General features: G+C 49.2%; 2 protein-coding genes and 1 pseudogene across 5 annotated transcripts; all 3 read right to left on the reverse strand.

Moving 5' to 3' along the window:
* Positions 1–13541: 13541 nt before the first annotated feature.
* On the reverse strand, positions 13542–29129 carry NT5C1A (5'-nucleotidase, cytosolic IA). Its single transcript, XM_032247042.1, has 6 exons — positions 28899–29129; positions 21113–21280; positions 20569–20698; positions 18342–18464; positions 16170–16354; positions 13542–14273 (listed from the first exon to the last, which is right to left on the reverse strand). Exons 1-6 carry the CDS (start codon positions 29031–29033, stop codon positions 13908–13910), a joined length of 1107 nt encoding a protein of 368 aa, XP_032102933.1. The 5' UTR covers positions 29034–29129; the 3' UTR covers positions 13542–13907.
* A 5634-nt stretch (positions 29130–34763) lies between these two features.
* On the reverse strand, positions 34764–47709 carry HPCAL4 (hippocalcin like 4). 4 transcript variants are annotated; one of them, XM_032247045.1, is made up of 5 exons: positions 47310–47709; positions 41196–41340; positions 40804–40973; positions 40026–40241; positions 34764–38840 (listed from the first exon to the last, which is right to left on the reverse strand). In XM_032247045.1, exons 3-5 carry the CDS (start codon positions 40963–40965, stop codon positions 38643–38645), a joined length of 576 nt encoding a protein of 191 aa, XP_032102936.1. In that variant the 5' UTR covers positions 40966–40973; positions 41196–41340; positions 47310–47709; the 3' UTR covers positions 34764–38642. The 4 variants fall into 4 exon arrangements, with proteins under 4 accessions (XP_032102936.1, XP_032102935.1, XP_032102934.1 ...); XM_032247044.1 differs by having other exon boundaries at positions 41184–41340; XM_032247043.1 differs by lacking the exon at positions 41196–41340.
* A 12545-nt stretch (positions 47710–60254) lies between these two features.
* Positions 60255–61193, reverse strand: LOC116529333 (annotated as a pseudogene).
* Between the last annotated feature and the right edge of the window lie 8931 nt (positions 61194–70124).

The following is a 70124-nucleotide window of genomic DNA, read 5'->3' on the forward strand; positions in this document are numbered from 1 at the left end:
TACTGTCTTGTTGGTACCCTACATGCCAAGACCTAGCCGGGGTGTGCTGGCCTGTCCTGGACCTCTGCAGACTCTCTGTGCCACACCCAGACGTCAGGCAGCCCCACCACCACTTTCCAGCTCCGTGTTCCATCCTGAGAACAGTCTGAGCCTCCTTGCCTCCCCCTCCCTGCCCCCTGTTCACCTCAGGCCCTTCCTGTCCTCCCCTTGCCCTCCTCCCCCGCTCCTCTGGGACCCATCGGAGCTCGCTTCCCACCTCCACAGCTGCTGCCACAGCTGGTCACTGACGGAATGTGCAGCTGCTGGGAGCCACATGTGCAGAGCAGGCGCGCACAAGCTACCCTGGGGGCTAGTGAAGTGGGGGCTGGGACCATCTGTGTCTGTCTGTCTACAACACATGCATGCATGTACACACACACACTTCCAAGCTCCTTCTCTAAGTAAAGTGATAGACATATTGGTTTGGTTCCCCTTCCCTGTCCCTGGACTGCAGAGTTCATGCTCTACTTATCTGGGCCCCTGAGAGCAGAGCAGCTGGGCTGGCCCTGCTGTCTTGAAGCTTATACGCTCCCACCCCTACATTCTGGCAGTACGAGTCCTGCAGGAACCACACAGGGGTGGAACGGTGGACTGGGTGTTCAGAGCCTCCCTAGCTTTCCCAGGCCCTGGGGGGTGGCCCACCGTGAAGGAAGCCAGAAGCTTTGGGCACATTCCAGAGCCCCCTTGGCAGCACCCAGAGGCTCCGGAGGCGTGGCAGCCTGGGGGCAGGGCCAGCAGCATCTGTCCTGGTTCCCACACTCTGGCCTCTCTGGAATCTCCTATATTTCTCTTCCGTGTGTGCATGATGTCAGCAGGACAAGGACACTGGGGGAGGTGGGAGCAGAGGGACTGAGCTCCCTGAAGTCAGATGGCCATGGGGGTGCGGGTGGGAGCTAGGGGAGGCCTGGCATTGCTCACAGAGTAAGAAGAGGACGCCTTGGCCTCTGGCTCGCAGGCCTGACTGAGTCCTGACACCGCCCAGTGCATGATTCCCATCAGAGTTCCTTTCCACTTTCTGGGCCTTAGTTTCCTCAACTGTAAAATAGGAATAAGACAAGCATATACCTCTTAGGGTAATAGTAAAAGTAAATGGTAAACTAGAACCCAGATCCTCCTTGGAGTCCTTTTTGCTCTGCAAACAGCTTACTCTCACCACTCCCCTGACCCTTACCCAAGTCCTGCCACTTTCCATGTTTTCTAGAACATGTAACACAGGTTCATACCTCTGGGCCTTTGTGTTCTGTCTTGAAAGCCTTTCCCTTTCTCTGTCTGGAAAACTCACACTCATCCTACAAAGCCCTGCCCAAAAATACCTCTCTAGGAGTCTTCCCTGCCTCCCCCTGGAGGCAGGTCATGCCTCCTTGTACTCCTGTGGCTCCCTGTGAACACCTCCAGGGCAGCCTGACCTCGCTATTCTGCCACTGTCTGTTTACCTCCTCTGATTGTGGCACCTCCTGAAGCTGTGGCTGAATGGGAGCTGCCCTTCCTGGGGCTGATGGCCACCTCAGGAGCCCAGGCACAACACCCCACAACTGGTGGGTGTCAGAGCACAGTCAGGTCATGGTTCTAGGCCTGGTCCCCACCCTGATCCTGCCAGGCAGAGCTTCCCATCTATACCATTAGGTCTGGTCTTAACAGGCAGAGGAAGGAGCTTGGACCTCACCAACGGCCACAGCATTTCTTAAACCAGAAGCAGCCATTGTTCTCCTTCCTCCAGCCAGGCCAGCCAAGCCACAGTCCTGCTGTACAGATGGAGTAACTGCAGCTTAGACACGGGAAGCCAGCAGCAGGGACTGGATTAGAACCCAGGGCTCCCATCTCCAGTTCAAGGCCCTAGGCTGCTTTCTGTCCCCAAACTCCCTCTTTGATGAAGGATATGGAGACTGGGAAGTGATCATCGGGTTGAGGCAGAGCCTGGGTTAGGTGGGAACCCAGGGTTTGGGAAGTAGCTGTCCCTAACTTCTGGCTACAGCTGAAATTGGAATTCACCATGTATCCTGGTGTTGACAGGAAACCCACACTTCTGTTTCACCAGTTAGTAATGATGGAGACTTTTACCACCATCAGGCACAGCCCTAAGCCATCCCAGGGGTGGGGGAGAAGATGGGTGAGCGTGAGTCCTATGGCTCAGAAAGGGTGTGTCAGTTCAGGCCTTCTAGGAGACAGATGCTAAGGCCAATTGGAGATGCAGGACATTTACTGGATAAATTCCCTATAAGGATAAAAGAGAGGGAGCAGGAGGAAGGAGAAAGAGCATTTTGATCATGATGCAGGTCTGACATCTGTGAAAGAGAGTGAGAAGGGAGAAGACTTGGTTAGGAAGAGCCTCAGACGGCAATGGAGCTCTGAGAAAGTCTTGATCAGGTCCAGAGTAAAGATGGGATTCCATGTAGGACAGAAATAGCCTGATGTTAGCTTCCCCACAGTGCCCAGTCGCCATTGGGGGCAGACTAGGAAAAACAAGCTATCTGCCCCAAGAAAGTGGCAGCAGACCCAGAGAGGCAGCTGATGCGGGCTGTTGGGTAATCATGCTCCTTGCAGCAGGTTCTCTTGAAGGAGATTTGAGTTATGCACTCTCCTGGCAGCCACAGAGGGTATGTATTTTGCAAGGTCACCCAGCAAGCAGGTAACAAGTTCATATCCTCAGGCTTTGGCTGTATTACTCTTACATTGGGATGAGCTTAAACCACTTGGAGCTTCATAGGGCTCCTAAGGGGATCTTTGCCAGAGGAATGAAAGAATGAAGATTCATAGGTTGATAGGTGCAGCAAACCACCATGACACTCGTTTACCTATGTAACAAACCTAGGCTGGATGTGGTGGCTCATGCCTGTAAACTCCCAGCACTTTGGGAGACCGAAGTGGGTGGATCACGTGAGGTCCGGAGTTCAAGACCAGACTGACCAACATGGTGAAACCGTGTCTCTACTAAAAATACAAAGTTAACTGGGTGTGGTGGTGCACACCTGTAATCCCCGCTACTCAGGAGACTGAGGCAGGAGAATCACTTGAACTTGGGAGGCAGAGGTTGCAGTGAGCCGAGATCATGCCTCTGCACTCCAGCCTGGGTGGCAGAGCGAGACTCTATCTCAAAAGAAAACCCAAAAAACCTTGCACATTCTGCACATGTATCCTGAAATATAAAATTAAATTAAATTTAAAAAAGAAGGAAGATTCAAATTGCCATGATCTGAATACAATCTGAATATGCCTCTCCAAAATTAATACGGTGAAACAAACCTAATCACCAATGTGACGGTATTAGGAGGCGGGAGGTTATGAGGTCACGTGGGTGGAAGCCCATGAATGGGATTAGTGTCGTTATAATTAGTGTCCTTATAAAAGACGCCCCAGAGAGCTAGCTCACCCCTTCCACCACTTGAGGTTACAACTAGAAGGTGCTATCTATGCACCAGGAACATGGGCCCTCACCAGACGTCAAATCTACAGATGCCTTGATCTTGGACTTCCCAGCCTCTAGAACTGTGAGAAATAAGTTTCTGTTGTTTATAAGCCACCCCGTTTATGGCATTTTGTTATAGCAACACAAATGAGCTAGGACACAGATTAAGTCAGGTGAAAAATGGGGCGTCTCAGAGGGAATGGCACTGAATTTGGAGCACCAGCCTGACATTCAATTTCCTTTCTGCATCTAATTGTGTGTGCCCTCAGACACATCACTTCCCCTCTCTAAGACTTAGTTTCTTTCTCTGCAACATGTGAAAAAGAGTACTTCCCTCGTGCCTCCCCTGCCCAGAACTGAAAACAGTGGAATGAGCGGAACCAGTATTTTTGCCTCTGTAAGCAACAGGGGGTTCTGCTTTTTAGGGAGGTCCCCATTAAAACCACTCCTCAAACATATCCCCCAGAGGAACTCAAGTGACAGAAGATATTTGTGCTACCCTGAGGTTCAGGAGGACATAGCTCAAGCAAACTTAGTGTAAGCTCAACATTTCTTTTGTGCGTTTTATCATTACGATAACATGAGAGAGTCAGTATAGAGTAGAACTTAAGAGACACATTCTTGAGCCAGACAACTTGAATCTAAATCAAGCTCTGCCACTTATTAACTGCGGACCTTGGGTGAGTTACCTTACCTCTCTGAGCCTCAGTTTCCTCATCTGTAAAATGAGGATAATCATAGTATCTACCTTATAGGCTTGTGGTGAGGATTAAATGAATGTATAAAGTGTTTAGAACAGAATTAATCCTGCTCACTGTTATGATGTGAATTTGTAATTTTTTTTTGAGAAGGAGTTTTGCTCTTGTCACTCAGGCTGGAGTGCAATGGTGCGATCGTGGCTCATTGCAACTTCTGCCTCTCAGGATCAAGTGATTCTCCTGCCTCAGCTTCCCGAGTGGCTGGGATTACAGGCATGCACCACCATGCCTGGCTAATTTTGTATTTTTAGTAGAGATGGGGTTTCTCCGTGTTGGTAAGCCTGGTCTCGAACTCCTGACCTCAGGTGATCTGTCCACCTTGGCGTCCCACAGTGCAGGGATTATAGGTGAGCCACATCGCTTGGTCATGAATTTGCAATTTTATTCCTTGACTTGTTTATAAAAATAATGTTTCTTTAAATGATCCATTGGCAAATAAAACTGGCTACCAGTAAGAAAAAGAAAAAAACAGAACACCTAGGCCTTGGGTTGTGGATGAGCTTTGCAAGTTAAAAAGGGAGTGCACAAGGGAGGAAAAAGAATTCTGTCTGTGATTTCTTTATCTGGTTATTCCTTTTTTTTTTTTCCCAGCTCCAAGCCACAGTCACATCTGTATCACATCATGGGGTTTTAATACCCAAATCCAGTCCAAGACCATGTCAGAAAGTAGAAGATTCATTTAAGGCACCAGAGGCTGGGCCTGATATCCAAGGCCTGGGAGGGATGGGGTGTTGGGCCGCCACCCTTCCCCCACCCCTGCCTCTTCCTTACCTTGGACATGGTCCATTGGTTATAAACTAGTGCAAACATCTCTGGGACCAGTGGCCTTATGGACATTATAAAATTTTTACAATGAGACTAAGACATCTCAGAACATGGTTTCCATGATGTCCCCAAGTAGGTGACTTGAGGGCCCCTGAAGGAATGTTGGACAAGAGGTGTGAAGGGAGTAGATGAAGAATCATACTTCTCCCCATCCCTGGTGACTGGATGGGAACAGGTGGGAAAGCGAGGGGACTTCAGGTTGGAGAATCCAGGAGACACATTCAAGTTTAGTCTTGCCACAGGGCAGAAGACGGGTTCACATAACCTTGGAGGCCCTGGGTATACCAGGTTAATGGAGGTATGATAATATGTGGTGGCCAACCTCTAAGATGGCCCCTAATTGTCTCTGCTTCCTGATATTCACCCCCTTGGGTAGTCCCCTCTCACCTTGTATCAGGGTTTGTCTGTTGTGACCAACGGAATATGCTAGAAGTGATGACATGTCACTTCCAATCATAAAAGACAGTGTGACTTTTGCCTCACCCTCTCTTGGATTACTCACTCTCGGGGAAGCCAACAGCCATGTCATGAGGACACTCAGGTAACCCCGTGTCGAGGAACTCTGGCCACCTGCCAACAGCCAAGTGAGTGAGCCGCCTTGGAGGCAGTTCCTCCAGCCCTAGGCAAGCCTTTCACTGACTGCAGCTCCAGCTGGCAGCTTGACTACAACTTCATGAGATGCTCTGAATAAGAACCAGCAAAACCACTCCAGGATTCCTGCCCTGCAGAGACTTTGAGGTGCAGGAAGACCTTGGGGTTCCGGAAGAAGAATGATGTGAGGGCTTGAGTCTGAGTTTCCCCCATCTTCCTCCATCTCACAACCTTTCTCATCTTCTCTTCCTCCCACTCCACCCCTACCCTTGGTAATTCCAGGTGGGAACACTGAGTTCGTTTCAGGAGCCCTGCTGGGATGCTTGACTTCTGATGGTCTCAGGCTGCTGTCCATTCTCACAGTGGTCTTCACGTGGTGGGACAGATTCTACAGAAAGATCCCAGCACTAATGGATGAATCTGGTTCCAGGCCTGCTCACTACCTACATCGCCATTAGCATTTCATGAGGGTTCATATGCCAGTTTGTGAATACAATTGTGGGGAAAATAACAAGACAACAAGACAATGTAAATTAATCAAAAACCTTTCCATTTATTTGAATTTTTTTTTTTTTTTTGAGACAGAATCTCCCTCTGTCACCAGGCTGGAGTGCAGTGGCACCATCTCAGCTCACTGCAACCTCTGCTTCCTGGGTTCAAGCAATTCTCCTGCCTCAGCCTTCTGAGTAGCTGGGACTACAGGAGCACGCCACCACACTCAGCTAATTTTTTTGTATTTTCAATAGAGATGGGGTTTCATCATGTTGGCCAGGATGGTCTCCATCTCTTGACCTCATGATCCACCTGCCTTGGCCTCCCAAAGTGCTGGGATTACAGGTGTGAGCCACCGCACTTGGCCTTGAATGGCTTTTAAGAAGAAGAAGCTCATGTAGTAAAATAAGGTATAGGGCATGCATGAGAAGTGACAGGGACCCACATTGACAAGCACTCAGCACCCTTTAGCTTGTGATCAGGCAAATGCTACAAAGAGCCAGACAGAGTGGGATTGATGGGGTATGCTATTAGCAGGCCAAAGAGGGCAAAGCTGGCAGAAGTACGAGCAGTCTTATACCCAGACAAGGGAAGTCACAAAGATGGAGAAACACATGCTCTAACCATTTATGGAGGCACTTAGGTTTATCATAACAAGCAACCGGAGAGGTTGGGTGATGAGGAAGACTGAGGCACAAATGCTATCAAAGCAAAGGGCTTCTGACAGGCAGATACAAGCACACTATGTGTACAGGCTTCATTTTTCTTCTTGTTCTATATTGGAGGTTACTGAGATACTCTTAAGTAGGAACCAGAAGTTAAGTATATGTGCGCTATTACATTAATATAGAAGTTTGTACATATGCAGTTTTGAATGCATAAAGGCTGAGCTAGGTCATCTCTGGGGTCTCTTAAAGATCCAACATTGAGAATCTGTGTGTCATATCCTCAGACTCAGTGACGCAGGTTTCAAAAACCCAAGTCTCTGGGCCTGGGCCAGCGGATGCAAACTAGACATTTGAGGGCCAGATCTAGCCTACAGAATATCTCTTATTTGTCCTGGACAGTGTTTTCTAAATTCAAAATAGTTGCCAACATTTGAAAGTCCAGATTCCTGGCTTCTCTTCAAAAACGGGGTGGACATACCACATGCGCATGTCACATTCACATGTGGCAGCAACCGTGGCAGACCAAAGCGTCCTCCATTCTCACTGCAGACCCGGCTGAATCCTCTCTATTCATTTATGTTTCCTGCCTGGCCTCTGAAGGCATTGGAGTTTGTGACCCCTGGCCCAGGCATCCAGTCTGGGGTGACCTCAGTGATTTTCTACTTGGTGGCAGCTAGTTACAAGACTAGCCTTGAGGCCTTTACCCTAATTCCGCGGCAGACGGCCATGAAGGCATAGTCACCCATAGGCCGGGAGTGTGGGAGTCAGTGATCCCAGTCTTCACAGCTTTGGTTTGCCTACAGAGGCTGTCACTTTGCAAAAATGAGTAACTGAAAAGTTCCCAGTCACATTTCACTTTTATAAATAGAATTTCAAAGGCCTCTAGGAGATGGCCCAACAGGGAATACTTCCCGATCAAGGTCAATGGTAAGTCACTTCTGGGCCACATTAGAACACTCAAGCAGAGGCAGGGATCCTTGCCTAGGTTGGACAGGGCCAGTGGGGAGAAGGAAGGCAACTTTCCTAGCCGTGGCCATGAGATGACCAGGGCATCTGCATATAGTTGGTAGGTTGTACAGGTGTCTAAGAGGTACCATCCATGTCACAGTGCGAATGGCTCCCTCTAGATGTTTGCAGTGCGTAATCTGCACAACTGACATGTTGGCCTTGGCATTGTTAGGGAGAGGGAAGAAACAAATGGAGATGACGAGGCAGGTGTAGTCAAAAGGGCTGTCCTTACACAGATTCTACCACTTTCTTCCCAAGGCTCAGGAGTAGGGGTAGGAGGCAGAGGGTTAGGAGCCAAGACCTCCGTGACCAGAGGTTGGGGGCTGGTCTCAGTGGCTGTCAAGCTGCACATATGCAAATACCCATGTTATGATGAGAACAGGTACAACTATTCCAGGGCTGGCCAACAGTATGTGGGTCCCAGGACACTCAGTTAACAGAGATAATCATCTGTACACACTCATAGTGAGCACACACACAGAGTAATTGGCTGAGATATCTGACCCATTACACACATCCACATAAATACACCTGTGTGCACGATTTTTATCCTGTTGCACAAACTTATATGTGTGCATCCATACACACAATCACAGTAATTATCGGCAAGGGCAATCGGCTGGTCACTCAGGCATGTTTAGCAACATTTCCAGAGCGCCTGAAGTCCTTTATGGCTGGCTAGAGCTAACCATGGGGAGAGTCCAGCGCAGCACTAAGTCAAAAGGAGAGGACCAAATCAGTGAGTAGAATCACTTGACTACTGCCAGCAGCTGAGTGCCAGCCTGCAGTGCCACCTACTGGCAGGAAGGAGAAGGTTTGTGTTTTGCTTCAAAACTGGATAAAACCCATGACCTGGGAGACTGCCAGCCACATGATGCTATTTGCCCACTCTGTGTCCTACCCGAGTCAGGGGAGACTCTGGTATCCTCAGAATTGCGTCATATCCTCAGAGAGTGAGCGTTCCGGGACGGCCTTGCATGTCTCGTGGATAGCAAAACCCAACGCAAATAGGGATGGCAAAAGAGGTTTCATCTTTCACACCAGCTCCAGCCCACGGAAAGTGGCTGCCTGGAATTCTGGTTGGTGAAAGATCCTGAGGCCCGGTCTGGGCTTGGTGGAGAAGAATATCATGATGGAAAAGCGACAGTAATGATGGCTGTAGATGGGGCATCTTCCAGTCTTCGTTCTTCCAGTGGATCCTGGAAGCCTGGTAAATTTCCAAATTTGCAGGGTCCTAGAATTCTCCTGATCCACAATTCCATTATGAGGGTATTTGTGTTTACTGCTCACATGTCCTCATGCCATCAGAAACTGCCATTCCAGCTGTGACAGGAGTTTTCTCTCTCACTTGATCAGTAACTTCTGAACCGGCTAAAATCCTCATGGGACCCTCTTCACGACGGACTTGTTCTTGCTTTCACAGAAAGTACACGGATGACCTTGTTGGCTCGGAGCCACTGAAGTCAATGCTGGGCACTTCAGTCTATCCAAAACTCATATCTAGCTAATGCCTGTCCACCTACCAGGCCCATCATTGCCTAAGAGGCCTCACAAGGAAATGGGTTGGGAAGACAAAGCATGGCGACAGCCAGCTGGGCTCATCCCCAGCCACGGGGCCTGCTCCTGCCCTCTTACTTATCAGCTTGGGAGAGCACGCTCAAGCCAAATCAGTGCATCAACAAAACTGCAAAGTACCATGAGCTCTGGGTTGCTTGAAAATAGTCAGAACTTGGAAACTTCAGATGGCCTGGAGCCCCGCTCTTCGGGAGTGGAGCCAACCTCCACCCACAGATGCAGAGGTAGATGTGACCTGGCTCAGCCCATTGAGGTGGTTGCTAGGCTGTCTGCCTTAGCCCACGTTTTTCTGTAAAGGGCTAGATAACAAATACTCTTGGCTTTCCAGTCTCTGTTGTAACAATTCAACTCTGTTGCTGCAGTGCAAGATCGGCCATAAACATATATAAACAAATGGGCATGGCTGTGTTCCAATCAGTTTCTTTACAAAAAAAGGTGATGGGTCAGATGTGGCCCACAGGCCTGGAGTTTGGCCAAACCCACGTTAGCCCAAAACAGGGGTCTCCACACTGGCTTCCTCAGAACTTGGGATTGTTTGGAAGTGCTTCCAGGGGGTTGCAAATGTTTGGCTCTAATTTAAATTATTTTTAGCTGTTTAGGAAACTATAATCAAAGCACCCACTCAGATGAATTCCAGCATTTCACCATGCAGGAAATCAACATGTTAACTGTCAGGTGAGTGAACTCCTGTAGCGAAGACTGCAGAATGGAGCTTCTCTGGCTATCTCCATGCATATGTCTGAGCCGTATGACAAAGTGGTTGAAAACCTGGGACCTAGCATCAGATGGACAGGAGTTTGAGTCCCAGCACTGCCACTTACTAGCTCTATGGCTTTGGGCAAGTTACTTTGCCTCTCTAAACCAGCATGACCAGGACACCGCAAAACAGAGCAGATAACTGACCATAGTGCTGCTGCAGCCTCCTAGAGGAAAATGGAGCGCTCACAGTGGAGGGGTCAGCTGAGGCCACGAAGAGACATTCAGGGGACTCAGTGCAGCATTATTTACCAACTGGTATGGAGGTATTTCAAGATGTTAATCATCAGCTTGGCTGTACTGGTGCACACCAATTGAGTATCATTATAATGCCAAATCCATCTTGGCTTTGAACTTCTTGCTAGTTTCTATTTTTTCTGGCATACTCTGATATATTCCCACTACTCTGATTGGGCTCTCACATAGGAGAGGAGGATGTTTTGCAACTGGCTGAGCAAGATTAGTGCTTAGTAACAGGGCTTCTGTGTCTCTGCTAAGCGGCACTCCCATTGGCTCTGGGACTTTGCTGGCAGGCATCTCCTGGGACCAGTGTTCTGCAGAGCTTGCTGGGGAAGTGGTGCCCTCAGCTAAAGGGGACCAGTGTTTCAGAAGCTGTGGCTCCTCTGCCTCAGTGCTGCATTCCCTCCTTGGGCCTGGGATTTTGGTGCTCACCTGGCTTTTTAATTTCCTGGTGACACAATACTCAATGTTCCTCTTTCCTGGGTACCTCCTCACCTCGAAGACAATCAGAAGGCCCATGTAACTGCTGCCTAAGGCTGCCCCCAGATTTCTGGCTTTTTATTCCAGCAACTGAAAGCTTTTTTCCAGGCCTGAGAAGATGCTCATTTGTAATTTCAATAATAGAATTTAGGCTCTTAGTGTCTCTCCATTGCCCAGGGCTGTCTGTGTCTATTAGTGATAGCTCCAGTGAAATCCATGGCTTTTTCTGCACCTTATCTTTCTGCTTCCAGCATCATATTTTCCTGCTTCCTGAGAGACACGGAATAATCAGTGGTGTTCATCAATAGGCCCTGGGGGCAAGACCTGACAGGTCCCAGAATCCCTGCAGTTTATCTTAATTAGGTGACATCTGGTGCCGCCCCCAGTGTGCGGGTCCACCCTGGTCAGGCAGCCTATTGCCATGCTGTGAGCCTGGGCTGTGCCTGGCCTTGTAGGCTTCTTGCAGTCACTAGTTCTGTAAGCCTTGGAGGCTCTTCCATGGGGGTGATTCTGATCCCTGGGAGTGAGAAGGAGAGGGCCTTTCTGCGGTTCAGCCAAGAATGAAGGTGACTCAGGGGCTGAGCTCCCTTCTTCACTTCCTTTTTATTGCCTTGAGGTTGTTCTTGGCTCTCACAGCACCTCTGTCTAGGCTTGGAGCTCAGGAAGTACAGACATAACCGAGGCCTTCTGCCCCAAGGCCTTCTCTGTTATAGCCAGAAGGATCCTGGCTGTGCAGCAGAAATGGCCTCACGCAAAGACATTATCATGTGCCCTTCTAGGGGCAATAATGCCAGTGTCCCCTGATAAAGCAATCACTGTGGGTATCTGTCCCAGTCACTCCCCACAGCCATGCCCTTCCTTCCTGGGACCAGCCTCATGGAGACCTCTGACAATGACAGCAAAAGGCCAGCCCAGCCCTGCTCTTCTGGCCCAAATCATTGCCCACTTTGAGAACCACCTCTGCCTTCTCACTTTGTTCTCCTTCCTGGGATATCTTCCGGCATCTCTTACCCTGCCCCACACTGCGCAGTACCTGTGCTCACTCAGACCCTGAGCTGAGTCCCCAGAAGGACAAAGATCAAGCCCCAGAGTGCTCTCCTCCCCCATTTCCTGCCAGCACACCTCCAGGCTCCTGCCCTTCTCATGATACCTTTGGTTTTCTTTACAAAGTGCTTGCTCAAGACTAGGATTCCTCCGAGAAGGCTGGCAATCAGTTCACACACAAATATCTGCTCACCCCTTTGGTCTTCTTGGGGACCAGCCATTGGTGCTTCTACCCTCCCTGTGGAGAGAGCCGGGGACGCTCAGCAAAGGAGGAGGCTGACTCATCAAGTGGTGAGACTTCTCCTCTGGAAGTGGTGAAGAAGGGGTCACAGGGGCTCCTGCAAATGTGGAGGATCCACTGATGCATCTCATGGGGAGGTCACCTCATTCCGGAAGTCCTTGCACAGCATCCAGTAATGGAGAGCTCATTACCTCAAAGGCAGCTCTGACTGGCCTTCTGCTTACAATCCCACAGCTGGAGAATTGTGTTAGTGCACATGTCAGCTTCTTCCTCTCCAAGCATCACTGTCTCAGTACCTTTTGCCTCACACCAGACTTCCTGACACTTCCCACTTTACCCCAGGCAGCACCTCATCCTGGGGCTCAGCCTGGGCAACCGCCTACTTGAGCCACTGCGCTTTCTTCCCCTAGAACTGGGGACACTGATGCTCTGCTCCGTATTCCACCAGCAGATTTGCTCAACAGGATGCAACAGCTGGGGGAGTGAGGGTGGTGGAAGTGAGGGTCTTGGCAGTCAGGAGCAACTGAGCTTTGGCTCAAAGCAAGAGCAAAGGAAACACTGAGCAGGTGACTACTAAAGCTCCTCCCCGGAAGAGCCTGCAGTGCCCCCTGCTGGCTGGAGGAGAGTTTGTATGCAGGTTAAATTCACGATCCTTGCTTCCTGGGCTGAGCCGGGATGATCATTCAGGCTAGAGAATCATAGGAGCAGATAGGTCATCTTGTCTAGTGGTTTCAAAATGTGTAAAATTATAGATAGGGTTTCTGGGGGCGATTGTGCATTTTGTCCATTTGACAAAGGCCTCTGAGCGGAAGGAAGGGCACGTGAGGGCTGAAATCTAGCCTCTATCTTGCTAAGCTGTGTATCCCAGCATGGGTCTGGGTCAGGCCAGGCCAGAGGAAGGGCTGTCTTTTTGTTATTCATTCACCTAGATAGTGTTCTTCTTTAATTTGCACAAAAGTGCCATACCCTCTAAGAGGGTGATTTTTTTTTTTTTGAGATGGAGTTTCTCTCTAGTTGCCTAGGCTGGAGTACAATGGTGTGATCTTGGCTCATCGCAAGCTCCACCTCCTGGGTTCAAGCAGATCTCTGCCTCAGCCTCCTGAGAAGCTGGGACCACAGGCATGCGCCACCATGCCTGGCTGATTTTGTATTTTTAGTAGAGAAGGGGTTTCTCCATGTTGGTCAGGCTGGTCTCAAACTCCCAACCTCAGGTGATCCACCTGCCTTGGCCTCCCAAAGTACTGGGATTACGGGCGTGAGCCATCGCACCTGGCCTAAGAGGGTGATCTTAAAGAACCAAGCTTCTTTCGCTAAAAGGGAGCTTGAAAACCACCGATAAGATAGTGAAACTGGGGCCCATGAAGGGGAGGGACTCACTCAAAGTCATGCAGTTAATGGCAGGACAGAGCTTAGAAGCCAAATCCACTCTCTCTCAAAGTGGTGTTCATTACACTACATTGAGCTAGTTTTCATCCCAAGCCCCTTTTGAGAAATCCTGGCTTCTCTGACCCCCCCGTCAGACCCGTTAACTTCCCCCTGAAATCAAGCTACTCCGCACAGTCTTACTGTCCTGCTCAGGATCAGGGTACAGAATTTGCCCCAGAGGAGGGATGTTGAGAATGCCAGTCCTGTCTGCATAACATCCTACAAGTACATCACTTACAGGGATGAGGGCAGACAGTCAGAAGGGCGGAACAGTGAGAAACTTTTAGAGGGATCTACCAGATGAGTGTCGAAGTATGACGGGGAGGCTGCAGCAATGTGGGTCAGTGGAGCTGGGGGTTCAGCTACTGTGCAGATGGGGCCTGCTTTACAGGTGCAGTCCGCCGGGGTGTCTGTGCCACGCCATAAGGCACATGGGCAGCCACGGTGCCCATCTCCTGAGCCCCAGCCACGTGGAACATCTGGTCATCAAAGAAGATGTGTGGGCGGATCTTCTCAAGGAGGGGGCCCTTGGGCGCTCCAGCGAGGAACAAGGCTTCATCTGTTTCCAGGCCCCAGCTGCGCAGGGTCTTGAGTGCTCGGGCCCCAGAACTGGCTGCACTGCGTGCTGTCACCAAGTAGGTACGAATTGGGCACTCCAGCCGCAGGCCTTTGGAGTAGAACTTCTTCTGCAACCTACCCAGTGCCTCCAGAAAGCCCTTTAAGGGGCCCTATGAGAAGGCAAGTGGAACATGGTGAGCTCTGCCGCCTCCCGAACATTTGCTCCCAGCTCTCCCTAAAGCACTAGTGTCTTGTTTGGTGTAGAAAACCTTGGGATCCTTAAATCTTTCAGTTAGTTCTACTATGCCTGCTTAAGCTACCGTGTGCACCAGTGGGGCTCTAGTCAGTGGATCTGTGTTGTTGTATATTGGGGCTGGGTCAGAATAACTATCAGGGCAACTGTTAATATGTATCGTCCATCCACATGCCCATCAAAGTATACAGATGTCTGTCCTGAAGCTCTGTAAGTGTGGCCTTCGGTGCCCATCAACAGGGAGTTTATTGACAATATTTAGTGGGGCCGGGCGCAGCGGCTCACGCCTGTAATCCCAGCACTTTGGGAGGCCGAGGTGGGTGGATCATGATGTCAGGAGTTCCAGAACAGCCTGGCCAATATGGTGAAACCCCATCTCTATTATAAATACAAAAATTAGCCAGGTGTGGTGATGTGTGCCTGTGGTCCCAGCTACTCCAGAGGCTAAGGTAGAAGAATTGCTTGAACCTGGGAGGTAGAGGTTGCAGTGAGCTGAGATTGCACTACTGCATTCCAGCCTGGGCAACACAGCAAGACTCTGTCTCAAAAAAAATAAATTTAGTAACTATGGCATGGGCACCCTCCAATCAGAGTGGACTCCAGCTGTAAACAGCTGGTGAAGATGGACCAATGTGAAACTGTTGAGCATCAACCATGTCCATCTGGCACCCAGGTGGCTCAGGGTGTCACGTTTGAGATCTCTAGGGTCAGGGAAGGAATTTATTCTCTACAGTGCCCAGAACAATGAAGCTTCCCGACGATGTGAGAATAAAAAAAAAACAGATGATGATGAGGAGAACTGCTTATTTCCAAAGCAGCTAGAAATAAACAAAAGTGGGCTCCTGGTCTTGGAGACCTCTTACTTGGTAGGTGACCTGGAATAAGGAGTGGTCTCCTGGGCCTCTGCCTACCGCTTATTAGGAAAACTCTCCTGCCCTGGATTCCCAAGGATTTCAGAGCCAACTCAGAAGAACAGAAGTGAACTGAATATTTAGCAGCCACAGCTGAACCTGCTGAGCTCCTGGAGAGAGGGACCCTGAGATTACTGAGCACCCAGATTTTTGTTAAAAGCTCAAATAGGAGCTCCCAGCAGCACTGGAGAATCCCAAAAGCCTCAACTCCAGGGAATTCTTATCGAGCTCTAGGGCACAGTCTGTTGTTAGACACACTGAGCCGTTTGAGGGTGAGTGAGGGTCCCCGTGCCCCAGCCAAGGGATGGATGGCAGGAGGTGTCCCAGAGCAAATGGTCTGCCCCACACGCCACACTCAGCTGGATCTCCCTGCCCAGCGAGGTGCCCCAGTCCAGCAATTCCTTTCCTCCTGTTTCCAGTGAGGGAAACAGAGGCTTCTTAAGAGGGTGGGTGCTCTTTCAGGAGGGTGGGGGATCTTGGGAGGAGGTGAGGGTTCTAGAGAGAGGATGGCAGCTTCAGAGAGACAGGACAAGGCCTTTAGAGCATATAGGGACTTCAGAGAAAGGGTGGGGACTTAGAGAATGGGGACTTCAGAGAGGGAAAGGAGACCTCAGAAATGGGGATTTGAGCTGCAAATAGTGGGCGTGGGCTTAGAGAGAAGCTTAGAGGGAGAATGGAGGCTTCAAAGGGGGGATGGGATTCAGCGAGGGGATGGAAGCTCATCAAAGTAGGCGGAAGCTTATTGATTGGGGGGCCAGTGGTCAAGTGAGAGGGGCAAGGGGACTGGCTGGAATCTGGGCTGAGCCTGGGGTTCGTTTGGTTCTGGGCTGGGAGTATAGGCCAAGGGCAGGTCTGGGAAGCTGCCTTGTTCCACTCTGGGGTTCTGGGTCTATGTGGAGCACCTGAGCCAGAGGTTTGTTCTCGTGGGCCTTCTCATGCTCGAAGAATCGGTCCAGACCGTGGGCCTTGACAATGCGCTCCGACTCATCTGAGAAGAGCACCGCGTCCCCATCGAAGGCCACACGCAGTTGACTCTGGGACACAGCCACGTCCCTGCTGGGACTGAAGATGGTGGCAGCTGCGATCCCTGGGCAGAGAGGCAAGCATTGTCTGCCTTCAGGCTGGGCAGTGGGGCCACAGAAGGCTATCTTAGGCTATCCTTGCCCCACCTGCCTCACAAAGGACTCAGGGCGAGGCTGATGAAAACTAATATTTAAAACATTTAAAAACCGGTAGTGCATGGATCCTGGCCAGGAAGAGGGCAGGAGCAGCGGTTCCAAAGCAGGTCTTGAGGGCCCTTGCCTTGCCAGGTTACCCTTTTGGTTATTGCTTTGTGGAGAAGTCTGGGAGGAGTCCCGGGGGGCAGAAGGGTACTCAGGACTCAGGGCAGGAACAATTTACCAACAAGTATGAAGGCATTTCAATGCTTTAACACCTAGTAAGATCATGCTGCTGTGGACCAGACAAACATCAGTGCCACAGGCCACTGTCTTCCTGCCAGGGGTGCCTTACAGCCCTGATGGAGATCTAAAGTGGGGCTGGGAAGGAGCCCCAACTCTGGCTTGGCCTCTGTCACCCCCTCACCATTGGTTCTAGCAAGGCACTCACCTTCTCTGGACCACTGTAAAATTAACAGCCTCACAGCTCTGGGACTGAGACCACAGGCTGCAATGGGGTGAGGTGAGTATGGGCACCCTCAGTCTACAGCCACAATGGCACCCAGGTATGCCCTACTGGCGGCTGTTCAGGGTTCCAAAAAACAACCTAGGTGGCCCTGGGAGACATCACAGGTGATGGCTAGTTGTGTGCACAGACTCTCTGCAATCCTGGGCTCCTCCAGGGGTCCAGGGATGTCTCTCAGGGGTTCTGGCTCCAGGCTAGAGCTGCACTAGATGGCAGAGAGCCAGTGCTGGGAGGCTGGAGACCTGGGCAGCTGGTTGAGCTCATTCCCTAGTCCCCATCTCTCCAAAGACCACTTCAGCCCAACTCTTTGAGAACTGAGGATCACAGAGGCTGGGCTTAGGTGTTTGGGAGTGAGCAGTGCTACCCTCTCACAACTTCACTAGCTTGAGGCATCAAGCCAGGCACCTTCTTAGCTCTGCCAGCGCTGGAGCCAAGATGACCCAGAGCCACCCCTACCCTCAGCAGGGCTTCCCCGTGGACCAATCTCCTGCTCCCTAGCCTGAGGTCAAGTTACAAACACACAGAGGCACCCTGACATGCCAGTGCCAAGGCCCCAACCAGAGGGTGTGACAGCTTCTGGTTCCTGGTGAAAGAATGCCTCTAGGAGCTCCCAAGTGGCTCAGGGGACCGAGTTATCAGGGGAGAGAGGCCAGGCTTCCAGGCAGGAGACAACATGAAAGAGGAAGAGAAAAGTGAATATATTGCTGGTTGATTAAAAACAAAAACAAAAACTTGTCACTAGTGTTCAGCCTAAGAAGCCCTCTCAGTCCTTGCTCCTCCATATACCTGTTTTCTTCCACATGCAATAGTATATGCACCTTGTTGGGAAGACTGAAACTACAGATACCACCCAAAACTGCCCCTCGAAAGACACACATAGAGGAGCATTCTCTTTGTCGGTACTTCCATCTGGGTCTCCCAAACTCCACTAAGCACTGGCTAGCATAGCTGCTGGAGATGCTGGCCATTTCCCAGACCCCACCACTCAGGCTGGACTAGATACAAATCCTCCTCCCCATTGGCCCAGGGCAGGGTAGAGGCTGCCTATCGTCCTACAGGAATCAGAACTCCTTCTGACTTAGAGTAATCATAGAAGAAAGTAGCTTTCTGGGCTGTAGAGAGGGTTTCCATGGAAACAGAAGGCTGGGTGAAGCTGAGAAGTAAAAGCATCCATGACACAGTAGGGCCAGAGGTGGGAAGATGGAACAGGTAGGGTCTTGTTTTCAGAATTTATAGGACAGATGATAAGAATTAAGGAAAGTATTGTGCAGTTTTGCCTTCTGGTTACCATGGCAACTCCCAGCACCTGCTAGGAACTTTAGGACCAGGCCTCCCACCTCAGGGACCCCTTTGCTGCACTCCGCATATTCTGTCTCCTCACTTAGACTTACCCTCATCGATGGCTTCTCGCACTTTTTCCGCATCGGCTGACAAGTAGAGATTGGTGTGATAGGCCTTGAGGTAGCAGATGGGGCTGTTCCCACCTGTCATGCAGAACCTCTCGATGAACAGGTCTGGGAAGGAGGTAGAGGACTCAGGTAAGGCCAGGGTCAACCCTGGGATTCAGGGCAGTCTCTTTGTGCCCAGTGGATGCCTTCTTAGTTCTGGATGTAGTATGGCAGCACAGCATGTCTCTGTGTGATTTTAGGCCGGTGTTCCCCTCTGAGCCCCTACATCCTTCATCCATGAAATGTGGACGATCACCTCTCTAGAGCAATTGTCCAGCTCACAGGGACATCCTCTTGTCCAGGAATCACAGTGCTACATGCCTGTGTGACCCCCACCTCCTGACCATAGCTCATTGGATAAGAGCAGACACCTGACCCAAGCTGGGCCAATCTGATTACCTAGGCTGCCAGTCTGCTGGTCCCCATGACTGCACAGACTGTAAAGTATTTGTTGGTTGATAAACTGCTGCTGCTGTGCTCTGAGCCCATTAAGTTACCTGTCACTCTCCCACCCCCTTAACCAGGACCTCTGTCCTCCCCAGAGTCCACAACAGAAGGTGGTAATGCCTGGTATGGCAGGGGTCCTTCAGAGCCCTGCTTCAGCGCTATAGGGGGAGTCTGTCCTGATTATGCAGTGCGTATGTCACACAGGTGGTTAAATATTTTTAATATCAACCCTGCTCCCAGCAATTTGAAATTAGGATTTTAAAATGCCAACTATACTCTCTTGGTTGCTAAAACTCAGGCCTTGTAAACCTATAGATATAGGTTTATTATTTTTCTGTCTCTGTCTCCCCAAAGTGTAGATTTCTCCACTTTTCTGTTTTTTTTTTTTTTTTTTTTTTTTTTTTTGTTGTTGTTGTTGTTGTTTTACTTTGCTTTGTTTTGTTTTGTTTGAGATGGAATCTCTCTCTGTCATCAGGCCAGAGTGCAGTGGGGGAATCTCGGCTCACTGCAACTTTTGCCTCCCAGGTTCAAGTGATTCTCGTGCCTCAGCCTCCTGTGTAGCTGGGATTACAGGCATGTACCACCATGCTCAGCTAGTTTTTGTATTTTTAGTAGAGACGGGGTTTTACTATGTTGGCCAGGCTGGTCTCGAACTCCTCACCTTAAGTGTTCCACCTACCTCGGCTTCCCAAAGATTACAGGAGTGAGCCACTGTACCTGGCCCGCTTTTCTTGAATATGGTTTTTATTCAAGGAAAGCAGATAAATCCAATTTCGGTGTTGCGGGGGGAAGCAAACTTGCTAGAGAAGCACAAATAAAGGTTCATGTGGCCTGAAGAGAGAAGAGGCCGGGAGGCATTTCTAGTACTTGGATTTGGGCCTTTGTAGGCCCAATTTTGCCCTCTGAAAGACACCCCTGTAACCCAATAAGAAATTATTCTCCTCGGCTTAAGCTAGCTCTGGATGGATTATAATTATTATTATTTGAGACGGATTCTTGCTCTGTCGCCAGGCTGTAGTGCAGGGGCATGATCTCAACTCACTGCAACCTCTGCCTGCCTCAGCCTCCTGAGTAGCTGGGACTACAGACAGACACCACCAAGCCCAGCTAATTTTTATATTTTTAGTAGAGACGGGGTTTCACTATGTTGGCCAAGGTGGTCTCGATGTCTTGACCTTGTGATCCTCCCTCCTCGACCTCCCAAAGTGCTGGGATTATAGGTGTGAGCCATCGCACCCGGCCGGAGGGTCGATTGTTTTTAACCTTGGGTTCAGACTAAGACACAAGGCCCTTTCACTCTGACAGCTGCACTGGATTCTCCTAGCAGTCTTGTGAGGCCTGTTAGCCCCATCACAGTTAGAGAAACTGAGGCAGGGAGGCAGTAAGTGCCCCACCTAATCACACTGGGAGTAGGGTATGCTGGAACTGGCTTGCACCAGCTTGCAAGAGCCCACAGTTAAACATTCAGAAATTTTGTGAGCCATTTGTGTTGTTCAACCACTGATAGCTTGGAATCAGTCCTGGTGGAAATATTCACACCCCTAAAACTAGCAACACTACGAATCAGGGTTTTGCTTGTTTGTTTAAAGAGCCAATTTACAAGGACACACTGGGCTTAGGGTTCCGGCCAGTACAACTCTATCCTGCAGAGGTGTGATCCCATCCCTGGGGGGTATGGTAGGGGTGTCCCAGGGGAAACTCCCATCCTCATGCTCATGCTCACCATAGTGGTTGATACTGTTGATGAGGCGGACACCCACTTGAGCGTGGTTGTTGGTCATGAGGACGATGTCGAAGACGTCCTCACTATCGGGGTACAGCTCCCGCAGTCGCCTGTTCACTGCCTCCAGAGCCTGGAAGGGAGAGGGCACCCTCCAGCTGAGACCTCCAAGGATTGATACCTGCAGCTGGTGGCCAAGGATCCAGTGGGGGGAGGGAAGGAGCCAGGCTTGGGATGAGATCCGTGCACCTTCTCTTATTGCAAGTTGTTTAACGCTCAGAGGCACCTCGCTAAAGGAGTGAGCCTGGGCTGAAATCCAGCCCGCATTCCACTCACCAAGCTGGTTACCAGGCATGGTGCTGCATTGGTCCAGAGAGTGGGGCGGCCTCTTCTTCCACAAAGGCTCCGTCGCCTAGCCAAGCTGTGCACCTACGTGGTTACATCTGCCCAGAGGGGCCCTTTTTCCTGACTCAAATACCCATGGGAGTGCCTTTCTTTAATACCCACAAAGGCACTATAGGAGCTAGTGGTGGAACTGCCCCCTCACCTTCACAAAAGGGAAGGCCGGCCCGGGGCTGAAGGGCTCGTTCTCATGTTCCAGCTGGTAGCGCACATACTCCTCCACGCCCTGCTCCGTGTAGATCCGCTGCTCCTCGTCCATGCGAAATAAGGCTCTGGAGGACACAGCGATGGTGACTGCATTCTGAGGCTTGGGCTGCAGGGGTATGGGAGAAGAGGTCGTGACTCAGACCTCCCCTGAGGCAGGTGCGCATGTGTGAGTCTTCCTGGGTAGTGGGGACATGGAGAAGATCCAGATGCAATCTGTAACCCTAAAGAGGCCCAGCCTTGGGCAGAGGTGGACTTAGGTCAGGACCCCATCTATGCCGGACCCAGATGGGGGTTGACAGAGGTGCTGGCTCCCTTGCTGGAAGCAAGGAGTCTGATGGAGGGAGGGCCATGCCCTTGGGAGTTTGCAATCTAGTCGGGCATCTGGATGCAACAAAAAAAATGAAGCCAATGTATGTGGCCAAAGTATGACGGATGCTGGAGATGATCTCAGATGGTTTCCATTATAAAATAACAGCTACATGCCCTTAGGAAGAAATGACGTCCACAAATATGATAATTATATATAAAAAATGTATCTCCAGCCCAGATCTGTCTCCTGAGCTCCAGACTCACCTATCCATCTAACTGTCCCAGTTGACTAACAGCCATCAAAGTTAACATTCCCAAGGCTGAACTCCCATCACCTTCTCCCTGTAACTCATAGCAAGGCTTGGAACCACTCTCCACTCATTATCCACACAGAAGCTGGGAAGTCAGCCTCAACTCCCTTCCCCATCAATCAATCAGCGAAATGAGTCAACTCAACTAGAATCCATCCACTTCTTTCGTTCAGGCTGTCGTCATCCGTCACTCTCTCTAATCTGCCATCCATGCTGCTGTCAGGGGATTTTTCTAAACTTCAGATCTGACCACAGCCCATCTCTTTAGCGGTGCACGCTATTCTCAGAATATGGCCGGCAGCCTCTAGTGTGGAACAGAAAGCCCTTCACAACAGACCCCTACTTCTCTTTCCATTCCACTCTTCCAATCCCCCGCTTGGCCCCATCTGGCCTTTCTCACACCAGGGCGTACTTTCCCCTCTTTCTCTGAGCCTTTGCATATGATGTTCCCTTGCCCAGTGTCCTCTTTCCCTAACTCTCATTCCAGCTAACTTGTGCTCAACCTTCAGGTCTCAAACTAGATGTCATCTCTAGGAAGGCTTCCCTCAGTCTTAGTCTTGGTTTGATACCTCTCCTAAGGATTTCCTCTTTAGTAAAATTTAACATTAAATCGGCCGGACATGGTGGCTCACGCCTGTAATCCCAGCACTTTGGGAGGCCAAGGTAGGCAGATCACCTGAGGTCAGAGGTTCAAGACCAGCCTGGTCAACATGGTGAAACCCCATCTCTGCTAAAAAAACAAAAAATTAGCTGGGTGTGGTGGCACACACCTGTAATCCCAACTACTAGGAAGGCTGAGGCAGAAGAATTGCTTGAACCTGGGAGATGGAGGTTGCAGTGACCTGAGATTGTGCCACGGCACTCCAGCTTGGGCGACAGAGTGAGACTCAATTTCAGAAAAAAAAAAACAAAAAACATTAAATTATAGTTGCTTATTTAATCACTTAAGTTATTAAGTTCTGAGTGTGCAGGAACCATGAGTCTTGTTTAGATTGTATCTCTAGTGTATAGTACTCTGCCTAACACAGAGAGGTGCTCAGTAAACTTTTAATGCCTCTGAACCTTTCATACATTTAAACAAGAAACAGTATGTGCAATGACAAATTTAACATGAAATAGAAACTCCACTGCAGTGCTAAATTTGTTAGATATCCTAATTTGTTCAGATATCTTGAGATATAGAAGTTGCTCAGAGAATATTTCTTTTGGTTGAAGCAAATTTGTCAAATATTCACTGGTTCTTGTGCCAGGCACCTGAGCTCTGCCCAGTGATCCTGGCAACCACCTGGTTCCTGTCCTCAAAACTCACAGGTTGGTAGGGAAGAAAGATAGGTAAACAGGGAACTCAGATGCAAAAGGGAAGGAAATGAGTTGTTGTGGTTTGAATATGTCCCCCAAAGTTCATGTGTTGGAAATTTAAGACATAAGGCAGCAATGTTGAGAGGTGGGACCTTTAAGAAGAGGTGATTAGGTCACAAGGGCTTTGCTCTCATGAATGGATTAATCCCATGATCATGGGAATGGGTCAGTTACGGAGGGAGTGGGCTCCTGATGAAAGGATAAGTTTGACCTCCATTCTCTCTCTCTGTGTCTCACATGTGCTTCCTCACCATGTGATGCTCTCTGCCATGGGAAGATTTTTGCCAGAACCTGGAGCCATGCTCTTGGACTTCCTGGCAGCAGAACCATAAGGCAAAAAACCCTGCTCTTTATAAATTAACCAGTCTGTGGTATTCTCTTATAACCACGGAAAATGGACATGAGCTAGAGAACAGAGATGAAAGCAAAGTATTGATGGCAGGGGTTCAGAGGAAGTTGTCATGGAGAGGAGACCTTGCGAGCAAAGCCTTAAAGGGGGTTCGGGGGGCTGGGCATGCTGGCTCACACCTGTAATCCCAGCACTTCGGGAGGCCGAAGTGGGCAGATCACAAGGTCAGGAGTTTGAGACCAGCCTGACCAACATGGTGAAACCCCGTCTCAAAAAAATAAAAGAATTTTAAAAAAGGAAGAGCAGGGTGAAGGAAGGCATGAAGAGGTTTGCATACACACAATGCATTCACAAAGGTTGGCAGAGGCCAGGAATGTGGGGGTGGGTGTATATGAGCCCAGAAGAATAAGCAGATGAGAGCTTACAGAGGGCCTTCTCTAGGGGTCCCAGAGGGCTCCAGAACTTCTTCCCTACTGTTATGATCTAAATATATGCATCACCCCCAAACTCATATGCTGAAACCAAACCCCTAAGGTGATAGTATTAAGAGGCAGAGGCGTTGGGAGGTGATTAGTTTATGAGGGTGAAGCCTTCATGATAAAAGAGCCCCTAGAGAGCCTCCTTGCCCCTTTCATTATGTGAGGACACAGCTAGAAGTGGTCATCTATGGACAAGAAAGCTGATCCTCATCAGACATCAAATCTGCCAGCACTTTGATCTTGAACTTTCAGCCTCCAGAAACTTATATGGGAAATAAATATCTGTTGTTGATAAGTCAGTCAGTCAATGGTACTTTCTTATAGTATCCCAAATGGACTGCAGCACTCACTTCCAGTAGAATGGGGGAGTGGAGCATGGCACCCCAGACAGCAGCTGGCCCCTTTATAGTCCCTGGGGAGGATCAGTATATGAGTGCCCAAGGGACTTACAGACACGCAGAGAATCCCACCATCTCTGTGTCCTGCGGAGTCCTGGGGTCATGATTCTCACTTTACAAATTAAAAATGAGGGACCCAAATTGAGGTCAAGGCTCATAAATGCACCTCATATTCTGGCCTCTCCTGATCGCCTGTGGATCATGTACTCAACCCCACTGCTTCTTTCTGGGGTGAGTCCTGGGTTCCAATCAGTTGACAACATTGGGTGGTTACATTTGAGAGACACTGTGTGATGGACATGGCAGAAAACAATACAGGTACGATCCTTGTCCCCATGGAGCTCATGATCCACCCCCAAGGCAGAGGCTGACACCATCTTTTAGAAGAGCGCTGTCTATGATAATGGAAATATTCCATAATCTGTGCTGTCCATGTGCCTCTGTAACAATTTGAAATGTGGCTAATGAGACTGAGGAACTGAATTTTAGATTTTATTTGATTCAAATGAACTTAAACAGCTATATATGGCTAGTGGGTAATGCAGCTTTAGAACCTTAGGAAGGCAAAAGAGTTCCCTAAGGTCCTGTGTTAGACTTCAGTTTGGATTTGACTTTTAACGCCAACCAAGACGGTGTATGTGGCCAGCAAGGTCGGTATAAGGCTGCAGCAGGACAGGTGCTCCCTGTTGGAGGTTCAACCCAAATACCTTTCTCAGTTGCTGACCACCACCGTGTGTCTGTGCGTCCTAAGGGTGGGGTTGGTGGTGGAGTGGGGAGACCCACTCTCATAAACCCTGGAAGCCTGGAGGCCTTCAGAACAGGAGCTAAGCTTGCCCCACCCCCTGGGCTTACTGCCCCAGGAAAAGGCCATCACCCTTTCAAGGACAGAGAGCCAGCTTCCCTCCCAGCCCCTCCAGACAGGTTCCCAAGCTTGCCACTCCAGGCCTAGCAGCCAGCCAAGGTCTCACTCCTCACTGTCTGTCCCACAGTCCCTGCCAGACTGTCAAGTCCTGGGTCCCCTCTGGCTGAGCTACCCAGACAGACCCCATCCCATCCCACCCCTGCTGTTGCAAGAAAAACATCTTGGTGGCCTTGGTTCCACAAGTCCTCTGCTTCTCGCTTTTCCAGATAGGGAAACAGGCCCAGAGAGGGGCAGAGTATTACTCTAGGTCAAGACAGAGCCAGATGAGGTCTCAAGTCTCTGGCGTCTAGCCTGGCCTCTCTCCACACTGCAGTCCCCTTGCTATTCCCCTCCTCAACAGCTCCCAGAAGACTCCATCCCTTGCTACTTCCGCCTTCCCTGGAAACATCTCCCCCAGCCTTCACTTTCCAGATTTGAGAGAAATGATCAGGGCATGTCCTCAAACTGAGGTTTCTAAGGACAGGTCTCTGTTTCCGGTCAGAATGGAGGTCCCAAGGGCAGGACTCTGTTTCCCCACTTAGACTGCTGTGACACAGTGCAAACAAGGTAGAGTTTAAGGGCCCAGAGGCCGTGACTGTGTAAGAAATATGGATCCCAGCTGGGATTGATGAATGACCTGTCCAGGCTCCAGGTGGAGCTGAAGGAGCAGGTGAAAAGGGCTGGCCAGAGCTGGGGAGAAGCTGTGGATGTAGACACCCTCCCGGGCCTGGCCGCAGAGGTGGCCATGTGTTAGCAGGGGCATCGAGGAACAGTTCTTCCAGAGAGCAGAAAGAAGCCTTGATCTCAGACTGTGAATTGGGTCAGAGCGACTCCGAGGCTTAGTCTGGGAGCTCTGGGCTCTAGGAAACCAGTGTCCTGGCAACACTCTCTGCCTTCCAGGGTCAGGCTGAGGGCTCCAGCTGGGGGATGGGAATGAAAGAATAGCAAGGCAGCCCACCCCAGCCTGACCTGCCTGAGGAGCTCCCATTTAGGCCAACGTAATTCTGCTCAAGATAGAAACATAGGCAAAAACTGTTATTCCTAGTAGGACTTAGAGAGGGAAGGGCTGCTGAAGGAGAGAGGGGCAGGAGAGCTCTGGGTTGAAGAAGTGTTCTGACCCCATGAGGTGAGGGCTTCCAACAGGGCATCGGGCGTTCAATATTTTACTCAAGCCCCTGGGAATGAGAATAAGCCCAGCCCAGGCCACAATGGAGCCCATGAGGCCTAAAGTCCCCAGAATAGCCTGTAGGAAGAGGGGCTTCTGCAGGGAATAGGAGCTGGGAAGCCTCCGGACTTCTTTCCTCCCAGAGAATCGTGAGAGTCCGGGGCTGACCCAGGGGTCATGACTGTCCACTGAGCCTGAGCTCCCTGGTTCCTTGGTGCTTGGGGAGGAAGTGGATTTCGAGCACTGATGCATTCACTACCCCAGTCCCCAATCTCCGCCCCTTCCTCTCCATAACTCAGGCCACAACATTGACACTCATCCAGCTTCCTTTTCAGACAGGCACCAGCCTTCTCACCGGTGGGCTTGTTGCCAGACTCACCCTTTCCAATCCATCCCAGACTGATCTTTCTAAAATAAAAATGGGACCCAGTTAATCCCCTAATGAAAGATCCTGGAATAGCTCCATAATGGTATTCATATGTTTTAAAAATGTAGGTTGACCTTTTATTTAAATGAATTCAAATGAACTTTGAATTCAATATGTAAGCCAGATATTATCATATATAGTTACCATATATCTCATACCATATGGTACCAGATATACCATATATAATTGGCGTATATTTATTTTACAGATTCAAATGCATTGTGTTTATTTATTTATTATAAAGTCAAACAACGAAAACAACACAGTTGTTTGCATGACAACAAATTTGAAACTAGAGGTTAGGATGTCTGCGCAGACTTAAGCTTCAGCGTCCAGCCAAGTTGTTGCTGTGTTTGTATTTGCGAAGTATTGAGAAAGTCCTGATTCAGACCAATAAGTAGTTGCAAATGCTAAAAGGTTTTTTGTTTTGTTTTGTTTTAAACTACAGGCCTCACAATCTCAAGATGCTCCTCTATGAAACAGATCACAGGGAAAGCCTTATTCTGAGGTTTGCTTTAAAAAAAATCTGCAGCACAAGCTAGTGGCCTTGAAACTGCTAAAATATCCACCTAATACATTAGCGTGAATTGGGTTTTATTGCACATTTTAAATTGTATAAAACTTAGTTTGAAGAAGAAAGAAAATACACTGGATTTACATGTGTGCAGACTCCATGAAATAGGGGACTTAGGGAAGCTAGTTTGGAAATCCCTGACCCCACTGAATAAGGTCTAGACTTCTTAACAAGATCCCCAAGGCCCTCTGTGGGCTCTGTCACATCCCTTCTGCTCTTCTCCCAGCAATCCTGCATTCTCCACTCAGTACTTACTCAGGAACACAATCCTGAGCTTCAGAGACATCTGCATGACTTTTGCCTGTCTTGTTTTTTTTCTCTCTGGGAAACTCCACATACTCAGGCTTTAAGATCAGCATACATAGCACTTCTACGAAGCCTTCCCCAGTGTGACGGCACTACTCCATTCCCCTGACAACTCACCCAGGCTCTCATCTCCAGAGCCCCCATCAGTGTGTGGTGAGCTCCGGGAGGCAGGGACTCAGTTTAGTTAATTCCTCAGTCCCCACTGTTGAGTGGAGCCTGGAGGTGCTAAATGTAGGATTACTGACAGGGTGGACCTCTTGGGGAAGGGTCCTTGGAGGGAAGCAGCAGGTTGCTTTAAGATCAAGCTGGAGCTCTTCAGAGGACAGCTCTGGGCCAACCTCTATCCTCAGTCCCCTCCTCAAGCTCTGAGATCTGGGAAGCTGGGGAGAGCAAGGCCCAGAGGCGGACCAGGGCATCATCAACTTGTTTGGTGGGGGACAGGAGAGGGCTCCTCTGTGTGAGGTCCCAGACGGCTGACACTACCACGGGATCCTGGGGATGTTAACACCCACTGCGAGGGGAGCAGAATCGGAGCTGGAGGGCAGAGTCCAGCGCTGGAAGCCTTCAGCGGAGGGCACCGATCTCCCCCAGATCCCCCCAAGCGCAGAGTGCGGATCCCAGTGCCTGGTGAGAGCAGCTCCCTTTCCTTAGGACGCCGGGAGCGCAGTGCCCCTAGCCCAGGGCCTAGGGCCCAGAGCCAGACCTTAAACGCAGGGCCTAAGGTCCGGAGCCCGATGCCCAGATGGCGGAGACTGGAGCGCACAGCCAGGAACAAGGTTCCCGAGTCTGGTTACCCGCGCCCGGGGCGCTTCTGCAGGCGCTGCCGACCGGCTTCGCCAACAAGTGCAGTCCGCGCTCCCCGATTGCCCGCGTGGGGCGGGGCTGGGGCTGCGGGCCTCGAGCTGGGCCCTGATGACAGCATGGGGGAGGGAGATCCTGGCGTGGAACGCGAGTCCCAGGAAAAAATACACCAGAGCAGAGCTCCCAAAATAAACCCGAGCCCGCGCCAGCTGCAGGGCGCTTTCTGGGGCTGAGGAGCTGCGTCCCCTCCCAGAAGGGCGCCACGGGTCCCTTCTCAAGAGACTCATGACCCCTCTCTCGGAGTAACCCTTCCCCACCCCCCGCAAACCCATGCCTTGCTTTTACCGATTTGGGTTTCTTCTTGGGTGCGAGGTTGTCGTAGAAAGTCTTGGCTTCCTCCCAGAGCGGGGCCGCAGCGGTCTCCGCTCCTGGCCCGGGCTCGCGGGGCTCCTGGGGCTCCCGGGGTTCCCCAGGTTCCATGCTCGGGCTCTGAACCGGCTGGGCCAGAGCAAGCGGCGGCGTAGACGCGAAGCTGGCTGGACTGGGCTGCAGGAGGGAGGCGAGTCCCAGCGAGGGAAGGGGGCGGGCAGCGGCGGGGAGGCTGTGCGTGTGAGCTGGGCTCCCCGCCCGCCGGCGGAGGGGGTCACACTCGCCCTCTCGGTCGCTGGTGTGTCGCTGCCGCCGCTGCCGCTACTATACTGTATGAGGGATAGCTGGATTCTCCTTCTCCCGACCGACCCATGCCCGAAACCGGTTGCGTAGTGAGTGGGGCACCTCTCTGGCTCTCTGGGTTTGTGGGCTGCAGCGGATTTGGGATTGCGAAAATGATGTTCTTCGCAGGCTCTGAAGGGCGCGGAGACAGGAGAGGCCTGACAATTTTCTCCCCGCCAAAGGAGAAAATGAAAAGCTAACCGCCTCCCCCTTCAAAAGCTAGCCGCCCATCTTTCCTTTAGGAGCCTGGACCCAGGATCCTGACGATGTCGCCTTCCCTCCGAAGCCCGTCCATCCCGCAGACGGGCAGGAGGTGAGGTATGGATAGCTCCGGCCACCAGCAGTGGCCTGCTCCCAGCGGGAGCGCAGTGGAGGGCCCAGCCGGACAGCTCCTCCGCACTACCTAGGAGGGGGTCCTTGAAGTCCATGTCGAGACCAGGCTCCCATTGTCCTGGGTGGGGGTCACAGGCCAGAGACTCCCAGGGACTCTGAACCCGAATTCTTGCTGGCCCCCTTGGTGGTCAGCAGGGGGCGCACATTCCTAGGCCCCCACCTGCCCAGCCTGGAGTGATTAGTTATAGGCCATGAAGGGGCTGGATGGAGGGAGGGCAGAAGAGGGGCCTTGGAACTATCATGCTGGAGTTCCAGGGCATCTGTCCTTCTTGATGAAGAGCCCTGTACTAGTCCCAGGGTGCAGATGTGAATGTCACCCATTCCAAGGCACAGGCCAGGAATCAGACAAGTAGCCTCTCTCAGAGGTGTGCATGGGTGGGTGGGAGAAGCAGGAGAAACACTAGCTTAGCTGGGAAGGCCTCTGACTGGGGAGGTGAGGGGGCTACAGAATGGAGTGATTCTCCCCAACCTCCACCAGGTCCTGGGAGGAACCAACCCAACCTGGAGTGAGGGGAAGGGGGAAATCATAATAAAGTGTTAGGATTAGGGGCAAACATGTTTAGACTTACTTCCAGGCTTAGTAGATTGTCTCCAGAGATGGCCCAAAAACCTCTTCCGTCCTGCCTGTCTTTTGGCGATGTGACTTTGACACTTCTCCCGTCCAGAGATCTCTGAGCTGGCCTTGTGACTTGATTTGACCAACTGAACGGAGTAGAAGTGGTGCTGTGTGGTTTCCAAGCTTAAGTCTTAAGAGGCCTTGCAGATTCCATTTTTGCCCTCTTGGGAGCTGGCTACTATGTAAAGAAGTCTGGAGTATCCTGCTGGTAAGACCACATGGTGAGACAGAGAGGACCTGGAGGGTAAGAAGCCAGTGACAGCCCAGGTGACTATAGGTACAATTGGCAGACATGTGCATGAGGCCATCCTGGTTGTTCCAGCCCTAGCCCAGCTCCCAGTGGAGTTCAGCTGTGTGGGTAACAACAGCCAACACAACATGAAGCAGTAAAACCTTCCAGCTGAGCCCAGACAACTCACAGAATCATCAAAAACAATAAATTGTTATTTCAGGCACTATGTTTTGGGGCAGCTTGTTACACTGCAATAAATGATTGAAACTCTAGGAGTGGGGTCAATTATTCTCAGGTGCCTTATGGAAGGGAAGGATGAGGTCACTTAGGAAGAGTGTATAGAGTGGTGACTTGGATGGTGGTGAGCACTTGACACAAAGGTGAGCCACCCCCATGCTGTCCAGCAGCCTTTAATCTGTGTGATTGGCTTGGAAAGATAACCTGGGCGAATCAGGTTTCTCTTTCTTAGGAATTTGGAATTGGGAAATGGGCTGGGCAGTCAACCATTGGAATAGAAGCTGAGGATGCTATGAAATACAATTGGCTCCCTAGAGACCTGGGTGAGCCTCAGTAGACTGCAGTTATATGCAATGTAAAGCTCAGAGCAGGTGGAAATTCTCTGTGAGCAGAATGACTGAGGAGCAGATCAAGATGGGAAGGGATGTGCAGACAGCAGCACATGAAATAAACCATTCTGCCCTGAGAGGGAGCCACCTCTGGTCCTGACAGCTTCCCAAGTTCTAGCTAAGGACTGGCTATGGTGCCCATCTCTACACTTTCATGAGATTCTCCACATTGTTTCAACAAATGCCCCCAAAAGGAAAGTTGGTGGCCAGTGGTTTTGCTTGATTAACTACTTTTCCCAGCCTCTCTTTCTAATAAAAAGCCCAGCCTCCCTGGTTCTCTGGTCAAGAAGTAGGGATGTGACTGAGATCTGACCAATTGCAGAGCATTGACCGCAGCGAAGACACTCTTCACTCTTATTTAGGGATGCCGGGAGATTTGGTTCTTTTTCTCTGAGGTTGTTAATCTGGGACAATGTGAGCTGGGAACCCACCTGGCTGGTGAAAGAACATGGAAGAAGCACATCTGGAAGGACAATGGTGCCACAGAGAGAGAAGCAGGAGGGAGGGAGAGAGGATGCAACTGAGTCTCTGGACCCAGCCATGCCTGAACTTCCCAATTACATGAGCCAGTACACCTCCCTTTTTGCTTAAGCTTGTGTGAGTTGGATTTTGTTCACTTGCAACCAAAAGTCCCAGCTAATCCATTCCCCATTACTCAACCTGCCATGAGTAGACCCTGTTCCTTGCCATCAAAGAATCCTGCCCAGATTCCTGGTTCAGTCTCTTTAAGAACTTTTCCCAGGCTGGGTGCGGTGGCTCATGCCTGTAATCTGAGCACTTTGGGAGGCTAAGGCTGGCAGATCACGAGGTCAGGAGTTCAAGACTAGCCTGACCAACATGGTGAAACCCTGTCTCTACTACAAATACAGAAAATAGCTGGGCGTGGTGGTGTGTGCCTGTAATCCCAGCTACTCAGGAGGCTGAGGCAGGGGGATCACTTGAACACAGGAGGCGGAGGTTGCAGTGATCCGAGTTGATGCCACTGCACTCCAGCCTGGGCAACAGAGTGAGATTCCGTCTCAAAAAAACAAACAAACAAAAAAAACAAAAAAACCCCACTTTCCCCAGATCCTTCTTTGGAAGGATTAGAGAACTTGGTCCTCAACTGTTCTTTCCACCCTTGCCACCCTTCCAAGCTTCTGGCCACCCTCTCTGGCTTACCTGTCACTTGCTAATAGCTGGCGGGGTGCAGGGCTTCCCAGGCTCAGGGTTTTTGGATTTCAGCCAGCACTTTGCCTCCAGGTCCAGCACTTCTTCAGATGAACAAGCTGGGAACAGACCCCTTAGGGCACGACTCCAGGATCCCCACACCTGGCTGCTCCCTTGGACAGCCCTGCTCCAGCATGCCTGGCCCTGTTGGCTAATGTTTAGTAACACCTCGGGCAGATGCCACCTCCTCCATGAAGCCAGGGCTGCCTGTTCCCCACCTCTTTACCTGTTCCCCACCTCTCCCCAATCAGGCAAGACGCTTCCTCCTCTTAGGCACAGAGCTCATGTTTTTTTTTTAACTCTCTTTTCACATTCTGACTTGGATTCACTCCTGTAGCTGAGGAGGCACAATAAGCAGTGGCCTTGATGTTAGGAGACCTGAGTTCGAGTGGCAACTTGACCATTCTCTGCTGGGCCTTTCTTTCCTTGTCTTAAACACACACACACACACACACACACACACACACACACACACACACAAAACCAAAAAAAGGAGACTTAAATGTGTGCTGGAGCCGACAGCAGATCACATGGGAAGTGTTTGTTGACAGTGAAGGACTGTGTACAGTGAAGGGCCAATTGTCTGCGGGTTGGGAGGGCTTCATAGAGGGGGAGATAATTGAGATGGGAATGGGTAGCCCAGGGAGGAGCAATGGCTTGTGCACAGCACAAAAGCATAAGAGACCCTTTAGAAAATGGGGCCATTCAGGATGGCTCATTGCAGGGCTCAGGACAGGAAAGTGAGAGGAAGAAAAGCCTTTTGAGGTCAGCTGGCACCAGATCATGCAGGACCTGGAGGGACATTTATGGAGAAAGTCACACAGAGGGGTGAAGGGAGCCTTTGAAGAGCTGACACGGTCAGATTTGTGCTTTAGGAAGATCACTCTGGCTTCTTAGTGGCAGCTAGATGGGGCAGAGGGCAAGGTTGAAAGTAGGAGGTGGACTAACTTGGCTGGGATAGAGATTGTGGGAGCCTGAGTGGGTAGTCTGTGGGAGGAGGCAACCCAGGAGCGGTGTGCCCAAGGTAGACAGGGCAGAACTTCCCATCCCTCAGCGTGGACTCAGCCGGGAACAGCAGCCCCAGGTTCTCAGGCTTCTGAGTCACCTCCTTAGGTTTATGGTTGCCCCGAGGCCAGGTCAGCCTCCTTCCTCTGTCCTAATTGCTTTCTGCGAAGGGAGCTGGCCACCTCCAAGTGTCCTTGAGGGAACCCTTGAAGAAGCAATTGAGCATTTCAGGAGGAGGCAGGCAGCTCCAGCCCCCATTGCCCCCAACTTTCTTCAGGGAACAGTGCTTCTCCGGCTGTCGGGGACATTCATCCTCAAAAACCTTTTTCTTCTTCTCACTTCTCCATCCTACATCCTGCACTGAGCCGTCCTGAATGACCCCCATTTCCTAAGGAGTCTCATGCTTTACGCTTCGCCACCAACTCCCACCCGAACCCTTAGGACCACATTTTGCGGGGGGAGATCTCAGGGCTCTTGCTGGGCTCCTGTGAATGGTGGAACAAGTTATGCACTATTCAATGACCCGTGACTAGCAGGAAAGGCAGAAGCTGAAATGTAGCATGTGGTCCTCTTGCGAAACTGTGCACCCTAATATGACAGGGCCGTATTCACCCGGAAGAAGGGTCATATTTTCCTCATTAGCCCAAAGGCGCCATCCACTGCCCAGCTGTGTACTTAACCGTGCTGCTTCTGCTCAGAGGGGTGCTTTTTCCTAAGTCATACAAAGGGCACCATATGGACGAACTATAAACCCTGGCTCTTGGCGTTTCTTCCCTCTGGCCACTATCCTCTCATTTGGGCTCTTATGAGGCCTTTCAACAGACAGAGGGGGAAACTAAGTCCCAATGTCTGCCACCATTAGCTTCCTTCTGAGGGAATTGTTCACATATCAGTGTCCAGTCTGGCCATAGATGGTTGGACTGTTGGAGAACACCTGACCTAAGGGATCCCACCCAAAGCTAAGCCAAACCAATCAGATCCTTTTGCTCATGAATTGGAACTAAGAGGCAGAGAGGGGAGTTGTCAGTCACTGGTGAGTCTCGATACCAAGTTGGAGATTCAGCCACTATGTGCAACAAAACCAAAGAAGTATGAAGAGAAGCCCAGGAAAGGGGCACGGATGCAAATATAGGCCAGGGGATGAGAGGCTGCAAGGCCCAGAGATGGTAAGGGATAGGCCCAGTTGCCAGGTCCAGTTCTCTTGAGGTTCAGCCATTCTTGATTTTCCATCTTTAGAGTCTCTTCTAATCTGCTCCTCCATTTATTTGAACTAGCTCGAGTGAGTCTCATGCCATGTTCCCAGAGTCCTTGCTAGAACAAGGACCTTGGTCCCTCACTGAGTGAGCTCCCAGGCCTCTTCTCACTCTTCCTCCCCACCCCAATCCTGTCCCAGCTTAGAGAAGAGCAGGAGCCCTCAGCATAGTTGCACCTTTTATTCACTGTCAGTGGGGAAAGAAACACACCACACAGCACAGTGTTGAGCAGTGAGGGCAGTCACCGAGGGCACAGCCAGAGCAGCACATCTGGAGGGTATAGGGGGCTACATTGGAGCTGGACCCCTTCCCTGCCACCCAGACCGCCTGTTCCCCAAGCCTCCTCTCTCCTGCTGCCTGAAAGCCCTGGGTCTGACCAGCCTCCACCAAGCAGGAGGGGCTATACACCCTGGGAGGCCCAGTCCTGCTCCCACACTCTGGCAAAGGTAAAAAGAAAACCCTGAAAATTTCAGAAAGAAAATCCCACATTTTTCTGAGACTTTAATCGCTAAGTTTGAATTATTTCTTTTTTCAAGAATGATGAATAGAACATGTAAGAAATTCTTGACCCCACAATGATCTCTAAAGTCAGCTCAAAGCCTCACCCAGGGTGGATCTTGAGGAAATATTTGTTGCTTTAATAAATTTTTGTGTAAAAAATATTTACAGTGTCAGCTTACTATCCTGCCTGGAGACCCCAGTGTCTTCTCTTATTCTCTTTCTTTTCTTTCCCCCCTCCCACCCCATTCCTTCTCTCTCTGCAGCAAGGCAAATTTCTACCTCTGGGAACTCTGTCACTGTCAGAAAAGGATTTAGTGCCTTTACTTATGAACTAACTTTTTCTTAACTTTTGATGTAAACGTAAGTTAAATAATCCTGACTGCAACTGAAAGGACTAGAGTGGCCATCTGAAGTAGCCCTTCCTGATAATTTTTAAAGATAAGGAATAAGGCGCTCATCAATCAGCCCAAAAGGATGAATGAGTAAATGAGAAGGCAGATTTTGAGACCTTGCAATTGACAGAGTAATTGCAAGAAGATTGGAATTTCAAAGGAGAGTTTGGATATATCAGTGTTTTGGTTGTCTGTATATTTTTGTGTCTGTGCAAGTCATACATAAATCTCTCTGCTAGCCTTGTGCTTTGTGGCAAGTCTCTCTCAGCTGGTGCAGGGACGGGAGACCTGCGTCTCTTCTCAAGGCAGGGCCGGCGCTCTACCACAGTGCTCCTGAGCACACAGTCCCTGGGACACCCAGGAGTAGGTGGGAGCAAGGCCTAGCCCACCTGTGGTTCCTCCCATCAGCAAGATGGTGGTCCCAGTTCCTGGCCTGGCATTGTGTGTTCACACTGCTGGGCTGTCTGAGAATATTAGTCCTGACCAGCAAAAATCACCCATGGGTATGTGTGTCCAGAAGCCTGGAGTAACCAAATATGCCTTCATGGGTGGGACTTGCCCACCATCTTGGAAAAAACAAAAATAATTCTCTTAGGGAAGACAATGGTGTTAAAGACAACGTAGAATCCTTTGAGGGTTCCAAGTCAGAGGCCTCCCAGGGCAGCACTGAGCTGTTAGCACAGCTGCCAGAAGCAGAACACAGGGTGCTTGAAAATGTGGGGACTTCAACCAAGCTTCTATTTTTGGGGGAAGACCATAACTGCAGACATTTTTTCACAGGAAGCCTATAGGGAATGAAAACCCATGTAGCTTGGCCTGCTGTCAACCTATGCACAGCTCAGTCACAGAAATTGACAGGGAAGAGACTCTGAAAGGAAGAAATCATCTTAGAGCCTTGGGTTCCAGTCTGTGTCACCTCCTGACTATACAAGGAACTCTTCCTCTCTGAATCTCAGCTTCCAAGTCTAGAGAAAATAAATGAAAATCCCCACCTCCATGAGCTGTGAGTATAGAATGAGATGGGGTAGACGGCAAGACTTTGAAAGCCATGAAATTCTCTGTGACTGTGAGTTAGGCTAAATTCGACATTCGACATTTGCAGGGAAGGAACACTACTTAGTGAAAAGCTTTTCACCAGAAGATTTGGGTCCCAGCTGAGCCAGTGAACATCTATGTGTCTGTGGTACTGACTGACCACACAAGACACACCTAATGGCCAGCTCCTGGGAGCAATGCAACAACCTTGAGGCATTGCTGGATAAACAACTGCTAGTTCCTGCCTGAGGATGTGAACTCCCCAGCCTCACCACATGGCTGGCCATGAGCAAGAGGATAGAAAAAGGGTGGCAACCCCGTGACCTTGCTACCTCCAAGGGCCCAGTAGAGCTTGGGGCCAAGCTCTATTGGTCAGCAGCTCCCAGAGTTTTCACCGGCAGAGAAGCAGGACAGGTGAGCACTCAGGAATGAGAAGCATGCTGCATCTCTTTCCTGCAGAGGCAATTCCCCCACCCCGGGCTCAGCAATCATTTCCTACTCCCACCCTGGGCTGACAGCACCTGTGTACTAGACTGTTTTCACCGGCAGTTCAAGAGGAAATCAACTGTCACTGCACGTCAAAGCTAATTTCTGATCACAAGTACAGGAGAAAGTCAAGTGAAAGACCTGATGAAGAAGCAAGATTAATTGTTCTGGCAGTCAAAGCATGCATCTGTATAGCTCATGGATCCAAAATTGGAAAGCAGGTATTGGAAAGCAGAGCCAGCACACTTGGAAGATGATGAACTACCTGGGGGATCTAAGATTTGGGGTTAGAAAAAGCCTTTCGAAAGAAGCATGCCCGGCACATTTTTAGGCATTTCGTCCATAAATTTGGTCCCAGTGCCTAAACTGGCCAGGTGAGCCTTTTCTTGTAGCTCCTTCTGATTCTGTGGCAGCGAAGGAACACGTCCAGTTCTGAAACTAAACCAAATCCAGAAACGAACTATCAAGATAAAGAATATACACTTGTCTCACTGTTTGCAAATCTTGTTTTTTTCTGTCTCTGAAGTCAGCATCCAACCCCAGTAAGTATGTCATAGAAAGTTGCTTGCTGAATTGAAAAAGGTAATAAAGAGGATGAGCTGAACCAGCAAAAGCTGCTGAAAGTGGCAGCTCAGGACTTAGCCTGAAAAGGTGTTATCCGGTAAATGTCATGGTATTTTCTCCCTTTTTTCTCAGTTTTTTTCCATTGAAAATTAGTATTTTCTCTATTCATTTAACATTTTATAAGAAACCAAGTAATATAGAGTATATTTTAACGTCGTAAAATAATAAATGACTTTAGCTTCTTTAAAGGGTACTAAAAATATAAGTATTATATAAATTTCATTTTTCTTAAAAGTTTCACTCACGTGGCTCCTCAACTTCCAAATACTTTTCATTTTATCCTTCTGCAGCTTTGTGTGGAGCTGAGCCGGAAGATGAAATAGCTCCTCCCAGACTAACAAGCCTTCCAGCACCTTCTGTCAGCTGAGACCCTGACCGCTGGAAGTTTGCCTCACAACCCTATGAGCTTCTGGAGGGCACAGGATGTGTCCTGTAAATGACCATCCTTAGCACCTAGAGGTGCCTAGCATTGAACAGGCGCTCAATAATCATTAGCTGAAGAAAGGACTGAATGAAAACTCCAAAGGCTGGGGCTGGAAGGGCCAGGTAGAGTAGAAGGGACAGGGAAAAGACCACCTTTATGGGATCTGGAGCCTCAGGAATAGACAGACCCAATTTGGCCCTGTGACAGACCTGTGGGACCACATCCTATAAGGCATAATCCTAGGATCAAGAGAATTCTGAACCAGAACCCGAGCCCCTCAACTCCTTAACCTCACCTCCTGGAGCAAAAGCCAACTCCCCTATGCCCAATGGCTGTTGGTTCTGTGTCAAGTGAGAGGTGGGGCTAGAAGATGGGATACTGGAGGACCTGTCTCTTTTGCAGGGTGAGGTGGTCCCTCAAGAATCTTGATGAAGGGGAGGAAGGGCTTAGGGAGAGGATTGGGTGGGCCAGAGAGTGGGGCTGGCTGGAGTGTCCGTCCCCCTGGGAGGCCAGCCAGGGAGGTCATCAGGTAGGGAGGCAGCCATTCCCCTTCTGGCCAGGGGCCCTGCCCCTCAGCAGCCTCTACTTCTGCATGTCACACTGCAGCAGCAACACAATGGATGGGTCACTCTTGGCTGCCTCCTTGAACTCCTCCAAAGTAATCTGGTCGTCCTTATCCTGGTCCATCTTCTTGAAGATCTTGTCCACACGCTGCTGGGGTGTGAGCCCGTCCTGGTTCATGCGCATCATGATCACAGTGCCCACCATCTTGTAGATCGCCTGGCGAGGGAAGGAGAGAGGTGTGAACACCCACAAAGGGCCTGGAGAAGGAGCTGGGTGCAAACACCCACAAGGGGCCCCGAAAAGCAGGGGGTGAAGGAAGGGGATCCGGCAGGGAGAATACTGCGGGGTGGTGAGGATATTGGAAGGTATATGTAGTCATTAAGACTGGATATTTGATGAGGAACTCATTTTTCATTTAAACTAAATAATGTTTATGTAGATGAAACCTGCCAAAAGCCCACCTCCATGAAAGTTTCCTAACCAGTAGAGCTGACTGATGGGGCTCCTGGCTCCCCCTCTGACCACCTTCCTATCACTCTCCTCTCTCAGGGCTCTCCCACTCTCCTTGAACTCTGCAAAGAAAGGTCGACCTGCCTTAATTGCCCCTCAGCATGGAACACTCTCCCCCAGGCATCTAGCAGTAATGGCCTCACCCCGTTCAGGCTGCTTCTAACTTTCCACCTTATATAAAATCACTTCTCCACCAGCTCTCTCCCCACGCTTTGCTTAGTGTTATCTTCCTCATAGCACCTACGGCCTGACGCCACATGTATTCACTCATTTATTTTATTTTATTTTATTATTATTATTATTATTTTTGAGACGGAGTTTCGCTCTTGTTACCCAGGCTGGAGCACAATGGCGCGATCTCGGCTCACCGCAACCTCCGCCTCCTGGGTTCAGGCAATTCTCCCGCCTCAGCCTCCTGAGTAGCTGGGATTACAGGCACGCGCCACCGTGCCCAGCTGATTTTTTGTATTTTTAGTAGAGACAGGGTTTCACCATGTTGACCAGGATGGTCTCGAGCTCTTGACCTCGTGATCCACCGGCCTCGGCCTCCCAAAGGGCTGGGATTACAGGCGTGAGCCACCGCGCCCGGCCCACTCATTTATTTTTTTAAAAATTTCTCGCTAGAAGGAGTACCCCATGAAAGCAGGAACTGGCAGGAGCTCAATCCCTGCCTGTTGACAGATGAGCTGAAAACATCGGCCACGAGGTCAGACTCCCTAGACTGCAGGCATTGAGCCCCGGCCTGTGGTCGGCCGCGGGATGGTAGGAGCGGGATCCGAGGCTGGGGAGCATCGGGGAGGCCCCGAGGCCCGAGAGCTGCGCGGAGGCAGGGCCCGGGAGGCGAAGCGAAGCGCCGGCCTCGGGTACAGCGGCGCCCGCGCGGCCCCGCACCTCGATGATCTCCAGCATCTCCAGGCGCGTGATGCGCCCGTCGCCGTCCAGGTCGTACATCTCAAAGGCCCAGTTGAGCTTCTGCTCGAAGCTGCCGCGGGAGGTGACCGACAGGGCGCAGATGAACTCTCGGAAGTCGATGGTGCCGTCGCCGTTCTTGTCGAAGGTGCGGAAAGCGTGCTGCGCGAACTTGGAGGCGTCGCCGTAGGGGAAGAACTGAGGGGGGGTGTGGCTAGTTACGGCGCAGCGACAGCCTCCTCCGGCCCCCCCACCCCAGGGAACCTCCCCCGCATCCCAGGTGCCTTGCCCACCCCCACCCCGGTGCCTCACCTTCTCCTACCCCAGGTGCTTCGCCTCTCCGGCACCCCGGGTGCCTCGCCTACCCTCTACCCCGGGTGCCCTTACCTCCTCCCACCCCTGGTGCCTCGCCCCCCTCCCACCCCGGTGCCTCGCCTCCCCCCACCCCAGGGTGCCCTCGCCTCCCCCCACCCCAGGTGCCCTCATCCCCTCCCACCCCGGGTGACTTACTTCACCCTCACCCGGGTGCCTCACCCCCCTCCCACCCCGGGTGCCTTACTTCACCCTCACCCCGGGTGCCTCTCCCCCCCTCCCACTCCGGGTGCTTCACCTCCTCCCAACCCGGGTGCTTCACCTCATTCCCACCCTGGGTACCTCACTCCCCTCCTACCCCAGGATGCCCCGCCTCCCCCAACCCCGGGGCCTCACCTTCACCACCCTGGGTACCTGGGTCCCCCGATCCCAGGCGGGAGCCACTCACCTTGATGTAGAGCTGCTGGAACTCCTCCAGGTTTAGGATGCCACTGGGGCAGTCCTTCAGGAAGCCCTTGTACCACTGCTTCAGCTCCTGCTCGCTGAACTCAGTGTTCTGAACCAGGTCCTCCAGCACCTCAGGGGCCAGCTTGCTGTTGGTCTTCCCCATGGCAGGGCCTGCGGGACAGAGGGCTCCCTCCAGCTGGGTCCAGGGCAAGCCCCTGCCTCAGCCACAGCTGCCCCCTCCCCTGCCACACACAAGGTGAGGCTGCAGGTTCCTTCCCTCGTGACACTCCCCCATAATGGGGCCTCCCGTCACAACACCTGCACTCAGGTAGTTTTCCTCTCCTGGCCCCGGGATCTCCCGCCTTCCAGGCCTCAGCTCACCTCCTCACTGACCTTGCCCCACTCCACAGTCTTCATCCTCTCCCCTCCTGCTCACACCTCCATGGCTCCCATGCCCACAAACTAAGGCCTTGACTCCTCTCCTTGCTATTCAGGGCTTTCTGTAGTCAGCCCCCACCCTCCTTGGCAGGCTTCTTTCCTGAGAAGGGACGAGAGGCAGGTTCCTTGTGTGTCCCCCTGGCACTGTCTTCCAATTTTTTCCTCAAGGCTTTCTTGGGCCACCCCAGCAGGGAGCTTCTCTCCCCCTCTTTCCTCTGGACAAATAGAAATCCTCTACTGACATTTGGATTCTCAGTAACCCATTCATTCGCTGAGCATTTATTGAGGCTGACTGGGCTAAGCCCTGTGCCAGTGATGGAGATGAAGCAGACATGAGCCAACCTTCAAGAACTTGTAACTGGGTCAAAGAGGCAGATGGTTGGTTACAAAGGGCCTCCAATCCATGCCAAGAAATCTGGACGTCACCTGCAGGGAACAGACACCCCTGGGATTTTTTAAAGCAAGGGCTGGGAAGATTGCATTCATTCCACAACATTTACAGAATGCTTACGATATGCCCAGTCTTGAACGAGGCACTGGGGACCCAAGAGAAGGTGTGTGTTTTATAATTTTTCCAGGCCAGGCACCGTATTTCATGCCTGTAATCCCAGTACTTTGGGAGGCTGAGAAGAGAGGACAGCTTGAGGCCAGGAGTTTGAGACCAGCCTGGGCAATACAGTGAGACCTAGTCTCTACAAAAAATTTAAAAATTTGCTGAGTGTGATGGTGCATACCTGTAGTCCCAGCTACTTGGGAGGCTAAGGTGGAAGGATCACTTGAGCCTGGGAGGCAGGGGTTGCAGTGAGCTGACATGGCACCACTGCACTACAGCCTAGGTGATAAATAAGGGCCCTGTCTCAAAAAAGAAAAAAAAAGAATTTTTTCCTTTGGCCACAGCATGCAAGATGACCTGGGGTGGGGGCAGGCAGGTAGAGCAGGGAGGGGCCTGCTACACAGTTCAGGTGAGAGACAATGCCTCTAGAGTAAGGCTCGTGGACAGACACGGATGGGCTGAGACGTTAAGAAGGGCACTGGCAGGACTTTGCAATTGATTGGATGTGGGAGTAAGAGGAGTTGAGGCAGAGGCTCAGATTTGAGGCTCAGTGGATAGAAGTGTTGTTGCTGAGAAGCAGGTTTGGGAAGGATCAAGAGTTACTCCCTAGTGGGAATGTGAGCCCCTAAGAGGCCTGTGCCAGGAAACATATTTCAAGAGGCACAGGCCCTCCCCGTGCCAGACCTTGAAGGCAGGGCGGGCACTCCTGTCTGACCTCCCTGGGAGGAATGTCCCTGCAGAGTCTGGGTTTCCCAGGACATGGCTTGGGAGGTGCCTCTCACCTGCCTAGAGTCAGGAGGGTCAGGCTCCCACCCCAGGGTAGCCTGTCATCGAGATGCTCTGGAAAAGGAAGTCCTTGATCTGGCAGAAGGAATTCTACTCCCATAGCCCAGTCTCTGCCAGTGGGCTTCTAATGCTTACTGCTGGGAAAATACTAAACAGCAACTCTGAGGTTGGTCCATTCCTTCCCACTCCCCTTTGCTGGGCTGACCTCAGGCTAGTTACAGGTCATCTCTGAACCTCAGATTCCTCCACTGGGCCATAAGGAAGACCAAGGAACAGTGCAGGTAGCAACATGCTTCCCCACTCCCAGAGGATGAGGAACTGTATGCCTTCAGGAAAAGCCAGGGTGGGGGAGCATGTCATCTTCAGGAACCTGAAGCTGTGCGGACAGTGGCTACACTGGGGCCAGAGGCAAGGATGCCTCTGGAACACCCATGGGCAAAAGGAGGCAGGCCCCCCCACCTCCCAAATCCAGAGGACTCTGAAGGCTCAGGGTGTAGTCAAGGAAGCTGGAGAGGCCAGAGGCAGAGGTATCTGATGGAGGCAGGCAGAGCCTCTCCCACTGTCTTCCGTAGGATGCGCCTGAGATGCATGAGGGGCTGGGTCTGTGTGGGAGCATGTCAATGTCTGAGGCTGCAAATCTGTCAGAGCGCACACGTCTCTCTGTGTGTGTCACAGTGTCTGTGTGGCTCTCACCTTATGCCCCTTTTCTCCTCCCTGCTCTGTGCTGCCTTCTCCACAATTCTCTGTCTCCTGTAGTCCTACCTGTTCCCTGCTCTCACTGGGTCTCAGACCTAGACTATGCTTCTTCCTTTATTTCTCCTCAGTCTCTCTACTGCTAGATCATCAGAAGGTCTAAGCTGAGACTGGGCAAGACAATGAGACCCCATTTCTACATAAAATTTAAAAATTAGCCAGACATGGTGACTCGTGCCTGTAGTCCCAGCTACTCAGAGACTGAGGTGGGAGGGTCACTTGAGCCAAGGAGGTTGAGGCTGCAGTGAGTCATGATCGAGCCACTGCACTCCAGCCTGGGCAACATATCAAGACCCTGTCTCAAAAAAAAAAAAAAAAAAAGAAAGTAAATAAAAAATTAAGAAAAGAAGGTCAAAATGGGCAGTGTCCTTTAAGATCATCCCCTTATAAGGCCAGGTGCGATGGCTCACGCCTGTAATGCCAGCACTTTGGGAGGCCGAGGCAAGTGGATCATGAAGTCAAGAAAATAGAGACCATCCTGGCCAACACGGTGAAATCCTGTCTCTACTAAAAGCACAAAAATTTAGCTGGGCATGGTGGTGCACGCCTGTAGTCCCAGCTACTTAGGAGGCTGAGGCAGGAGAATCGCTTGAACCTGGGAGGCAGAGGTTGCAGTGAGCCAAGTTCATGTCACTGCACTCCAGCCTGGCAACAGAGCGAGACTCCATCTAAAAAAAAAAAAAAAAGATCATCCCCTTATTTCAGTGGAAACAGAAACAGAGAGACAGGAGAAAACTGGCTCAGGGTTACATAGCAGGTCAGTGGGAGGGCCCAGATGAGCCCTCAGGCTGACTGTGCCACCTGCCTGGACCATCTTCTCCAAATCACAGTGACTCTTTTTCAGCATAGGCCTTCTCTACCTACATCTGCCCTCTGGGAAAATCAGAGTTCTGATCTCCCTTTTCACCCCAGTGGAACCATCTGGTGTAGGGTCACAATCTCTGACACCAAAGAAGGTAGCCACTCCTAGGGGTGCCCACAGCACCTCTGAGCCAGCAAATCTACAGCCAGACTCACTCTCAATCCGGGACGGTCAGTGTCTCTGCTGCCCCTTCTCCTTCTCATTCCCGGGATGTGGGGAACACAATCTTAGTTACCTTCCTTTTCCTCCCTTCCCTTTGCCCTAGGTCTAACTTGACATCAAGTCCTGTTGTCTCTTATTTTGAAGTGCCCTTGGTACCTTCATTACGTCCATAGCTAGGGACACAGCGGAGGGGGCTGAAATCAAGCTAGGCTCATGCCCATGGGGCTTCCCTGCCTCACAGGAAGTACCTTTCTTTTGATTCCTCTGTTAGGAGGAAATGGCTTTTCCCCACCAGAGGTACAATACAGGCTAGAAGTGGCCATGCCATAGGGCCCCTGAAACTCCAGAATCCTCTAGAATCTGGTCTCGAGGTGCCTACCTATCTAGCCTCAGCTCTTACTGTTCACCTCACCACCGTACACTACTCTCAGGCCAGTCTTCTCACAGCCAGACATGCCTCACCTATCTGCTAAGTTATTTTCCTCTTCCCTAACATCATTGCTTCTCTCCTGGGCTATAATCAGTCTGCAGGGCCTGGCTGAGGCCTGCTTCCTTATGATCAGCCTTTTCTAGTCTGAATAGTGGAGAGTCAGCAGCCTGGGCTCAGTGATTTGGCCACAGTTGGTCCACCACAAGCATGTAGGCTTCAGAGCCCTCTGTGCTGCAGAATTCCTGGGCAGTCTGATTTGAGATAGGCCTTTGCATTAAACCCTTGCCTGAGTCAGAAAAAAATTCTCCAGACCTTTTTGCTCAGTGGCAAGGAGTTAATCCCCTCCAATATGCCCCAGTCCACTTTTGAGAAGATTGAAGAGTGAGACGTTTATTTTTCCCATGGGGAAAATAAAAGTACTTTTCCCTATACACCCACTTCTCCCAGTGAGTGCTTAGTCCTCACTGGGTCTGGGACCCATAAGAGCAGGAGTTTTTCTCTCTTATAGCTCCCCTATACTGGTTCCCACTCCTCCTTCTGTGCCTGCACAGAACTGCCCTGTGGAGACGTAGTGGCAATGCCTAGGATACAGTGATGTTCAATGAATGTCTCTTGGTGGATTACGTAAGAGGAGCAGAACCCCCTCTTCCTCCCTGGATCTATGTCAGGCCGTTTTGTTTATCTGCTTTCTCCTGCTATCACACCCACTTCAGAGACAATAGAACCCAGACCTAGGGAAGGGAGGGGTTCACTCAAGGTCAACTATGGCCCATCAGCAGCAAAGTTAAGGCCAGAACCCAGCTGGGGACATGTTGTCCTGGAGCTGTGGCCCTGCTAAACATGGGCAGGCTCCTCTGCTTACCTCTTGAGGGATGTCCTCCAGCTGTGAAGGAGCTGGGACTGCCCCATACACAAAATCACTGCCCTAGTGTGCCCAGAGGTTTCTTCAAGAGGGCTCAGCGCTGTGGGCTTTGAATGGAGAGGTGGCTGTGGCTTTGAATGGGAGGGACTGAAGGAAGCAATAATCCCACACCCTCACCCAGCTTCAGAGGAGCCGGTGCTGAGGCGGTTGCCATAGTGACAACAGCTCCCTGGTCAGGAGATTTTCTCTCTTTCCTCTCCTCCCTTTGCTCTTTCCCAAGCAGCAGCAATAGCAGCAGCAGTCAGGTCTTTTCCCTCTCCTTAATGAGAGGCAGGGGATGACAAACAAAGAGTAAGTCCTGCTGGCTACCTTCAGTTTGGAGCTGTCCATTTCAGGTTGGGCTGGTGGTCCAGGAGGAGCTCCATTCAATAGAAGGGGCCTAGAGAGTGTGTGGGAGGAGGTAGCCTGTACCTAGGTAAGAAGGAATGTGCCTTCAAGGAGTTCTAAAGCACATTGCCCCCACCCAAGCCTCCTCTCTTTAATGTCCTCTTGGTTCTGTGTCCTGTTTTTCCATAATCAGCCATAGAACCAGAGTGTCTTAGTGCTGGAAGACTGTTCAAGTTCATTTCACCCAGTCTACCCTCTCTCTTATACCCCTCCTCATTTCATGAAGGATCAGAGAGGAGTGACTTGGGCAAAGTCAAACTTTGGCGGTGCAAGATTTGAACCCAGCTCATCTGCCCTTCAGGTGCAGTCCACTTTAGGGCCAGGAACACTACAGCCCACATGGCACTTTGGCAGGGTTCCCATGGAGCAGCAGGAAGATGGGAGAGAGGGAGCAAAATAGTCATACAAATTAGAAAGACATTTGACAGGCAGAATGAGAGGACTTGGTGCCTGGCAGTGAGCAGGGAGGGAGGAGGTGTGGAGGTTGGGGCCTTGGCAGCAACTGGACTGACAGGGTATGGTGGTCTACTCGGGGTGGTGTCCTTGGTTCATCCTCCTGCCAGGGTGAGAGATGCCAAATATGGGGTCTCTGCCTAGCACTGGGGGCAATTGGGGAGGGCTGCTGAGGCTGTATGTCAGGAGGAAAACTGGGGAAAGGGGAAGGATTGTTTCTCCCTCAGGTATGCTGAGGAGTGGGAAGTGGGGACAGTGTCAGGGGACAAGGAGGATGGAGCACTCTGCGGAGGGGGAGGCTGTCTTGGAGGGCAGAGGCTCCCTGATGAGAGGTGACTGGGGGCTATCTGTGGAGGTGGGAGCTTGCCACGGGGCTGGGCAGACAACCCATATCCAAACAGGAGGGAGGGTGACCAGCGCCTCTAGCTAGCACCAGTGCCACCACACCCCCAGATGTGTGTGTGCATCTGTGTATGTGTGCGCGCGTGCGTGTATGTTGGGGGCCAGGGCAATGGTTGTTCTCACCTGAGCTGGGGATAAGGAGGTGGTTCTGCCCCCTTCTCTGCACTCATGGGCCTGGACTGAGATGGGGGTCCCCTGCCCAGGAGCGGGCTCTTCAGCTGCTGCCGCCTAAGGCGGAACCAAGGGTCAGGGAGATGAATCGGGGCAGGACATGAGGATGGAAGAGGAGAGAAGAGGGGGAGGGGGCCAGGGCCTCCGCCCGGTGGGGTTACCTCGACAGATCGGTCCCACCGCATTACCTGAGGCCGCTCGCCGAGTCGCTGGATGGCTCCGAGCCTCCGCGGGCCGTGGAGACCGAGGCTGGCTGGCGGGCCCGCAGCTGTGCTCTCAGAGGTCCGCGCCGGAGCCGCCTCCCAGCTCTTGTATCACTATGTGCCTCCCAAAGGCGACACGATTTGCATAAGCCCCGCCCCATCCCGGGCAGGTTGCACGGCTATTGGCTCCTCTGGAGCGGAGTGGCAGGCGGGGTTTCAGGTGGGGACCGGGTGGCCAGCGAGGCCCGGCCGCCGGAGCGCACCCCGCCTGCCCGAGCTGACCTTCCCGGAGTCGGCGGGAAGCCGGAGGGCTGTACCACCATCTGCTCCCACCCCTGCCCTGAGGCTCAGCCCCCGGCTTACAAGTTTGGGGTGAAAAGGGTCGACGATAGAAGTGGATTCTCAAAAACAACTGCACCGTTGCTATGGAAACGGGAGAACCATAGCCGAATCTCTAAGCTTCCTTTCCTGGGCCCCAGCATGGGTGGGGGCGGAAGAGGGGATGAGTCACAAGATGAGACCCCCCCCACCCATATCCCACCCGAAACTGGAGGGGGGCAGAGAGGAGCTGCAGAGGAGCTGGGAGGGAGAGGGAGGAGGTGGTTGGTGAGCAGCTCTGACCCTGTCCACGGCTCTGCGTCCCCCCTCCCCGCGCACCCACTTCCCTCACGCCGTGGGGCAGAGAGGAGGGTGCTGGGTGCGCGCGGAGAGCGCGGTCTGGGTGGCGAAGTTTCCAGCCTAGCCCCGCGCTAGTCATGGGTCCCCTCCAACCACCCCTCCGGCCCTTCATTCCGGTCCCTTCTCAGACAGGCCCTCCTCCTTTCTCACGGACCCCCAAGAGGCCTCTCGCTTTCTCCCTAAGAAGGACCCCTCTGCCTACCCATGGATCCTCCATTCCCCACCCTCCCGTCTTCCCGTCCCGTAGACAGAGCCGGTCCCCAGCCGCCGCCAGTCTCCGGCCTCGGATGTTGACACAAACCCGAGGCGGTTTACACTGAGCGGGTCTGGAAGCTTTCAGGGCCCCGGGAACACCTCCTCCCGGCACTTGGGGGTCTCCCCAGAGCCCGGCCGGGCCGCCTGGGCTGCGCTGGCTTCTGAGAGCTCCCCACCGAGGCGGTGGGAAGGAACCCTTTTAGGCCAAACTGGGGGCAAAAGGGGAGCAGATATCCCCAGGTTGGGCCACGTGCGGGGGAGGGACTTCTAAGGATCTGTCAAAAGTCGGGGCGGGCGGCTGCGGATTGGCCTAACCGGAGGGCGGACCCTAAAGAGCAGAAGTGAGAGGCGGGGCTTTGTCGGCACAGCGAAGGTAGAGGTGGGCGGGGCGGGGCGATGGGGGATGGGGACAGATCTGCCACGAGTGGGGAAGAGGCTTCTGGAGCTGGTCCCAGAAACGACTGAGACAGGCTTGCTGGAGGAGGAACCCGTGGTCGTCCCTTTTCTTTAGGAACTGTCCCGTTGCCGCTTGAAACGGTTTTGCTCTCATTCTCGCGGCTGCGGACTATGTCTTCTCTCTGTGGCCTTAGCAGGGAGCTGAGGGCTCCAAGGAACCTGCAGCTCTAGCAAGAGACGCATCTTTGGCTCTATGGGTTGATGACTCATGAAAGACAGGTGTTTGAAGCTCTAACTCTTTTGCTTTCCTGATACCTTCTCAGCTCTGGGTCTTGGGGACCCAAAGATGGGCGAGAACTCCCCTTGCTTACAGTAACCATAATCCAAGGCATGAAGAAGTGGGGAGAATCAGCATGGGTTACTAGAAGTGGCATCTGAAACCCTAACATTGAGTCTCATTTTTGCCAATGATTCCATTTATGACCATGGGCAAAACTCTTCTAATTCTGGGCCTCCTAGTCTGCTAAATGTGGAAGCTGGCACAGGAGGTCCGGAGGAGCAGGGAGAAATTTTCAACTTGGAGGGTGAAGAAAGACTGTCTCTTGGACAGAAGTATGTGGATATGAATCTGACTGCTCCACTTGGAGTCCTGAGGCCCTTAACAATAGCTAATATGTACTGAGAGCTTACTTTGTGCCAGGTGCTATTCCAGCATATGTATTAACTAATTTATTCCCCATAAGAGCTCTGTGAGGCAGGCTTTATTATTACTCCCACTTAACAGATGAGGAAATCGAGGCACAGAGCAGTTAAGTGACTGACCCAAGTTCACATTGCTAGTAAAGAGAGCTCCACTGCTGGGATTTGAACTCCAGCAGTCTAGCCTCAGAGCCCACACTCCTAGCCAGTACACAATACTGCCTCTCCTTATAGTCCTTCAGGTCCTAAGGGTAAGGACCTTAGATTGGAATATTTGTTTCTGATTCCCCAAGGTATTAGAAAGACAAAGTCTAAACTCCTGGGAGCAGTCCCTCTGTCTCAGGTGAACAAGACATGGGCTTCCAGCAGTACAGTAAAGCGGAAGTAGTGAAAATAAGAAGACTTCCTGGGCCAGGCATGGTGGCTCAAGCTTGTAATCCCAGCACTTTGGGAGGCTGAGGCAAGTGGATCACTTGAAGTCAGGAGTTTGAGACCAGCCTGGCCAACATGGCAAAACCCCACCTCCACTAAAAATACAAAAAGAATTAGCCAAGTGTCATGGTGCATGCCTGTAATCCTAGCTACTCAGGAGGCTGAGGCAGGAGAATCACTTGAACTCAGTAAGTGGAGGTTGCAGGGAGCTGAGATCACGCCACTGCACTCCAGCCTGGGCAACAGAGTGATACCTCTCAAAAAAAAAAAAAAAAAAAATCCCTCCTGAATTGCAAGGGAGCCAGAGTGTGGCTTCTCCTGGCCATCTTATCCCCAGGCAGGACTACCCATACAGCCTCACCCACCAATCATCTTGGGCCATGTGACTGTTCCTGAGCTGCCAGTCATAACCTAGCTTCACCTGTTCATCATACTAACTTTGTGACCCTGATACTGGACCCTGCCCTCTGTCCCTTTCAGTCTTATGTTTAAAGCAATAACAACTGACATTAACTGAGTTGCTTCACTGTGCACCAGACTCTGCCAAGTCCTTTATCTGCATCATGTTACTTAATCCAGAAGATGACCACTACTAGGGATGATATTAAAAATATCTAACACTCCATTTAGGGATGGGCATTGCCAATCAGAACAGATACTGGCCTTAGTGCTAGTTCAAGGTCTTAGTAGCTCTCTGTTCTGCCAAGAGTTAACACTTAGGTTACTGGATCAGTGAGGCAGGCAGGGAGAAGCGAGCATAGCGAGGAGTCAAAGGCTATGGCTGTTTACCAATCAACTGGGGCGTACTTTGATGTTTTAACAACCAATTTAGCTGTACCAGTGCATAGGGACTGAATTTCAGCCCTGGTTTCATTACTTTATTTCATGGCAGAGGATGGAGCCTCAGAAAGGTAGACAATTTGTTCATTGTAACACAGCTCATTAGTCACAGAGCTGGGATTCCAGCCTAGGTCTGACTTCAGAGCTCGCATTCTTAACCACTGGCTGACTTGTGTTCCTGGGAAGGGGTAGCATCCAGAATTGAGTTGGGGTTTCCATTATTATGAGCCAGAGGAATGTGGTTTAAGTTTTTGGGCTTTGCCATGGCCTTACTGTTCTTAAGCTTGGAGTCTTGGCAAACCCCCGTTCCACGTTGTTGAAGGAGCAGGCTCTGCAGAATGAGGCAAGATCAAACTGCATGGCAGGACAGGATGGCTGTGCAGGAGGCCCCACAAGCAGGCACGGAGGGAAGTGAGCCCAGCAGGGTTTGGGTGAGGACAGAGGTCTGCAGACAGTGGCCACTTCGATTTGTTTCACCTAAGTGCTAGCATTCCTCTCCTCCTTGGTGCTGAACAGTGCCTTTATGATGAATAGTGCCTTCCTGATTCCCTGGGTTTTCTCTGCCTTGGCTAGTGCAGCCTCATGACAGCTGGAATTTCCCTAGGTCTTAGATAGTTCACTGTCTTCTTTGTGGCTGGGAGAAAGTGAGATCACCAGAGTTGGGTTCCTTTCTTTTATACTATTGACTAAGCAGGATTTTTTTTAAATTTCACAAATAAGAAATCTCTCTATTTTCTGGAAAGGAGGAGGAAGAAAGGAAGAAGAAGAAGAAGAAAAGCAGAAAAAGAGAAGAAGTAGGAGGAGGAGGAAGAGAAGAAAGAAAGCAAGAAAGGAAGGAAGGAAGGAAAGAAGGAAGGAAGGAAGGAAGGAAGAGACGAAACAGAATGCTACAGAGAGAGTGGAAGTTTCCCATAACTCCTTGCATGATAACTGCAGGGGCCCTTGTGGTTTTCTGTGTCCTATATCTATTTCCTCTTATTCTATTGGAGAAGCCATATGTATAGTGGGGTAAGTGCACTGACTTACAGCTAGGTTGCCTGAGTTTGCATCCACTGCTGTCACTTACCAGCTGTGTGACTACACGCACATTACTTTACCTCTCTGTGTCTCTGTCTCTTTATGTGTAAAATAGGGATATTAGTATTGTCTGGGAGCAGTAGCTTGCACCTGTAATCCCAGCAATTTGGGAGGCCAAGGAGGGTGAATTACCTGATGTCAAAAGTTTGAGACCAGTCTGGCCAACATGGCGAAATCCCATCTCTATTAAAAACATACCAGGCTGGGTGCAGTGACTCATGCCTGTAATCCCAGTACTTTGGGAGGCCGAGGCGGGTGGATCACAAGGTCAGGAGTTCGAGACCAGCCTGGCCAATATGGTGAAACCCTGTCTCTACTAAAAATACAAAAAAAGTAGCCAGGCATGGTGGCGCATGTCTGTAATCCCAGCTACTCAGGAAGCTGAGACAGGAGAATTGCTTGAACCTGGGAGGCGGAGGTTGCAGTGAGCCGAGGTCATACTGCTGCAGTCCAGCCTGGGCGACACAGCAAGACTTCATCTCAAAAAAAAAAAAAAAAAAAAAAAAAAAATCAGCTGGGCCTGGTGGCACACACCTGTAATCTCAGCTACTCGGGAAGCTGAGGCAGGAGAATCCACTTGAACCTGGGAGCTCCAGGTTGCAGTGAGCTAAGATGGCACCACTGCACTCCAGCCTGGGTGACAGTGAGACTCCAACTCAAAAACAAAGAAACAGACAACCAAAAATAGTATTTATTTTATAGGGCTACTCTGAGTATTAAAATGAGTTAATATATGCAAAATGCTTAGCAGAGATTTTACTTTGAGGAATTACAGTTTGCGGTAATAACGCCCAATTGTGTATGGTTGTGGTGGGAACTATCGGGCCAGGTGTCTTGCGTGCTCTCTCTCTCTCTCTCCCTCCCCCAAGCAAATCTGAATCTTGAGTAAAGTAATTCAAGGATGTAGATGGTTAGCACTGCTTTATCCCAGAGCAGTGTGCTGATGATGCTGTCTATTCATTCCTGCTGTCTGTGTTGCCAGGGGCCACTGCTAAATTTCCTCTCCAAGATCTGCTTTTTCTGCTTTTCTTTTGGGTCACTAAGCCACCCCACAGCTCCCAGATTTATTTTTTTAGACTTAGGTTATCTAGAAGTGATTTCTGTTTGCTTGCAGAAAACACATATTAATTTGATATATTTCTTTGTCAGTTATGATTTGTTGCAAGGTACAGAAAATCCACCCTATGATGGGTTACGCAAAAAGAGAATGTAATGGCTTAAGTAAAGAAAGAAAAAAAAAAACAACAGAAGTAGATTGGACCTTAGGGCTTCCTGGATTGTAGGTCTTAAACAACATAATTAATACCTGACTTCTTTCCAGGGCTCAGCTCTGCTCTCTTGAGTGTTGGCTTAACTCTCAGGATCCACATAAAGACAACATATCTGCGGGCATCTCCAGGCAAACATACTCTTGGGTTGGAGTCCCACAGAAAAGAAGAGAGCTTCTCTTTCCCACTGGAGCCAAGGTTCTGGGCTGGTTCCCATTGGCCTAATTTGGAGCCCATGCTCATCTCAGGGTCAGTTGCTGAAGACAGGGGTATGGTATGCAGTACTCTGATTGGCCAGGCTTGAGTCACTGTCCTACACCAGAACTGGGAAGTCAGGTCAAGTTCTCCTAAAGCATATGCCCCACCACCACGCTAAGCAAGGAAGGTGTTCCTTCTAAGAAAGGGGTGAATAGGTGCTTGGTGGAGAAAAACAATAGAGGCTCCTAGAGTTTATAAGGACACATACAAGCTGTACTATCCAACAGATGGCACTCAAAGGGATAATTAAAGATAGGTCAATGAGGGAATTATTTACATAGTTAAGATATGGTATAGTTGAGAGAAATCAACGGGATATTGCCAATCACTGTGAAGCTAGCAACAGTGGAGATCCAGTACCACCCCCAGGCCTCAGTGGGCAAGAGGAGGGGGCAGAGCTGTTATAGGAGATAGCTTTTTACTGAGAGCTGTGGCCTTTGGTAAAGGAACACCGTCGTTGCTAACACATGGCCTGGTGTACAGAGATTGAAGGTTGGTGGAAAAAGATACCTTGACCTCCTTCCATTCCCATGTGCTGTTCTTCTACTATGTCTCCCATTGACCAAACCCCACAGGAAGCCAGGGGGCAAAGAAGCCTCTGTTAGTGCAGTAGTGCAGTTCACAGACAGCCTCCTGGGGCACAGAGCAAGGTGGATTAGGGTAGAGAGAAGCAGCAAACAGAAAACATATTTTACATATATATCTATAGCTCCAAGTGAATAGGATTTCAAGTTAGGCAGATCTTGGACAAGTTCTGTCTGCATTTCAGTTACCTCATCTGTAAATGGGAATAATCAAGGAAACTACTTGTTGTGTGAGGACTCACAAGGACAAAATGCTTAGCAGAGGCAGAGTGCCTGGCACGAGTAAGAATGATACACATATAAATGATGAACATATAAATCATAGTTGTTACTGTGATTAGTTGGGGCAAAGATTAAGCTGCTGTAACAAATAGATTCAAACATACAGTGACTCAAATGCAATATAATTTTATTTTTTGTTTATATACAGTCTCTGGTCAGTTCCAGGTTCTCTTCTTTGTGGGGTTTTGGGGACCTAGGCTCCTTCTACCTTGTGATGCTACCATCCGTTAGGGTCTCCAGCCAGTGAAAAGGGAGAAAGCGGAGGAGGCACACCTGCTTCTGAAGGCTTTGCTCTGGAAGTGGTACACATCACTTCTTACATTCCAGGGAAAACAAAAACCATTCTATTAGTTTGGAGAGGGAATTTAATACAAGAGATTCAACACAAAAGTGTTAGAAGGGCTGGAGGAGCAAAATGCAGATGGCGAGGCTGCCCAGAGATTTCTAATTGCAGGAAGTCACTAAAAGTGTTACAACGGCAGGAGAAGCAAAATGCAGATGGTGAGGTTCCCTAGATTTCTAATTGCAGGAGGGGCAAAAGAGAAAATGATGCTCTCCAGAGCCTGTGTTCATTGCACTGCTGCAAACTCCATTGGAGCACCTGCTGCTGCCGCCACTAGACCTGCCACCACCCCTGCCCTGCAGGAAGCCAAGAGCTCACACTCTCACTGATACTGCAGTCTTGAAGTCTGAAGTCACCTGTTGCTGTGGCTGTCATTGCCAGAGCTAGAGGTCATAAGAACCATGCTGCCAAGGCAGCTGGGGCACCTGCCACCACCGCCACTGGAAGAGGGCTAGGAGTCTGCCTCCACCCCAGTGTTTGTGCTGCTGCTCCTTCCATTGTTGGAGAAAGAAAAACAGGCTTCTCCCTTCTTCTTTCCAAACTCCCATAAGAGCCACCCGCTGGCAGAACCTAATGGGAAGTCAGTTGATAAAGGAATCCGAGAAATGTAGTTTACAGGCTTCTAGCCCCTTGCTAGACAGAGGGAAGCATAGTAGAATGAGAATAGCATTGAGAGCAAACAGACAAGCGACTGGTACTATAAATTCAGAGTGCTGGAGACTGTAGTTTCAGCCACCTTCTTGCAGTGTTTGCAGAGAGACGCCCAACTTCATAACCAGCCCAACAATCTCTCTATGTCACCACTAGATTTCTATAGAGGGCTGAGACAGGAGTACTACGATTGTAAAGGAAGGCAGACTGTACTCGCCTCTCATTTCTTGTGGGTGTATTCAAATGGTTCCTTTCCTCAAATCTCTGGAAGGGGGACTATTAAGAATTAGCTCATGAAGTTTTGGGGTATCATCAGGAAGGGAAGTACCTGAGCCGACCCATACAATGTGTCAATCTGCCTTGGTACTGCAATGGCAAGGGTGGGATGAGGTGGGAAGAAACATTGAGGGGAGAAGGTGTGGTGGCAATGCCAGTTGGAGAGGGTAAGGACTGAGCCCTTAAGTGGTCAGTTCCTGAGAGTTATAGAAGGTAGATACTATAACTTGGTACTGACCATGGAACTTTTTGCAATGATTAAATATTCTATATGCAATCTATCTAGTATGGTAGTTACTAGTCACATGAGGCTATTGAGCATTTGAAATGTAACTAGTGCAAATGAGAAACTAAGTTTTTTGTTTTTTGTTCTTTTTTTTGAGATGGAGTCTTGCTCTGTTGACAGGCTGGAGCGCAGTGGCACAATCTTGGCTCACTGCAATCTCTGCCTCCCTGGTTCAAGCGATTCTCCTGCCTCAGCCTCCCAAGTAGCTGGGATTACAGGCACACACGACCACACCCAGCTAATTTTTGTATTTTTAGTACAGATGGGGTTTCACCATGTCGGCCACGATGGTCTTGATCTCCTGACCTTGTGATCTGCCCGTCCCGGTCTCCCAAAGTGCTGGGATGACAGGCCTAAGCCATCGCACCTAGCTTAATTTAAAAATTAATTTTAACTTAAATAATCCATGTAGGTTGTGGTTATTAGATTGGATAGCACAGTTATAGACCCTGAAACTGGGGATGAAGAGGCCAGATGAATTTGGGAGCTGAATATTTATTGGGACTCCTGCAGAGGAACATGGCATACTGCCAGCTGGAGATCCACAGAAAAATTTAGTCATGTTTCAAGGGACCATCGATACCTAAAAGAATGGTTTAGGATTGAGTTTCTCACCAGCAAAACCTATAGAAACCACACTGCCAGCTCTGAGTGTATAGACAGTGAATTGGATTAGTGACGACAAGGCTAAAATTCAACTGCCATAGCAATTGTTAAAATATTGAAACATTTCCAAATCAGCTTGCAAACAGCCACTTCCCCAAGTGCCACCTGCCACCCCAGCCACTCTGCCCCCACCCCTAGAACACCCAGGACTTTCGAACTACCTAATGGAGTCCCTGCTGTCCCCTACCTCTGGCCTGGCACAGCAGGGAGCTTTTGGGACCCTGCTCGGGGATTGGCAGGTGACTGTTTTCCTGGGTTGGTACCTGTGTCATTCTGGTTTTTAAGTTTTTTTTTTTTTTTTTAATGAGACAGAGTCTCACTCTATCGCCTAAGCTGGAGTGCAGTGGCGCAATCTTAGCTCACTGCAACCTCTGCCGCCTGGGTTCAAGCAATTCTCCTGCCTCAGCCTCCCAAGTAGCTGGGATTACAGGTGCCAGCCACCGTGCCTGGCTAATTTTTGTAGAGACGGGGTTTCATCATCTTGGCCAGGCTGGTCTTGAACTCCTGACCTCGTGATCCATACACCTCAGCCTCCCAAAGTGCTGGGATTATAGGCGTGAGCCACCGCACCCAGCCCAGTTGTTAAGTATTTAGAACATCACCCCTGCTCTTGGGCATGAAAATCAGCTGATGTGTGGTTATTTGTGCAGGGGAATAGACATTATGGCCCACAGAAGATGGCCTGCCACAACTCACCATGGGCAGTCACATGAGAAATCCTTTTCTTCCTTTCTTCCTCCTTCTAAAACCCACAGCAGAGAAGCAATCAAAAGGAAGGGGATAGGTGTGGAAAAGCCTTCTCCCCACCTGTAGCCACCAGAGCCATAAGTCTGCCCTCTGTGGAATAGGGACTGGGAAAGAGCTTTGAGTTGAAGGTGAAGTTGAAAATTTAACTAATTTGGAGAAATGTCAGTAAACTAAAGTGATTAAAATTGTGGGCTCTGGATTAGGGTGGGTGTTAGGTTTTGTAAAGGGAAGGCAAGGGTTAAAGAAAGACACACACAGAGAGGGTGGCTCTACAGCAACACAGGTATATTGCAAAAACCCTTGGAGATGGGAGATAAGCCGAATGCCAGAGCCCACTGCTGCTTACAGGCTGGGGTATTCATAAGCATGGGAGGGGCCTGGGCAGGATGACTTGCTGCCTGGGAAGATGTTGATTACGTGTTCCCACGAGGAGGTGGTCCTGGCCCTTGTTCTGGTAGAATGTGGTATTACTTGCACTTTCTCCCAGCAGAATATGATAAGAGGCAGGCTGTTTTCTCACAGCCCATACCCCTGTGGAATGTTTTGCTTCAACCAAGGGCTGCAAAATGGCGGTGGGCTTACAAAATGGTGCCGTTTGGACTAACAGTGCGGAGGGGTGGGAGGGGTCACCTGGATCACCTCTTGATCCAGGTGCTGGCTTCCTTTCTGACCTCCTCCTGTCTGCCATTGCCAGTCCCTGGCACAGAGCCCTCCTCCTTCATCCAAGCCCTGGGGTGCTCAGCCACTCAGACCAGTGCTTGCCCCATTCTTTGGCCACCTACACACACACACACACACACACACGCACGCACGCACGCACGCACGCACGCACGCACCCCTGCAGCCTCAGTCTGTACTTGTGGAAAACGCCTGGCTCATACTGGGCCAATCAGATACTGTCTCCTGGGAGTGTGGAATTTTGAATAGAGAGGCACAGAAATGTCATTATCATCACAGTGGAGTCATATTCTGGGCAGTGTTCTAGAAGGAAAGCTCTGTGATCTCTTGCTGTGGGATGCTCTAGGCCTGCCCTTCTATGACAATTTCTTGGCCATTTGGCCCTTTCTGGGAGCCCTTGAGATGCCCCTATGAACCTTCTAACATGTCATGCCAGCTCTCTCCTCAACCTCCATCGTTTTTCCCCTTAAGTTAGCCGGGATGGTTTCTATGGCTTGCAGCCAAACACCTCTCAACTAATAGAGGCCATGCAAGATCAGAGACAGGAGATGCGGTGAGAGGCATCTGCCAGCAGAGGGGACTGTGGGCTCACTTTGAAGGGGCATTTGAATGGCCCCAGAGGCCTCTGAAAGGAAGGTGGATGAGGGAGCCAGGCAGTGAGGAGAAGGCTCTTCCTTGTGGTATTTTATTCCAGCGAGAGCAGGGAGGGCCACAAGGAGACAGTGAGGTGCAAAGTTGGGATTTTAATCCTATCACAGCTGCATCACCCACTTCACTCATGCTGTGACCTTGGGCAAGTCACTCCTCCAAGTTTGCTCCCTTTGAAAACTGGATTAAGACTAGAATCTCCCTTACAAGATCGTTGGCACATACACTGTTATACATTTTTGCTGTTATTATTCTCATTTCACAAAGCACAGAACCAGAGGGCCAGAGATAGAGCCCCAGGAGAGCAGATAACATGCTTCAGATCATGGGGGGACTCTTTCAGGTACCCTGAGATTTGCAGTTACAAAGCTAGTTAGGGAGGATGGCTGGGTATCTTCCTGGGAGAGTCTGTGGTACTCCTGGGGATGGAGAGTTCTAGAGACCAGAACATGGGGATAGCCCAGGAAATGGAATCCATTCCTATTGACCATGTGGTGGGAGTAGGGCCAGGTCATGGCTGGGAATGTGATGCATCTTGGTGAGGGCATCCACGTCTCAGGATCTGTGGCCCCGATTTGCTATTAGGATCCAGTGATGGCCTGATTGACTTGAAGGTGCTGGGGGCCAGACAGGAATCCTTAGGTGCAAGGGTTAGAAGCCAATGGGACATTAAGAGATTATACCCAACCAGGGGAACCCAGTCTTTTTACCTGACCTTTTGGGTGCTCAAGGCCGTGAGTACAGAAGGGGTTGATGTGCTGTGGGCTTGGGAGATTAGAATAGCAGTTAAGACCATGGACCCAGGATGTGCAGAGAACAGGCTCCATACTCATCAGCCTATAACTTTGGGCAGGTCACTTAATCTCTTTGAGCTTTGATTTCATCTTTAAAACTAATTCAATTATAGTATTTTCCTAATAGGGCTATATGAGGGATATTATAGGATTTGAGGATCTTTTTTTTTAGGATAGGGTTATTGTAAGGATTTTAAAGCATTATCCATGCAAAGCAGTTAATATCTGGCACACTAACATTCAGTAGATGTTAGCTGCCACACTTACTATCATCAGGTCTGTACCAATGCAGTTAGGACATGTGCACATTTTCAAGACGGAAAACTGGTCAGCAGGGGCAGCCAGGGTGGGGCTAGCATTTTGGATCTTGGCCCTTTTCCTTCCATCCAACCAGAGCTGAGCTGTCCCGGCTTCCACACTTCCACAGTTGTTCTAGCCCAGAAAGACCCCCAGACAGACCCCTTCATGTGCATGCAACCGATGCAGCCACACAGGGCCCCACTTAATTTAATGCTCTGCTAGTGCCATTTTGAAATTCTTTATAATTTTTTAACAAGGGGCCCCACATTTTTATTTTGCACTGGGTCCCTGGAGTTAGAGAATTTTTTTCTATTCTCAGTCCAACCTGTGATAACTTTCTTGCTGATTAAGTTCCTTGAGTGGTTTTCTACAGAGGTCTCCCCTCTTTACAATTATGTTGGGGATTTATGTTTAAATTTTTTCCTGATTTAGTAAGGACTTGTTTATTTTGAGGGAAAAAAGGTCCCAAACATCAGGCTGTTCACAAGAATAACCCACAGTATCAACTTCAGAAAACAAATCTTAAGACTATAACACTATTTTTCTAGAGGATGCACATGACATGCCAACTCTCATTCACAAAAATACATTGTTACATTTGTGTTGAACTGCCCCACACAGCACACGAACGTTGGTGTGTAACACACATACTTCTAACTCAAAGCTGCTTTCAGGAGCTACTCAACTAAGTAAGATTGCCTTTGCAGTTAGGGAAGCAACTATTGAACTTTTGTATGAATGAAAAGAACTGTACTCCCTGCATAACAAGAGATTATTTTAGAGACAGTTGATAAAAACCATACATCCTTTTTATCGTTAAGTCATAAAGAGGTATCAAAATTAAAAGCAAAATCTACAGGGTAAGACTTAACAAAACTACTAGAAGCGTCAAAGGAAGTGAAAATGGGACTAGGCGCAGGAAAATATGAATTAATGAACATGGGAAGGACAAGGATGGGGAGAACAGTGAGCATGTGCTGAAGATACTAGAGGAGAGGATCTGGCGGAAAATTTTATCTTAGACAAGCGCCTAGGTAAGGAAATAATGGAATAAGGTTTCTAAACCCCACCATGAGCTTAAGAGTCATCCTTGCCATTGGCACTGTCCCTGTCATCCTCTCCTTCCTCTGCCTCTTTTTCATCATCCTTGATCAACTCCAGCTGGTCATCTACCCAATCTTCATTATCATCATCATCTAGTAGGTCCCCCTCCACAGCAGTCATCTGCACCCCGCTCAGACTCCATCTTCACATTAGTCTCATCTTTCTTCACGGAGCTGCTGCTCTGCTCCTCCTCTGACTTACCATTCTTCATCTCTACTGTTTGTTTGCTCTGTTCCTTTTCAGTTTTTTCCAGGTTTTCCAGGAGATAATCCACTTTTTGTTTTATCTGGGTCAACTCCTTCTTAACAGCCTGAAGGTCATCTCCTTTCAACTTTCCAAACTTGGAAGATCCCCACTGTCCACTCTTAGAATTGAAGCCACTCTTGCCCCTTTGTGAGGTGTTGCCTGATACACACTGATGTTTCTAGGGCAGTACAGCCCGAGCAATAGGAGGAGGAGGAGGTAGTACACGTGCTGGGTAACTGTACATCCTATCATCATAACCCCATTGAAAGTCATAGTCCAAGTCAAAAGAGGAGCCGTACATCTCTGCTGCAGACCGTTTCACACCTGCTTTTCCTCAGTTCACTTTTGGCTCTGCAGCCAGGTTAATATCTCAGACCTGGCCAGCAATCGTTCTGCCTCCTCTCCTGCCACAGCAGCTTGGCCATTTCTCTCATTAACACATTGAATGAAGGCAAAACCTTTATGAACAGAGCAGCTCACAGTTTTGTCATACATTGAAAAGATTGCCTCCACATCAGATTTCTTGGCCACAAGAGTGTTGAGATTCCCAGTGAACACACGGAAGTTCGTAGTGCGAGGATCTGTCTTGTTGGTAACGTTACTGCCCGTTGTGTTTGAGGATAAGGTTTCTCACAAAGTCAAAAATGTAGCTGAAGATCAAAAAAAATCTCACAGGAGCAGGGAGGGAGAAGAGATTTGATTCTGAGTCTCCCACTCCCAGATTCTACGTGGAGAAACTGACTGCTGCTCAAGGTCAGCAATGAGGCCACAACCACCCAGTCTTTGTCTCTTCACAAAACAATTTTTTTTCTTTTTTGAGACAGAAGCTGGGTGCGGTGGCTCACACCTGTAATCCCAGCACTTTGGGAGGCTGAGGTGGGCAGATCATGAGGTCAGCGTTTCAAGACTAGCCTGACAAACATGGCGAAACCCCGTCTCTACTTAAAAATACAAAAATTAGCCAGGCGTAGTGGCATGTACCTGTAATCCCAGCTACTTGGGAGGCTGAGGCAGGTGAATTGCTTGAACCTGGGAGGTGGAGGTTGCGGTGAGCTGAGATTGTACCATTGCACTCCAGCCTGGGCGACAGAGTCTCGCTCTGTCACCCAGGCTGGAGTGCAGTGACGCAACCTCAGCTCACTTCAAACTCCACCTCCTGGGTTCAAGTGATCTTCCTGCCTCAGCTTCCCGAGTAGCTGGGAATATAGGCAGACACCAACTAATTTTTGTATTTTAGTAGTGACAGGGTTTCACTGTGTTGACCCGGATGGTCTCAAACTCCTGACCTCAAGGCCTGCCTTGGCCTCCCAAAGTTATGGGATTATAGGTGTGAGCCACTGTGCCCAGCCTATGTTTAATATTTTATCTTTAAAATACTTGAGTTTTTATATTAGTTTGATAACTGTATCATTCAAATTGTTTTTCTTTAGAATTGTCCACTTTTATTTTCTGTCTTTTGAAACTTTAACTCTAGATTGTGCTAGTTTATTTATTATGTTTCTTTTTTGATATTTTTGCCACTTAAAGAAAAACTCCGAGTTTAATTATTTTTTTTTTCTATTGGAGGCATGATTCATTACACTGAAGGAAAATGAACAGATCTCATCATTCTCAATTTGCAGGGGTCCTTGAAATCACCCAGTAAATCACCTTCTAGAACAGCCAGTCTGTCTTCCTTTTAACTGTCAGGCTAACCTTGTGCTTTATATATATAAAAGTACACACACACACACACACACACACACACACACACACATATATATATGTACTTTAAGTTCTGGGATACATATGTAGAACATGCAGGTTTGTTGCATAAGTATACACATGCCATGGTGGTTTGCTAGATCCATCAACCTGTCATCCAATGCTATCCCTTCCCTAGCTCAACAGGCCTTGGTATGTGATGTTCCCATCCCTGTGGCCATGTGTTCTCATTGTTCAACTGCCACTTATGAGTGAGAACATGCAGTGTTTGGTTTTCTGTTCCAGTGTTAGTTTGCTGAGAGTGATGGTTTCCAGCTTCATCCATGTCCCTGCAAAGGACATGAACTGGTCCTTTTTTATGTCTGCATAGTATTCCATGGTGTATATGTGTCCATCGGCGATAGGCTGGGTAAAGAGTTTAATGATCTTAGAGCTTTTACTTTACTCATTTTGTCCCGAGAGTCTTTTTGCCTCTAAATTTTCATTTCTCATTAAGTTCAATTGTATTACTTTTTAAAATCTTCCATCTGACAGACATTGCCTTATGAGGGCAGTTTCTCAGTTTTTGTCTAATATTAATAACATTAATAACACTACTACTAAGACGCAAATGGTGTTAACATTTTGGTGTGGATCCTTTCAGATTATGTATGTAGGTTCATCTGTCCTTCTGCTGGCCTAAAAGCAATATACAATTTTTTTCTGAAAAATTATTGTAATGACTATGTTTTCTGCTTCATGTATGCATTCTAGTTTATTTAATCAATATACTCGTGTTAGATTTTGAATGGTTAACAGTTCTTCACTACCGTAAATTATGGCATGGAGAATATCCTTGTGGCTAAGCCTCAGCTCGCATTTATGACTTACTCCTAGGATAAATTGTAGAAGGGGAAACTGCTGTGGGGGATATGAACTGTTTACAAATTTTTCATCAAGTGTTTGAACAAAAAGTATATTGTAATGGTATAAAATTCCAAAGGTACAAAAGGGTGCATAGTGAGGTTCCTGTCGGTTCCCCCCACTTGCCCTCCCCACACGTCCTCCAGCCGTCTGTTTCCCGTCTCCAAAGCTAACTCATGTCACCAGGTACTGGGAACACTTTAAGGTTATTGTCATAAGCCATCTTATCAGATTGCTCTCCAGAAAGATGCAGTGTAAGAGAACACCTGTCTTACAACAGCTTTGCCAGTTTCATATTTTTAATTTGATTACTATTTTTACATTTACATTTTGCTAAGATTTAACATTTTTAATTTTACTTCTTCTTTTTCCTCTTTTCTAGTTACAAAATGCATGTTCATTGTAATAAAATCAAACGATAAAAGAGAACATGGAATAAAAAGTAAAAGTCCTCCCCTCCTGCTCTACCCAGTCCTGCTGCCTTCCTCAAGGGCATCTTTAGTTAAGTTTGGAGTGTTTCCTTTCCTTCTTTCCAGACCATTTATTTCCCTTGCAAACACACACACATTCCCCCGAGCTTGTGTGTTCATTTAATCATTCCCCTATTAATGGATATTTATAATTATCTTTCATTTTTCACTGTTAGAAACTCTTTGCTTTAGTGAACAAGTACACATACTGAATTTCTTCTGTAGGGTTGGTTTCTAATATTGCTATCAGTAAACATGCCCACTGCAGAATATGAAACTGGTTATTTCTCGCACCTTGGCTCAAATTGGGTACCATCTATCTTTAAAGTTCGACAATTTGATGAAAAATTATTCTTGTTTTGATTTAATTTATATTTCCTTATAATTACTAAGGTTGAATATCTTTTCATATGATTTTTGATCTCTCTTATTTATTTGTGACAGGCCTTTGTATACCCTTGGGCCAGTTTTCAATTGGGTTATCATTTTCTTATTAATTAATAAATCCTTATATGTTATAGGTAATATTTTTGCCTATCATATTTTCTCAGTCTATGTCTTTTAGCTTTTTTTTTTTTTTTTTTTTTTGGGTATACAGAGGCTTCTCATTTTATGTAGTAAAGTCCAACATCCATATCTACATTTTCTTCTGGTATTTTTAGAATTTTATTTTGTATATGCAGTTCCTTTCTTCCTTCCTTCCTTCCTTTCTTCCTTCCTTCTTTCCTCTCTCCCTCCCTCTCCTGCTCCCTCTCTCTCCTCTTTCGTTCCCTCCTCTCTTTCTTTCCCCTTCGTTCAGTTCTTTCTTTCTTTCTTTCCCCTTCCTTCCTTCCTTCCTTCCTTTCTTCCTTCCTTCTTTCCTCTCTCCCTCCCTCTCCTGCTCCCTCTCTCTCCTCTTTCCTTCCCTCCTCTCTTTCTTTCCCCTTCCTTCAGTTCTTTCTTTCTTTCTTTCCCCTTCCTTCCCTCCTTCCTTCCTTCCTTCCTTTCCTTCTTTCTTTCCTTCCTTCCTTCCTTCCTTTCCTTCTTTCCTTCCTTCCTTCCTTCCTTCCTTCCTTCCTTCCTTCTTTTCTTTCTTTCTTTCTTTCTTTCTTTCTTTCTTTCTTTCTTTCTTTCTTTCTTTCTTTCTTTCTTTCTTTCTTTCTTTCTTCTTTCCCTCCCCCTTCTCTCTCTTTTTCTCTCTCTCTCTCTCTTTCTCTGTTCTCTCTCTTGGAACCTCATTCTATCACCTAGGTTGGAGCGCAGTGGCATGATCTCACCTCTCTGCAACCTCCGCCTCCTGAGTTGAAGCAATTCTCGTACCTCAGCCTCCTGAGTAGCTGGGACTACAGGCCCACGCCACCATGTCTGGCTTATTTTTGTATTTTTAGTAGAGATAGGATTTCACCATGTTGGCCAGGCTGGTCTCCAACTCCTGACTTCAGGTGATCCACCAGTCTTGGCCTCCCAAAGTGCTGGAATTACAGGTGTGAGCCATGACACCTGGCCTATTTTGTATATTCAGATCTTTGATTGATCTAGAATTTATTTTGAAATAATATGTTGTGAGGTAGGTACCCAACTTTATTTTTCCTCCTTTTGTTTTAAAAATCTATTTCTCAATGAGTTGAAATCATTTTTGTATGATTCTAGATTCAGATAGAAAGAACTTCCCCAGGAGAGGATTGTTGAGCTACGCACGGCAGGCCAGAGGTGATTTATCTTTGACAATGTCCCTCACCCAAATTATTTTGGCCGTGCTTTGGGGTGATCGATTTTGTAGAGATCTTGCGCCTTGTGGCTAGGCATTAGTCCTAGCCACTTGGGAGGCTAAGGTGAGACAGTTGCTTGAGCCCAGGAGTTTGAGCCTGCAATGACTTATGATTGTGCCACTGCACTCCAGCCTGGGTGACAGAGCAAGATCCTATCTCTACCAAACAACAAACACACGCCTTGTGATACCTGTGATTGTATTTTGTGTTGATTGTGTTTTTGTGTTTAATATTGAGAGAGTAACATACTAGATGGTTTTTGTTGTTGGTACATTATAATACTTAGAGTAAGTGTGTAGAGTTTTGTTTCCCTGTGATTTAGTTTCAGGGAAACTGGAGGCCAAAGGAGAAGTCAAAGCAAGGTAATTAATGAGGTTGGGTGAGACCTGTGGAGTGTGGTGTGAGGAGCATTGGCTGGGAAAGAAAAGGCCCCCAGGATACAATAAACATAGAAAGGATGAGAACACAGGGTTTGACTGTGTAATGTAAGTGTTTTTCCTGTTTAAAAAGAACAAACAAAATACTTCTATAATTTTTATTCTGAAAGGAGAATCTGCAGGTGGGAAGAGACCTCTAACTAAATAATCCAATTCTGCCTGCACTCTGCCGCCCACAGAGGCAGGCGTTGTGCTAAACAGGGCTGCTAAATAGGTATGCGGGGCGGAGGTTGGGACAGTTGATAAAATATTAATAGTAACATGTTAGCTGGCAAATGGTAAATAGTAACTGCAATAAATAGCAAAGTTAATTATTTATAAATCTAAGCTTTAATATAAACTCATTAGGACACATTCATGAACGTTGATAAATGGGCCTCCTAAAATAGCAACTTCTCAGAAACATTAGCTGCGCTCTCTGCCACTTCGCCCACGTCACGACAAACAGCACACGCTGCATTGCACATTCTTTATGGGGCACTTTGTGCTTTAGAGAAATCATTAGTTTATCTTTATCCTCAAATTAATCACTTATTAGAGCTTCTGAATAGCTTAGCTTTGACTTTGGTTTTACTGTTGGTGCATTATATTAAGTTGGTGCAAAAGCAGTAGGGGTTTTTGCCATTACCTTTAATTTTTTTTACCATTACCTTTAATGGCAAAAAGTTACTATTGCTTTTGCACCAAATAATACTTATAGTATGTGTGCAGGGTTTTGTTTCCTCAAAAGATCCAGAACTTACAGGAAAATTTTCAAAAGGAACACCCAGGATGAAGAGACAAGAGTCTTTAGGTAAGTGTTCCTTTTAAATATCATAAATAAAAATATTTTGGTTGGGCATAGTAGTTCATCTCAGCCATCACAGCACTTCAGGAGGATCCCTTGAGGCCAGAAAGTTCGAGGCCAGCCTGGGGAACATAGGGAGACCCCCATCTCTACAAAAAGAAAAAGTAAAATTCATTGGGCATTGTGGTGCGCACCTGTGGTCCTAGCTACTCAGAAGGCTGAGGCAGGAAGATCGCCTGAGTATAAGAAGTCAAGACTGTAGTGAGCTATGATTGCACCACTGCACTCCAGCCTGGGTAACAAAACAAGACCCTATCTCTACCAAGAAAATAAAAATAAAAATAAATAAATATCTGGATCTGGGGGACAAAATTTTAAGAATGTATTAATAAGGAAAATTAATACTATGTAAAAGTCATAACAGCCTGGAAATGACTTTGATGCTATAGAGAATTCATTCAAAATAAACCAAATAACTTGTCTTTCTGGAAGGAAAACAGATTTATCATTTTGACAAAAGTTATGAGTAGATTGTAAGTGCTAGTGAAGTAAATGTGGGATGAAAAGGTGCCCAAATGCAATTAAAAGTTGAAAGTTACTCAACTTGTACGTCACTTAAACCATTCAGAATGGCAATTACGTTTCATTAAAGCTCATGATTTGTATCAGTCAGGATTAAATCAGACAAGCAGAAACACAGAAAAGGGAATTTATTATAGAGATTAGTCCTTATACAATTGTGGGGATTTGTTTAGGACATAGGTGGATTATCTCTGCTCCCCAGTGCCCAGGGCCGGGGCTGGGAAAATTTGACAGCTGAGGGCTAAAATCATCTGGGGACATTGCCACATACATCATCAAGTGCTTGACACTGGCTGTTGATGGGGACCTCAGCTGGTGCTGTCGGGGTATGGAATGTAACTGAGATCTGGCCAATGGAATGTGAATGAAAGTGATGTGTGTCTCTTCCAGGTCTGGCCCATACAAACCTCCCATGCATGATGCTTTCTCCCCTCCATTTATCAGCTGAGTGGAGAGGACTTCAACAATAGATAGGGAGCAAAACCCTAAGGTGGAAGAAGTCTGGGTCTCTGAATGACTGTGTAGATAAAGCCCTCACCTACCTGCTTCAGGTTGTGACATGAATGAGAAACAACTTTCTATGTGGTTAAGCCATTTACATTTTTGGAGTTGTTTGTTACAGCAGCTAATGGTGATTACCCTAACAACCATTTTCAGGGTAATTAACATCACCTGGTTATTTACTGAAGTTACACATGACCAGAGATTTTCACCTGGTGTGTGATCTGGAGCTCCAAACATCCATGGTGATTCTCACCATGACAACTGTTACATAAGCCCTTTTTATAGTCACTATAGCAAGGGTTTTCCCTGTAGCTCCTATTACCTAAAATGTATGATATGGTTTGGCTATGTCCCCACCCAAACTTTATTTTGTACTGTAGTTCCCATAACCCCCATGTGTCGTGGGAGGGACCCAATGGGAGGTAATTGAATCATGGGGGCGGTTACCTCCATGCTGTTCCTGTGGTGGTGAGATCTAATCATTTCATAAGGGGCTTTCCCCCTACACTTGGCTCTGCACTTCTTGCTGCCCCCATGTGAAGAAGGACATGTTTGCTTCTTCTTCCACCATGATTGTAAGTTTTCTGAAGCTCCCCCAGCCCTGCAGAACTGTGTCAACTAAACCTCTTTTCTTATTGCTTACCCAGTCTTGGGTATGTGTTTATAGCAGCATGAAAACAGACTCATACAACATGTTTGATGGATTTTTTTTACTATCTCACATACTTTTCTGACTCATGGTCACAACTCATGAGGTCATTTTATTGACATTTTATTAGAAAAAAAGAAGAAACTCCATTGTCTTTCTTCTACCCAATTTACAAAAGACTCATATTTGGATCCATGTCTCCTACCTCCGTGATAATGAAGAAGTGTTTGTCTCCTACTCAAAAGCAATCCTTCTTCTGCCCTTGAGCTCAAGTTCTCCCTGCTCAAAGACTTTGTTCTCATCGTCTTTGCCCTGCATCGTTCATCTTTTTCTACCAAATTATTCCCATCACACATAAACATGCTCGGTATCTCACATGTTAAAAAACAAAGTAAAACCAAATCTTCACTCTATGCCCTATACCCACATCTAGCTGTCAACTCATTTCTCTGCCTCCTTCAAACAGCAAAACATTTAAAATGAGTAATTTTTTTCTTTTTTAGAGAAGCGGGGCGGGGGGGGGTGTCTCACTCTGTTGCTCAAGCTGGAGTGTAGTGGCACAATTCTAGCACAATGCAGCCTTGAACTTCTGACCTCCCAAGTAGCTGGGACTACAGGCAGGTGCCACCAATTAGCAGCTAACCTTTTAATTTTGTAGAGGTGAGGTCTCGCTATGTTGTCCAGGCTGTTCTCAAACTCCTGGCTTCAAATGGTCCTCCTGCTTCAGCCTCCCAGAGTGCTGGGATTACAGGTGTGAGCTTTACACCTGGCCCCTAGAACGATCTTTCTATTTGCTGACTCAGTCCCTCATTTCTCACTCACTTTCACCCCACTCCATTTTGGCTCCTGTCCTCAACACTCTATTGAAACTACTGTCCATGTTATAAACGTCCTCTACGAACCCAAAAGAAATTTTAGATTTTTGTTCCCCTTAATCCCCTGAACATTATTCAATGCAGTTGAGCCACTCCCTCTGGACTCCTTGAAACATTTTCTTCCTTTGGCTTCTATAACACATCTTTCCTATAACTCACATGGTCCCTTTTGCAGGCTCTTCTGTTGGATATCTAACAGGTGTCCCGAATCAAATAAGTCCCAATTAGAACTATTTATTTATTTATTTATTTATTTAGAAACGGAGTCTTGCTCTGTTACCTAGGCTGGAGAGCAGTGGCACGATTTTGGCTCACTGCAACCTCTGCCTCCCAGGTTCAAGTGATTCTCCTGCCTCAGCCTTCTGAGTAGCTAGGATTACAGGCGCCTACCACCACACCCAGGTAATTTTGTATTTTTAGTAGAGACGGGGTTTCACCATGTTGGTTAACCTGGTCTCGAACCCCTGACCTCAGCTTATCCGCCTGCCTTGGCCTCCCAAAGTGCTGGGATTACAGGCATGAGCCACCACGCTTGGCCCCAGTTAGAACCCTTTTTCTTTTTTGAGACAGAGTCTTGCTCTGTTGCTCAGGCTGGAGTGCAGTAGTGCTTGGATTACAGGCGTGAGCCCCCGC

The sequence above is a fragment of the Sapajus apella genome, unplaced genomic scaffold (genome assembly GCF_009761245.1).
Source record: "Sapajus apella isolate SASKATOON/1434 unplaced genomic scaffold, GSC_monkey_1.0 scaffold62, whole genome shotgun sequence".
Taxonomy (NCBI): Eukaryota; Metazoa; Chordata; class Mammalia; order Primates; family Cebidae; genus Sapajus; species Sapajus apella.

Excerpts from the sequence above, each read along its gene's own strand:
- NT5C1A (XM_032247042.1), bottom strand. The coding sequence starts at position 29,033 with ATGGAACCTGGGGAACCCCGGGAGCCCCAGGAGCCCCGCGAGCCCGGG. Across the intron at positions 20,699-21,112 it reads CGGCCTTCCCTTTTGTGAAG|GCTCTGGAGGCAGTGAACAG; the intron begins GTGAGGGGGCAG and ends TCTCCCTTCCAG. Across the intron at positions 14,274-16,169 it reads AGAACAAACCTCTGGCTCAG|GGCCCCTTAAAGGGCTTTCT; the intron begins GTGCTCCACATA and ends GCCTTCTCATAG.
- HPCAL4 (XM_032247043.1), bottom strand. The coding sequence starts at position 40,965 with ATGGGGAAGACCAACAGCAAGCTGGCCCCTGAGGTGCTGGAGGACCTG. Across the intron at positions 40,242-40,803 it reads TCCAGCAGCTCTACATCAAG|TTCTTCCCCTACGGCGACGC; the intron begins GTGAGTGGCTCC and ends ACCCCCCCTCAG. Across the intron at positions 38,841-40,025 it reads AGATGCTGGAGATCATCGAG|GCGATCTACAAGATGGTGGG; the intron begins GTGCGGGGCCGC and ends TTCCCTCGCCAG.